This window comes from Athene noctua, chromosome 1, assembly GCF_965140245.1.
Source record: "Athene noctua chromosome 1, bAthNoc1.hap1.1, whole genome shotgun sequence".
Classification (NCBI taxonomy): Eukaryota; Metazoa; Chordata; class Aves; order Strigiformes; family Strigidae; genus Athene; species Athene noctua.
In genome coordinates this window covers 172,035,931-172,108,019 of record NC_134037.1, presented here as the reverse complement: position 1 = coordinate 172,108,019, position 72,089 = coordinate 172,035,931, and the positions used below count along the sequence as shown (strand labels likewise).

At 40.2% G+C, this 72,089-nt stretch overlaps 1 protein-coding gene across 1 annotated transcript; it reads right to left on the bottom strand.

Moving 5' to 3' along the window:
• Positions 1-35,454: 35,454 nt before the first annotated feature.
• On the bottom strand, positions 35,455-60,965 carry TMEM47 (transmembrane protein 47). The gene is made up of 3 exons (XM_074905411.1): positions 60,541-60,965; positions 46,758-46,898; positions 35,455-39,285 (listed from the first exon to the last, which is right to left on the bottom strand). Exons 1-3 carry the CDS (start codon positions 60,764-60,766, stop codon positions 39,107-39,109), a joined length of 546 nt encoding a protein of 181 aa, XP_074761512.1. The 5' UTR covers positions 60,767-60,965; the 3' UTR covers positions 35,455-39,106.
• Between the last annotated feature and the right edge of the window lie 11,124 nt (positions 60,966-72,089).

Genomic DNA, 72,089 nt, shown 5'->3' with positions numbered 1-72,089 from the left:
TCACATTCTACTGATAAAAATATTACATTGTGTTTCTTCAAGATGAGTGGTTACAGCATATCTATTAATAACTTCTTAATGAAGTGAGAGTTTTAAAATATGTCTTAATCTAAGCTGTGCTAACATTTCAGTGTGAGAGGAATTAATTCAGGAACTTCAGATACGGTTTTCATTTAAACAAGATTAAGTGAGTGATCCAAGATTTGTGCATCAACACAGTTTTCTACCTAAAAAGGAATTTCATAACATCAGATTTTAAAATAGCAGTTTTCTATTTTTTTTTATTTACCTTGAAGAAGCAGAAGCTATCCATTAAAAGGATATATTCGCATTTTTTGTCAGAAGCTTGTTCACAATGTTCTCACTCTTCCGTTTCCTTCCCCTGAACAATGCTCTAGACATTGCTGATACACAGCTATGGCATTCACAGGCATATTAAAGTTATTTACAAAATTGTTGGAGGCAGAGAAAGTCTGGAGTACATGTCCCAGAATATACTGCCTTTAGAAACTCCAGTTATAAAGTCATTTCCTCTAGTTTAATCAGAGCCCTGAAATGTTTCAGATGGCATTGTATAAACAAAGCAAAATATTAAACAACATCCGCCCCGTTTCCCTCAGTGAGAGAGTAACTCTGTATTTCCCAAGGGAGAGAAGCTCCGTAAGACCTGAAAGAAAATGAAGTTAAAGGATTACAGTATGACCTTGAAAGAATAACTGCAATCAGAGTATTGACACATTTCATTTCAGCTTCAATTAAAACCACCTTGAAAACTGAAAAAATAAGCTTTGTGGCTCACAGCTGCATGCTTGCAACTTAAAAATACTGCTGTGTCCCATTTTGACCCGTTCAATGGAAATATTATCACCACAGTCTATTAATTCAGATATCTGATATGTATTGTGAGAGGAAAAATAGTTTCCTTTTTCCTTGTAAGGTGGTTTTATCAGATGATAGAAGAAATGTCAAGGGAAGAAAATAATACTCTACAGATAAATAGAGCTTCCCAAGAAAGCTCATGTGTAAAAATAGTTTCAGGAAACTTCAAACCCCACAGGTTTCAGCTCTGTTCAATGGATCCAGCCTGACACACACTCTCACATCAATGCAAACCAAAGGAAAAAAAAAAAAGAGCAACAAAATTCTTTAGCTCAGGTGTGACCCATCTGTTCATTTTTTATGCAATGGTTCCAAAGCCATTTTTCTCATTAAGTAAATCCCGAGTATGTTGCTTTCATATTCTTGAGCATCATGTGTGTCAAAAATAGAAGGGAAATGGCCACATGGTGCAACATAGCTGATATTAACGCAGCCTCTTAATGTTTACTTCTTTTTACTCTTTTTTTTTTCCTTTTTTTTTTTTTTTTTAATTAAGGGAAAATCTGCCAGAAGATTAGAAGGAAAAATATAAAGGAAAGTTATCCTTTGCCAAAACGTATCTTTTCTTGTAGTGGCTGTGGATGAATTTACAGTAGTGAAGTGGGAAAATAAAGGCAAAAAATAAAAATATATTACTATTGTTGGGATTCCCTGCATTTCCCTTTCACGGCAGAGATGATTTAATTTTTGTGTATTAACAGAAGATGAAGTATACTGTTAGAGAAGGGTAAATAAATCAGTGTCGGTAAAGAAAGCCCCAACTTCAAGACCACTGATCTCAGTCAGTAAGCTTGATCTCAACCAGTAGGCCTTTGTTCTCACCAAAAGTCAGTGAGGAAGTTGCAGTACACATAAAAGATGAACAAACTAGGATGCAAGACCAGAGCTTTCTGACAGCACACAATTTTCACCCACAATTACTACTGGAATTGCTGGCAATTATCATTATTATTGCTCATGTCCTCAAAAGTGAGCTGTATATTCACTCATGTACATCCCACCTAACGATATGTAAATGCAATGCAAATATGCACATACCACCTTATTAAATGGTGTTTTCGGTTTGAGGGAATAGTGAACAGGAATCTTTTACAATTCTCCTTAAAAAAAGATATTTAATATAGGGCAATTATGCTTTTCTCTTTAGGAAAAATTGCACAGTCCCTAATCCAAGATGATATGGATGTGAAGTATAGTAGTTTGTACAATTTCATATACAGAGCTCAGTAGTATGAACTTACTGCCTTCCTTATAGCCAGCTGAAAGGACTGCCATGGTAAAGATGTCCTGTAATGCTTCTTGTGTGGATTTATGACTGCCTTAAAGAGAAAGAGCAAGCATGCAAATGAAATACAGCTGCTTTTTCAAAGGGAACAACTCTGAATGGCTTCTTCTGAACATGAGTAGGCACTCGAGAAAGAGAAAGAGTAATCTGTGTTGCAGACTCCTGATTCAGACAGCCCTGGAGAGTTAAGTTAATGTTTACGTTAAGTTTTTATAATGTTGATGTTTAGTTTTTATAATTTAAAGAAAAATTATCTGGGATTCTACAGAGAAAAGCTCACCTCCACTGCTCCATACACCCATTCACATCTGTGGAGGCACCAGTGGCTCACATAGCAATTCCCTACATCATGCAGACCACTTCACAAAACTGTTCAGCCCGGTTACAGGTGAAATGTTTTCTTCCTGCTGTCTAGAGAGAGGATAACTTATTTCAGTATATTTGCACACATATACAGTCTTTTCTGTGCTGTCATCTTCCCAAAAGCTTCTGCCCAGTGACAGTGACATGCTAAAAGTTGTAGAGTAACTGCCTGCACATTCAAAAACAGGTAACAGAAAATGTCACTAGTGGGTTTTACTAAAATAAACCTTTGTTTATGGGTTTCAAGGAAACTTACTGTGTATATATGAAAGTTATCTACATCCTCACAGCTGTTTACTGGGCTTGGAGAAGCAACATGTTGGGCTACCCCTATTTTTAGTATTAACGAGCTGCCTTAGAAGTGATGCAGTGATGGGTGACTCACTCAGCACTTAGATGTCACAGGTGGGATGCGTCAGATTAAATGTAGAGCTTTACAGATCAGCTTTTAGAGCATAAATCCTCAAGTAAATGCCTAAAGTAAGTGACAACCATTGGCCCCCAAAAGTGTCACTTCTTTCCTTTGACTAGAAAGAAAATGTACTTTGTTAAACCTCTAAAACAAGTAAGATGAATCCTGACCTACTGCAGTAAGGATATGTTTTCTTTTGGGAAGTTCCTACCTGCTCATCATCTCACACTTGTCTTTACACTTGGAGATGACCTGAGTGTGATGCTTAGCTGCCTCTGGATACCTTTGTTGGAGTACTGGAGACAGAGTTATCTTTATTAGCCTTGCTCTCTACCAGAGATAATTAGTCCAGGTGGTTCAAAACCACAAACTACAAATATGGCCTTTAGGTCAGCAGATTCAGTGGCTATTTCAGAATCTCCAAGGCAACTAAGAATTTCATAAACGTGGTCTTGAAGCCATTTTAAATCCTAGTTACTGTCAAAATCAAATAATAATTTTTAATACAGTTAATACAGTGAAAATGGTGAGGGGAAGAAGTAGCTGCTTTTAGTAAAACACTAAACAAGGAACCAATTTTTATTAATGCTTTGTGTGTGAAAATTATGATAGCATTGAAATGGTCTTTTGCCTGCCTTTGAGAATAATAAAAAGCACTACATCAATTGTAGAGTACTTGAGGTATTCTCTCTGCTCTGTGATTTTTCATTTCACAGACATTTATGAATTACCACAGCTATTTCACAGCTTCAGTACCTGTCCTCAACAATGTTATGGAAGGAATGTAATTTCTAACCCCTCTGGTATCATGGTGGGTGTGCATTTTGAGGGAAGGTTGTGTTCTAGGTTTTCCTTAATATAGCGATATAGGGTTCACTTGAAGTACAAAAGAGATGTGACAATTGAGTTTGAGAAACTGTTGGTATACAATAATGCAGCACACCCGTAGAGGTTGTATGTCTCATCAGAAGCTTGCAAGAGTCAGACTCTAACCCAGAAGTACCACGACAAAAAGTTTTCTTCTCAAGTTAACCCAGACAACTAGGTTGCTACAGCACTCTTTTGATGGAATTCTCAGCCAGAGTAAATGGGCAGGATCTAGCGCAATCCACTCCTGCTTTTTTGCCCTTGGCAGTAGGCCTGGCCCTCATTTCTAGATTAACGTTATGTTGTGTAATCAAATCCTTTGTATGAGGTAGTCCTTTACCCAAAGGAAATGCATCAATCTCACAGTTTAGGACTGCCACAAGGAGAAAACAAAATTGTCCCATAACGTCTCCAGCAGAATACCAGCATACCTGCACTAAGAGTGGGAGGGAGTTCACAGTAGGGTAAGATACATAAAAAGCATGAGTATTGCTAGGATTAGATTTCTGCCCAGGATTCACTTCTGCTAAATTAATGTATTGTAGCAAAACAGAAAGAAACACTCACTCATGTATTTGCAGGAATTTCTTTTTAATCTGTGGCCAGGATGTCAATGGCCAAGTACCTTTCCACCAGTCTACATGAGGGGTTTTGGTAGCTCTGAAATTAGAGACTGTCTGAGGTGAGGGAAGGGAAAGAGATCTACTCACCTGTGCTGGTTCAGAGAAGACCCAAGAGCACGTTCTAGATCACAGGATGTAGTTTGTTTGTGGAGGTACAATTTTATTAGCTTGGATATCAATAAAACAAAACACATTCTGACTCAGAGGCCTCCCTCTGAGCTGGTTTCTTGGTTGAATCCAGTATTCAAGAAAACAAAAACACCATGGCATATGAAGTTTGTATTTTCAAAATGCGTTAATGTCTTTTATTTTTTCTGGTGGACCAGATTTACAGACTTTTTTCTTTGGCTTCAGTGCATCGTTCCTGTTATCAGTAATGGAACAGATCTTCAGTTAGATCTTTTTAACAAGGTCTTTTCTTAGCTAGTCTTCTGTTAAATTTAGCATAGCTGCTTAAGGTAACCATTTCCTTTGAAGATAAGCAAAAGTGTTCCTAAATCTTTATTTTCTACAGAGCTCACATTAATTATACTGAAGTTCTTATTTGGTGAGAAATAGTTGTGGGAATTTGACAGCTTTGGGCATACTCTTAGGTCTTCATTTAACCAGCACTGATTAATATACCTCCTGCCCGCAGCACCTCAGACAACCTCTGATTTCGGAGATGCAAAAGACCTTATTTAAATTGGTGAAAATATTGACTGACTAGCTACAAAGATAACAAAACAAATTATTCAGAAACTGTTTGTAGATGACCGATATGATGATACTTTTGCAAGAGACACCTGGAACTTCACAGCTGTGGAAAAAAAAAAAAAATCCATAGAAGTCAGGGAAACTTTCAGCAATATAAGCGATATATAGATGAGCTAAATGAGCCTAGCTGTATAGAGTCAAAATAAGTATTTTTCAGCTACATTGTTTCAAAACAGGTTTACTTAAAAGTCACCAGGATGGAGATTCCTAAATCATTAAAAGAATGAGAAGTTAAAATTTACAAAACCTAGGAGAAAGGCAAGTAATACCTAAAGCAAACAGTAAAATTGATGGAGCAATTAAAGCTTTCTGCCTATGTCAAATTATAGGTCAAGTTGAGAGAATAAGATCTTGTTTGTAATATGGAAAAATGGGCACCCTGGAGCAAAGACAATGGATTTTAGTCATATAGTTGAAGCAAATAGCATTTTTTGTATTCTGAAATTTCTTTATGAAAAGATTCTGGAGCTAAAAATCTTCATATGGCATATCAAATTCAATTTTAGTAGGTATTGCCTGAGAATGGGCCACTAGAGAAATATTTACCTCACATTTGAATGAAGCTCAGGAGAATTTTTCATAGAATCATAGAATGGTTTGTGTTGAAAGGGATCTTAAGGAACACCTAGCTCCAATCCCCCTTCCATGGGCAGGGACACCTTCCACCAGATCAGGTTGCTCAAAGCCCCATCCAACCTGGCCTGGAACACTGCCAGGGAGTAACCTGTGCCAGTGCCTCACCACCCTCACAGTAAAGAATTTCTTCCCTATATCTAACCTAAATCTACCCTCTTTCAGTTTAAAACCTTCATCCTATCCCTACTGTCCCTGATAACGAGTCCCTCCCCATCTTTCCTGCAGGCCCCCTTTAAGTACTGGAAGGCCACTATAAGGTCTCCCTGAAACCTTGTCTTCTCTACACTAAACAACCCCAACTCTCTCAGCCTGTCTTCATAAGGAAGGCTCTCCAGTCTCTGATCATCTTCGTGGCCTCCTCTAGCACTGCTCTTACAGGTCTGTGTCCTGATGTTGGGGGACCCAGACCTGAACACAGTACTCCAGGCAGGGTCTCATGAGAGCAGAGTAGAGGGGGAGGATCACCTCCCTCAACCTGCTGGTCATGCTTTTCTCCATTAAAAGCTCATTAAATTTAGTAAAATATGACTTCTGCTTCCAAAGCCAACTACTTGTACTGGAATGAACAAGTTGGTAGTTAAGTTCTTGTCCTTACACCTTTGTCTACGCAATGGTAGGTTATGTTTTAGTTTTCTAACAAAGGGATATTTTCAATAAACATGGAAAAAATCATACTAAGTACTAAGAGGAGAATATAATTCTAGAGAAAATTAATTAATAAGTAATTATCAAAGCTAATTTTCTTTCCTGAAAATGAAATCCACATATCTTTCTAGTTACAAAAAGACAGCTGATTTGTACCAAAGCCTGAAAATTTTGAAAGCAAGTATCTTTTGATGATGCAACTTCCTTCCATACATAAGGTCTGATGATTTCCTATCAGAAAAGACTAGACCATGCTGATTCTCCAAAACACTTTGCTATTACTGGAGGTATAGCAAATGTGAAGAATTTTCATATTAAAACAGATCATGGAAAACTGGCAGGGGCACTCATATCACTTTCTGAGCTTCTCAAAGAAAGAACACACAAAATATATCATCAGGGAAGTCAGTATGAACAGCTGGCAAACTAAAGGGCAACTACCATATGAATTATGGGCTCTGGCTAAATCTCTACCACCAACCATTAGCAGTCTAGCAAACAACTGAGTAACAGGTACAGAGAGGGGAAAAATCAAAGCACAGTGTGTTTTTCTTCTTGTTTTCCTTCTCAATGTGCATATGGGATCTACCTTTTCAGTAGCATCCTAAAAGAAAACACCAAATTGTGAGCACTAATGTAGACTCCATGCCAAATTTAGTGTATTTAAGTTACAGAAGCAAAGACAGTTGTCACTAGCTGCTATTATTTTTCTATAGAAAACTGAACACAAGAACATCTGCTGTCTAGAAGCTGGCATCAGTCAGTGAACCTTGCAGACATGCAAGGATTTGAAAATAACAAATAAGGCAAAGAGGGGAAAATTATGGCGGGAATTGTCACCACTTCATGGCACTGACGCTGCACATTTTGGGGTAAGAAGCAGCAGTGTGCTGCAGCAGCCAGACAGATCCATTTTTCTCCATTTAGATAAAGTCACACTGAAATGGCCACACTCTCATGGGAAACAGGTGATGTGCCAGAACAGAGAGAGATAAAGGGCAACAAGTTTTACACTTTTGCCTGCAGATAACCTCAGGAAGACAAGAAGCACAGGGAATTAGAGAAGGGCATCCTGGGACACAGCAACAGCAGGTCCCAGGTGTCAGCCCTTCACCGTAATGGTTATTGGTGTTCTGGAGAAGCTGGCAGTCTCAGACTGGTCACACAGTGTCACCTACTGTTTCTTTTATTTTTTTTCACAATATCTGGTCATACCAGTTCCAGTCAACATTAGTACTACTGTCACATAGGCATGGCTGGAGAAAGGATGTGTGTTTATCAGGTGAGAATAATTCTTGTGCTGAGTTCAGATCAGATACCAAACCCACAAAACAGACTCTTTGCTTTGGAATAACTTCTGTGCAGTGTGTGGCTCACTTCAAGTTCATGTCAACAACCAATTCGTGATAACTTCCAAAATTAACGATTTTTCAAGTTTTACAATATTCCCAAGCTCTTTATCATCAACAGCCAACAGAAATTGTTTCAAAATAACAGAGGTTTGAGGACAGTAAAACTGAAATGCCTCTTCTACTAAACAATGTAACCTGACATGTCATAATTTGAACAATTCAGTGCTGTGACAGAAGTCTAATGTGAAGAGGGGGAAAAGTTTTCTCTTTTCCTTCACCCCCACTAGAGTGGATTGCCAGTCTTGCTCTTGTTTTGTGTCTCTAATGACCTAAGTAGGGCAGGTGAACAGAAAAGTGAAGTCTCTGCAACAGATGAAAGTTGGCTTGTAGGATGATTTCAGGTATAAGTGAATTATTTATCAGTGATTCAGCACAACCTTTCTATGAGAAGGAATAGTGCAGCAGTTACAATGGGTACTGGCTGATTTTTGCATCCAGAAAAAAATATCTGATTAAGATAGACAAGTAAGAAACAAAGTTACGGCTTACGTCCAAGGCTATAAATAATGTCTGCAAATGAACATCTAAAGGCAATGTTCCTTGAAAATACTTTTAGATGCCTTATACTATCCCATTGAATGTGAAATGTATTACACTGCAGTCAAGAATACAAAGGGTTAATAGCATTATCTTCCCTTAAATTTCCTGACGTCCTATTTGTAATTCTGTGCAAGGGTAGGACAGGGTAGGAATATCCCATCTGATGTTTAGTATGTTGTCAAAATAGAATGAATAATCCCAAAATAAATCTTACTTAATTTTGCTTTCCTTTTCCCCATAATACTGAGGCTGTTTGAAGGGCAGCATAGAAGGATAGTCCAGCACAAGACATACCTTTTCTGTGTTAAAATGGAAAGTCTTATTGTTGAGAATTATGACGGCTTTTAACCATGGATTATACACACTTTTATCTTCTATGACCAAATAAAATTATTCCCTAGGTACTCAGATACAGTACTTGGCCATCCAGACCTGAAGTTTCCTTTAAAATGGACAAAGTTTCTTCTGTTATATCATATCCTTCAAAAGCAAAACAAAAATAAATGCTCAAGGCATTGACTCTGAATTTTGTCACATGACACGGATACAGAACAGTTGAATGATAACTCCAAGAGCCTTTTGTGCTCCAGAATGGCAGATAAGGAACTTGCCTGCACTCAGACAACTTTGCACTATGGTAGTCTTTTTCCACGGGTCAAGTTGTCAAGCAATAACTAGGTGTGGCTAAGTATGTGAGCCTGTTTCTTCTTATCTCAGAAGATGTTCAGAAAACAAATATAGGCTGGGCAAAGTATGGATTGAGAACAACCCTGAGGAGAAGGACTTGGGAGTGTTGGTTGATGAGAAGCTCAACATAAGCCAGCACTGTGCATCTGCATCCCAGAAAGTCAGCTGTATCCTGGGCTGCATCAAGAGAAGCATGACTAACAGGTTGAGGGAGGCGATTCTCCCCCTCAACTCTGCTCTCATGAGACCCCACCTGGAGTACTGTGTCCAGCTCTGGGCCCCCAACATAAGAAAGACACAGACTTGTAGGAGTAATGCCAGAGGAGTCCACAAAGATGATCAGGGCACTGAGCACCTCTCCTTTGAAAACAGGCTGAGAGAGTTGGGGTTGTTCACTCTGGCAAAAAGAAGACTTCAGGAAGACTTTATAATGGCCTTCCATACCTAAAGGGAGACTACAAGAGAGCTGGGGAAGGACTTTTTACAAGGGCATGTAGTGATAAGATGATCTGCAGGTTGGAACTAGTTGATCTGCAGTGACAGTGAAATGGTGGAGTTCAAGATCCTTAGGACAGAGAAGAGGGCACACAGCAATCTCACTACTGTGGGCTTCAGGAGAGCAGACTTTGGCCTCTTCAGGGATCTGCTTGGCAGAGCAGCATGGGATAAACCCCTGGAGGAAAGAGGGGCCCAAGAAATCTAGTTAATATTCAAGGATCACCTCCTCCAAGCTCAGGAGTGATGTCCCAGCAAAGAGGAAGTCAGGTAAAAATGCCAGGAGGTCTGCATGGATGAACAAGGAGATCCTGGGCAAGCTCAAACACAAAAAAGAAACCTACAGAGGGCAGAAGCAAGCACATGTAGCCTGGGTGGGATACAGAGAAATTGTCCAAACAGACAGGGATCAGGTTAGAAAGGCCAAAGCCATGATAAGATTTAAATCTGGCCAGGGGTATCAAGGGCAACAAGAAAAGTTTCTGTATGTCACTGATAAAAGGAAGATTAGGGAAAATGTGGGCCCTCTCCCAAAGGAAACAGGCAACCTGTTTACCAGGGATATGGAGAAGGCTGAGATACTCAATGACTTTTTGCCTCAGTCTTCGCTAACAAGGGCTCCAGCCACACTGTCTAGACACAGGAGGCAAAGGCTGGGACTGGGAGAATTAAGAACTGCCCATTGTAGGAGAAGATCAGGCTCAAGACCATCTAAGGAACCTGAAGGTGCTTAAGTCCATGGCACCTGATGAGATGCATCTGCAGGTCCTGAGGGAACTGGTGGATGAAGTGGCTAAGCCACTATCCATCATATTTCCAAAGTCGTGGCAATCCAGTCAAGTTCCTGCTGACTGGAAAAGGGGAAACATAACAACCATTTTAAAAAGGGAAACAAAGACCTGGTGAACTACAGGCCAGTCAGTCTCACCTCTGTGCATGGCAAGATCATGGAGAGGATCCTCCTCGAAACTACACTAGGGCACATGGAAAACAAAGGAATGATTGGTGACAGCCAACATGGATTCATTAAGGGCAAATCATGCCTGATGAATTTGGAGGCCTTCCATGATGGGGTTACAGCATTGGTGGATAAGGGAAGTGCAACCGACGTCATGTACCTGGACTTGTGCAAAGCATTTGACACCGTCCTACACGACATCCTTGTCTCTAAATTGGAGAGACATGGATTTGACAGATGGACAACTCAGTGAATAAGAAATCAGCTGGATGGTTGCACTCAAAGAGTTGCAGTCAACAGCTTGATGGCCAAGTGAAGAATGGTGACAAGTGGCATTCCCCAGGGGTCGGTACTGGGACCAGCGCTGTTTAACATCTCTGTTGGTGACATGGACAGCAGGACTGAGTGCACCCTCAGCAAGTTTGCTGACAACACCAATCTGTGTGGTGCGGTCAACACACTGGAGGGAAGGGATGCCATTCAGAGGGATTTTTACAGGCAGGCCCATGTGAACCTCATGACGTTCAAGAAGGCCAAGTGCAAGGTCCTGCACACAGTTCGAGGAAATCCCAATCAAAAATACAGGCTGGGTGATGAGTGGATTGAGAGCAGCCCTGCAGAGAAGGACTTGGGGGTATTAGTGGATGGAAAACTGACTATAAGCCAGAAATGTGCACTCACAGCCCAGAAAGCCAACTGTATCCTGGGCTGCATCAAAAGAAGTATGACCAGTAGGTTGAGGGAGGTGATTCTCCCCCTCTACTCTGCTTTCATGAGATCCCATTTGGGGTTCTGTGTCCAGTTCTGGGGCCCCCAGTATAAGAAGGACATGGACCTGCTTGAGCAGGTACAGAGAAGGGCCACAAAGATGATCAGGGGGCTGGAGCACCTCCTTTATAAGGACAGACTGAGAGAGTTGGAGTTGTTTAGTGTAGAGAAGACAAGGTTCCAGGGAGACCTTATAGTGGCCTTCCAGTACTTAAAGGGAGCCTGCAGGAAAGATGGGGAGGGACTTTTTACAAGGGCATGCAGTGACAGGACCAGGATTAATGGTTTTAAACTGAAAGAGGTTAGTTTTAGATTAGATGTAAAGAAGAAATTCTTTACTGTGAGGGTGGTGAGGCACTGGCACAGGTTGCCCAGAGAAGCTGTGGCTGCCCCCTCCCTGGCAGTGTTCATGGCCAGGTTGGACGGGGCTTTGAGCAACCTGGTCTGGTGGAAGGTGTCCCTGCCCATGGGGTGTTGGAACTAGATGATCGTTAAGTCCCTTCCAACCCAAACCAGTCTTTGATGCTATGAATTCACACAGTGTTACAAAAATAATTGGGCCATATTTAGGAATGTTTGCTGAAGGGATCCCAACATTATTTAAAATACTGATTAAGAAATAAGCTACCCTGTTCTTAATGCTGCAGGACCAACTTCATTCCCCTCACAGGGACAGTGGATGTACCTAGTACAGCCATCACAGCCATGACTGCAACTAACACTGATTCTGGTGTCCTGTGAGCCCCAGTAATGTGGAGCTCAGAACCAGCTGCTATATCTGCTGGGAAAAAAGTGTTAAATCAGGCAGCAATAAACCTCTTTTTGTCAGTGCAAGGACTATTACTATATCCAACCAACTCATTTAAATTGAGGCATATCAACTGTTGTGATTGTAATGTACACATGTCTTTGTTTTTTCACCATGCTCAGCAATCCAGGATCAGAAATGATGCAGTCAGGAGCAAGAAATGGCCAGCAGTGCTTCTGACCACACACCATGATCCCAAACTGACTATTTAACCAGCAAAGACAGATGGAAATTTCACCCAAAAGACCCAGATTACAATTGATGCTCTGAGCAAGACTCAGATATTTTATATTTCCTCCTAGCCTCTGACACCAGCTGCAGACATGCAAAACACGCTCCTGTTCACAGAGAACAAAATGACAAAGAGAAAAATGAAGCAGATAGGTGCCCACATCCTCTGTCACCATTCAAGAACACAAGCACTTCCTTGCAATAGCTTATACAAACATAGGGAAAGAACACATCTTCCTGAAAAGCTTATGACCTAAATAGACAAGACAAAGACAGGGAAAATAAAAAGATGTAGAGAGAGGTGAAGTGATTTAAGCAAGGAAGTAGGAACAGTGTTTTTCCCAACATATTTTAAGCTTGATGGGTTTGTTTTAGACACAAGGAAGCACTTGTGGGGTCAATTTGCCCCTCCTCTGTTTAATAAAATCTATTTGTGTATATATATATATGCAGGTTTTTCCGTATAAACCTGGCCCTAATCAATTAGCTAAAACAATCCAGTAAACTCAGGTAGAGATCAAAATCTTTTCTGGCTTACACTGTTAACACCCTATCCATAGTTTCCCACATAAATAATGTGTCTTTTAAGATCCTGGACAGACACTACTGGGGTTAAATTTATCCTGGGACTTGGATCTCTTTTTTCCAACAAAACTTAACTGTTCAGGGAACTCTGGTGTAGGGGTGGGGGACTGTTTACAAGTGTAAGTATCTGAATTGTAGTGAATGATATGCCTAAAGCTACCCCAAACAAAAGGACTCAACTGTGGACATAATAGAAAGAAGACCTAAGCTCTCATGTGAGAAACAAATGCATTAATACGCTCAAAGCAGGCAGTGATTACATCTGTTTTCAGGCCAGGCTTTCTTTTCCTTCTGTAGCACATGGTGGTCCCACAGCTACTGTAGTGACAGAGATTGTGTGGGCACACTTTAAACTAGACAATCTGGGCACTTCTTGACATTGTAACCACAGAAGCACAGAGCTCAGCATTAGCTAATCTCCTTAGCGTTTACCCAGTTTCTCAGGTGGGTTTTACACCTAACAGTGCTCCTTGATCTAGCAACACAGTGCTACCAGAAGCAGGGAAACTAGTTTAAAGCTAGCTTAGCTATATTCCCTTGTACTGTCATCATTGCTTCAAAGAGGTAACCTGAGAGAAGCTTGACTGTGAAAGGCATTCAGCGAAGTACCGTGAAAATTGGAGATGTTTCAGGAGCTCCAAATCAGCTCTCAAAAACCTGGAGTGTTTAAAAAAAAACATATTAGGACCCCAATAAACAAGAGTATATAAGGAAATTGCAAGTGGGATTTTGTGGCATTTGTTTAAAGCACAATAGTATCAAACACCAAAATTGTTGCACGTGGCAACGATAAACCAACAGCAACAGCAGAATTGAACCACGGAGATGGAAACTATAACACACTACAGTAAATGCAAGGATTAAACCAATGAATCAATAACTTTGTGGGTTACTTTGCACAGCCTAAGATAACAATAGAGATAAATCACTACATGTACTTTTAAGTAGTACTTGGGGATAGAGTGAGGTGAGGCAGGTATCCATGATTAGGCTGGCTGTCTAACTAAGAGCCCATTAAGCCTTGCTTGAAGAAATACAAGACTGATAATCTAACACAGTGAATTTTTCAAGAACTGCTGGATAAAAATCAAATTAAGGCAATCAATGGTGAAAAGGGGATTCCCAGAGAAAACTTTTTTTTTTGTGGTGTTTTTTAATTGTTTTTTAAATGCAGGAGAACCAACACACATCAGTGGGGGAGATGAAAAAAAGCTTATTAAGTGATCACAAGTACCACTGTCTTGGACAACATTGTGTTGATATGCTATATATTACCTTTTATGAGCCAGTTTAAAAGAAGCTTTGTACAAAATGCTTTAGGATCTACACTGAATTAGGATTGATTTGTTTAATGATGACAGCAGAGCAGGAAAAAAGAATGAGTCAGACAAATGAAGGACTACACAACCAGAATTACATTTTACAATACCATTTTGTTTCTGTAGAGTACTCCGACTTGCTGGCAATGCCAGTATTAGGTTTCAATTGATTTTTACATGCTGACATGCCACTTAGCTACTAAGGGCACCATACTGCACTGCAGCAGACATATTCCCCTATGTGAGATCTGTAATGCTCCCAATTAAATGAACTGTACTGCTTAGAAAACTTCTGAGAAGTCATCACAAATCACCCATAAGCCAGAAGACTTGAAGAGTAAAGATGGTCTTTTCAAGATCATTCACTATGAGACATTAATTTACAACAAATCATAATTCTAGCATCGTTAAGGAACAAACATTCAGTAGGGACAAATAACTCACTTCGTCTGACAAGCCACAAAACACGACACTATAATTCTGGAATACATTTCCACATTCTCTACTAAATCCTGTTAAGTAGAGAGGTTTTACAGGATGACTGGAAGATCAAAATATTCAAGGACATGCAAGAAAATAATTATTTTTTAACAGAGGGAGGCAGAAGAGAGTTTGTTTTAAAACAAGAGTTAGACAAAAAGAAAGCTGGGCAAAGCTGACTTTATTGTGTTTCACAGCCACTGGCTGTAGTCCTTCAACATGATCTCCTCTGTTTTGGGATTAAAAGGACGAAAATTAAGCAAGCACATTTGTTTCAGGCAAGTGATGTTTGTTCAGCATTTACAAAGACTGCATCAGATAGGATATGGCTTCTATAGATTCAAATAAAGGTCTTAAGAATGAAATTTTATCCCTGCAGCCTCATGGCAAAAGCAAAAAAGCTGTCAAAAGGAAAATACACACTTAAAAAAAAGCTCTGCCTGGGGAATCTTGTCTGAGACAATAGAATCTTTATCACTGTCTTTAGGGAAATCAGAAGCAAGTCTGTCCTGTGGCTGAAAGCAGGACTCCTGTACTATTCTGAGAACACACTGGAAAACCACAGTCAACACATTTCCTATGACTGAGATGACACAGAGAATGCTGGAGGGATTCTAAGGACTACAGTGGAAGGAAGCACAGGGAGGGCATGTGGTAGAGAAGAGTATAACTAAAAGTGACATATAAAGATGTTCACAGTGGAAATCTATACTAACTAGCAAAGGTGCCTCTACACCTGTTACTATGTTCATCTTAAAACAAACAAACAAAAAAGAGTTGGAGACTACACATTTAAATAAATTTACACAGAGTACTTTATCAAGTTGTCTCACAAGCAGCTACGCAGTTTTGTTTGTGGTTTTAATCTGATTGTCCAGACAACGCACATCCTTCTAACAATACATATAAATATGCATTATGTAGTTCTGATCTTTCAAAAAGGTCCTAGAATTCAGTGTTAAAACACTGCAGAATGACTAGAATATCTCTGCCAGCAGTCATAAAAATAAGTATGAATCCTTGTAGTTATTGAGGCAGCTGTGTAAAACATTACCTGATGCATAGAGAAGCTCTTAATGAATAATAGCCAGGTGTTTTAATTTTCAGCTCATTAGAGGAGCTTTCTCTTTCCACACTAGAGCTTTGCTAATGGTTTGTCAAGCCAGTGTTATTCTTGGGTATTACATCAACAGTAGCCCTTCTATATATTACTGCTTCTATAACATACTTGACATCAAAACACAGTGACTAGTACTAATACACATGCTTTTTTTGATACTCAGCTTGAGATAGGTCAGGGATTTTCAGAGAAAACCATCACTTTCTAAAGAATAGAGTTTCTTCAGATCTCTTCAGTTAGGCTTCTAAGCTTTTATACCCATAGTCACAAAAAATTTTCATCCCAAATTTTCAAGAACGGGTACCTACAGAAAGAATCTACCCATATTAACAGATCTAGATGAGCAAATCTAGGAACTTTGTTGTTAAATCCTTAAACACAAAGAAAACTCACTCTCCTACAGGACCAGACCATCACACTAGCCAACATAGCTCAACAGTGACCAAAAAATATCAGCTGCACCTCTGAGAAGAGGCTGCATGGTCCATGCTCCTGGATTACTCTCTTCACTGAAGCGTCTCTTGTTGCAGCTAAAGAAGGGAAGAGGAAAACAAGGAGATAGGATTTGAAGTTGTGGCAACAACTTAATAATTTAACACCTGTTCACAGCAAACTAGACAGCAGATATATTCATTTTGCTGAGGCCACCGCACAGCCATCTGAATATAAATAATTTTTACCACCTCTGACTTGGGTATGGTATAAACGGGTGACCTAGAACAGAATGACTCTGGTTTCCATTAACAAATCTTTGAAACACACAGACACCTCATGCCTGCATTTCTTTCCACTAAGCAGCAATTTCTTATGTGAGCATTTCTATTCACAGTGGCATTTATTTGTGATAACAAAGTTGTCAGAGAAGATTAAAGATCTTCTACCTGGAGATGCTTAGAGAGATAGTAGCAGAGTTATTTATACTTAAGAAAAATTCTAAAAATACATTAGGAGAAAAGAAACAACGATCTAAAAAAAAATATAATCCAATAATGGAAGGAGACAATTGCTCACTAACTACACATGCCTTTCTTATGAAAGAGCGGTGAGACTGTTCACTGCTATTTCCTAGGTAACAATTGTATAAACAGAAATAAATCCCACTGATTTCTTGTGAATTAGCCTTAAAAAAACAGATTAAACAGGAATATAATACATAGCATAAGTCACAGAGTGCAAAAACTGAAGGAACTAATAAGGTGTTCTTAGTACTTGGTAAGGTACAGCTGACAGCAGCTGGTACCACCTTAGCAACTGAAAGGGAAAAGAAGGGTTTTTCCTTCCACTCAGTCTCCTTCAAATATACCTGCTGCAGAAAGTGGGACTTGTTAACCTTATAACACTGACATTTAAAAAGTAGAGATAATTATAAACAAGGTGAGCAAACCCTACCAAGCAAATGGGTTTAAGTGGAATACTTATAAGGTCCTTTTTTTAAAAGATCTAAATATGTGCTAGACAACTTTAATGAGGCAGCACAAACAAGAATTATCTCAAAAGACAGTTACCCAGAGATAACACTATCCAATTTCTATTTGGTTCAGAATTTCACTCACAGTAGCAAACACTTATCCTGTTTAATTAAAAAAAAATTCATGTAAGGAACATGAGGTTCTTGAATATGAATTTAAATATAACAGCCTAAGAAAACGGTTAAGATTAAGCATGGATTGTCATTCTAAATGAAATTATCTGCAGTTCCTACACTTCAGAAAGTTCAAGAGCTGTACAGATATAATAAGTTTTGAATTCAGGTTATCAGATCTCAGCCAATGTAATCTGTTCAGATCAATTCACAGGATAGTAGTAACTGTGTGTGTATAAGGAACCCAAACTTATTCACACTGTAGTTTTTACGAAAGCCTTCAGCTACATTTTTGGTTATATGACTCCTTCCACCACAAGACAGCATGCAGTGTTCTTTTGTTTTCTGTACACTAACTGGATAAGCCTGGGCAATGCTAAAGTATATTTTGCTCCGTCAATGTTCAGTGAGAATTTGTCACTTTGATAGCAGTTTCTCAGATTTCATTAAAATTAAGGCCTAAAGCTTTATTTTCTTGGGTTTTCCAACCACATCAGCATCAAGAAGGTGACTGGGAACAGCCAGATGGAGTTACCAAGATGTTTGACCAACCTGACTGCCTTCTACCAGTCACCTACAAGTTGTCATGACTAGTAACATGGATGATAGGAGAGCTGTGAACGTTGTTTTACTTGGGTTTAATAACATCTTTGATGTGTTTTCCTACAGCATCCTTATAGCCAAATTATGGTAATATAGACTAGAAAAAAAGACAGTAAATACGATTGAAAATTGGCTGGACAGCTTGTCTCAAAGATTCACCACCACAGTCAGTACTACAAAGTCCATCTAGTGGCCAGTAACTAGTGGCACCCCTCAAGGACCACCACTGGAGCCAATAATGTTTGGTGTTTTTATTAATTAGATGGACTACAGGACAGAAAGCACTCTCAGCAAGATTGCAGATGACAACAAACCGGAAAGAACAGTAAAATACACTGAAGGACAGGGCTTCAGTTCAGAAGGACCTCAATAGGCTAGGAATCTCACCAAGTACAACAAAAGCAAAGCAAAGCCCTGCATCTGGGATGACACAGCCTGCTGCACAGGCTTACAGGATGGGGAATGACTGATCTGGGAGCAGCTTTGCTGAAAAAGACCTTTGGATCCTGGTGGACAAATTCAACATGAACCAGAAATGGGCTCTTAAAGGCCAATGGCCTCCTGGGCTAGTGGAAGTACAACCAGCAGGTCCAGAAGGGTAATCCTTCACCTCTGCTTGGCAATTGTGAGACCACATGTGGAACACTCTGCAGTTTTGGGGTCCCCAGTACAAGAAAGACATTGACATACTGGAGCAAGTCCAGCCCAGGACAACCAGTGCTGGTCTGAAGCACTTGGCATATGGGGACAAGTTGAGAGATCTGGGTCTGTTAAGCCCAGAGAGAAGATAGGTCAAGGCATATACTGAAGTCTATGGCTATTTAATGCCAGGATGTAGAGAAGACAGACTCTTCTCAAAGATGAACTGTGGAAAGATGAGAGGCACCAGGGATAAGTTGGAACACAGGAAATGAGATACAAGGAAAATGCGTAGTTAAACCCTGGGACAGAGGTCCAGAGATGCTGTGGGAACTCCATCCATGGAGCAATCCTAAAGTGGGCAACCTTGTCTAGCTGACCATTTTTCTGAGTAAAGACTGGACCAGCTGGCCTCCAGAGGAGTCTCCAAACTACATGATGACTATGATTCTGTGATTCTAGCTCTGCAGATTCAGCAAACGTAAAAGAGGTAAATGAGGTATCTCTCTGTGGATCTCCCATGTGCCTCAGTGTTTCCACCTAAACAATCTACAGAAATATTTTTTAAAATTCTGGTTGGTTTTACCCTTAGAAATGAACTCTGTCTACGTAAATGATCATTGGATCCTCTTTAGTATGCTTATCTGATCATGTGGTGTATATCTCCTTATTGTTGGTTCCTAACCCTATTAAGTAGAAAGGTACCAAACCATTGCCTCATCATAAGAATGAGGAAGACTAATATGAAAAGGTTCAGAGATTCCCAGAACCACACAAGACATTTTGGGGAGACCTGGGAATTCTACATATGTTCCCTGAATTTTAGGGTAATGCTAAACTTTAAAGTGATGTTTCTTCTTTGTACTGAGGGAAGCAGACATAATTTTACAAAGGTCAAGCAACTTCTGAAAAACCCATAGCCCTCTCAAATTACCCAAGAAGAGTTAATTTGGTGTCAGACTTTTCCAGGTGGCAGCATGTGACTGTCATGGCCAGGGTGCAGGGCTAGAAAATGGAAGATAGTGTAAATAAAAGTAATGCATAAACAAACTGAAAGAAATGCAATATAACACTGTGGAAAGTCTCCATACTTTACTTTTATAGAATTAATTTCCCAAGTCTAGCCTCATTTTAAGCATTATACGTTGAATCAGCCAACCAGTCACGGGTGCCGTGGACTGAATGTAACTGTTTTAAAACGGAAGTCATGCTTTTTAGTTCTGCCTTTAAAAGGGGTGAGCTGGCCTAACCAAATGCACAAGGCCACATTCCTTTCACTACACAAAATAATGTGGAAAGGTCTTTAACATAGAATACAATAAGATTCTAGTGGTTAACTAGCACTGATAAATGTTTTGAGTGCATTATCTGGAATACATTATCCTCACTCTGATTCCCACAATAAATTAAATACTGGATCTGGTTTAATTGTATGTGTGTGCGGAGAAAGCTCAAAATCAACAAAGTGTGACTGTATTGTAAAGTTAAATGTGTAGGTAGTTCTCATCTTAAAGTTTTATGGGCTTGCAAAGATTAGATAATATGTCAGAACAGTTAGGAGGGGATCAGGAATCCTATTTGCAGTTCTTCTCCAGCAGGATCACTCCTCAGGCTGACCTGCTAATAAAGTCAACCCTGGACCATGGAGAGAACTACTGAAGCAGAGCAAAGTATAATGGCCAGATGCAGTATTAATACCAATTGTGAATTACATATTATTTAGGCCAAACAGTAATATAGAAAAGGATATTTCTAGTGCTGGCTAAATGAGGGGAGAGAGGACGAAATTGCTGACTTTAATCATGACTTGGTACGCTGAAGGAATTTTTCTCTTTCTATGAACAACAGGAAAAAATACACATTTCTCAAACTTCTCGATGTGAAAAAGGCAGACCAAGATCTCCATAAATATCAGGGTGATATATCAAAGACTGGTAAATTATTACAGTAAGATAATGTTTTACTAGAAATTCAAGTAAAGCAAGACAGAGACAAGAAATGGTGGGAAGTGGAACCAGGACAATGAGGACAAATCTTAGAGCCGTATTTTCATTTAAATACCTGTAGGATCTGTAAGCCATATGTACCAAGTATGTGTGATGTTAAGGTTAGTCATCGGTGGGGGTTTGTAATGAGTCCCTTGACATTTTCAGAGGGACCTGACTTGTCCAGCTGGTCATTGGAGGCAAATGAAACATCATAAAACAAAGCAATTCACCTTTTAAAGTATACTTCACTTCACCCAGGAAACATAAGGCTCCTCTAAAGAGTATGGTCTTTGTACTATGCAGTATTAGTAAGCTTACAAGACTCTGCCCATGTACAAAAAGGAATTCGCACCAGACTTTTATGAAAATATATTTTCAGCTCTAAGCAAGCAAGATAGCAGAAAATCCATGGAATAAAGATTTGAAACAGTGCACAAAGCAGCAAAACCTATAAAATCCTAGTTAATATACATGAGACAATAATTAGTATGCACTGAAGCCTTGGGAAGAAAGCAGATGCACAAGCATTTTTACTGTAGATAAATGCAGTGTGGCTGCTGCTGAATGTAAAATACAGAAGACAACTTTTTTCTTCTCATTCTTCGTCATGCTTGATGATCTTGAAGCAGTTTGGGATGGTAATGAAGTAGTGAATTCATGGAAATTAATGTTTTACCTAGTCCATTTAATCTCATTTCCAGGATGTGACTGTATGGAATGGAATCCAGTATCCCTGTGGTATCCCTGTTGTCTGAAAGATACTACTGCTATATGCGGAGAAAAGATGCACACATAATGATTCTCCACATTTAGGATATGAGAAAATTCTGGGAAGGTTGTGGACAGGTTCTGTACTAAAGACCAGTAACTAGCTCTGGCAGTCATCAATGTAATTTTAAAAAGTAGTGATTAATAATAATAATAATAATAATAATAATAATAATAATAATGAGGAGTTTCAATAAGGCCAAATGCTGAGTTCTGCACTTCAGCCACAACAACCACTACAGGCTTGGGGAGGAGTGGCTGGAGAGCTGCCAGTCAGAGAGGGACCTGGGGGTGTTGATTGACAGCCAGCTGGACAAGAGCCAGCAGTGTGCCCAGGTGGCCAAGAAGGCCAATGGCATCCTGGCTTGTGTCAGCAATAGCGTGGCCAGCAGGGACAGGGAAGGGATCTGACCCCTGTACTCGGCACTGGTGAGGCCGCCCCTCGATTCCTGTGTTCAGTTTTGGGCCCCTCACTAGAGAAAGGACATTGAATGACTCGAGCGTGTCCAGAGAAGGGCAACGAAGCTGATGAAGGCTCTGGAGCACAGGTGGTACAGGGAGCGGCTGAGGGAACTGGGGGTGTTTAGTCTGGAGAAGAGGAGGCTGAGGGGAGACCTCATCGCCCTCTACAGCTCCCTGAAAGGAGGTTGCAGAGAGCTGGGGATGAGCCTCTTTAACCAAGTAACAAGCGATAGGACAAGAGGGAATGGCCTCAAGTTGCACCAGGGAAGGTTTAGACTAGATGTCAGGAAGCATTTCTTTCCAGAAGGGGTTGTTGGGCGTTGGAATGGGCTACCCAGGGAATTGGTGGAGTCCTCATCCCTGGAGGTGTTTAAGAATTGGGTTGACATAGCGCTGAGGGATCTGGTGTAGTTGGGACCTGTCAGTGTGAGGTTAATGGTTGGACTGGATGATCTTCAAGGTCTTTTCCAACCTAGATGATTCTGTCATTCTGTGATTCTGTTTGATCTATGACTAAAAGGTGGTTAAGACATAGAGGCTTTTTTCTCACGTGGTACTTATATAACGTCCTAAGTACATTATAATAACGTTCTGTAACATTCTAAGCAGCAGTAGGATTTGCCTTTGTTTAAGATTTGAAGTGCAAGAAAGCCATCGTTTGATGTAGTAGTGGCAAATTTTAAAAGTAGATATAGATTCAAAGATGCAGCCTATGACACAATGAAATACTCAAGAACTATTTAAGGCTGACTTTTCTGATACATAGCATAAAAGGGAATTGAAATTTTGGTCTATTCTTTGTCATTATTGAAGAGACACTAAAAAGAAAGCAAATTTAGGGCCAGACTGTAGCCTACACTGACAATTAAGGTGATTGATTTTATATTGGTTTCAAGTGCTTATGTTTGAACCCCAAATTAAGTGTTGAGGGGCTTTCATTGACTCTTGACTGATGATGCTGTCCAGCATCTAGCACACCAAGAGCTCAGTCTTCCCCCTGCACAACTGATGGCACTGTGCTGGAAGAAAGGTACAAGCCAGAAGAGACAAAGTGTTTCTGTGTAGAGAAAAGGAAGTGATAAAATGCAGTTCTGTGATAGTTTGTATAAATCTAAACATATTCCTAATTTCTTAACAGGCCTGGTCTAGGGAGTGGCATCAGCATCTGAATAGAGGATATTGCCCAGTCTTCCTGTGAAAACCTTTGCCAGTGCCATCCACAGTCCCACTGAAAAACAGCTCTGAAACACAATCACTGGTCTTGCCAAAGCATTCTTTTCTTCACAGTAGTCCAAACCTTCCTTCTCTCTCTCCTTGTCATTAAGAGAGCATTACAAGAACATTCAGCACTTTCTGTTGTTCCCAGAAGCACATTTCTACTACTGAGTTATAGAGCAGAAGTACAAGTAGCCACATGTTCATCAACAATCTTAATTTACACTCCCTCCGAAAATAGCACATATCTGAAATCTCAGCAGTTTCTAAAACAAATTACACATCACTTCTGACTTGTATCAAAATTGAAGCAAAGCTCAGCAGGACTCATCAGTTCTCAGCAAAGACTAAATAGTATAGTGAGAGATTTCTAATGCCTGTTTAAAGTTGTTCTTTTTTTTTAAATATGCATATGGACACCTTTAACTAGCATATTTCATCATGAAACTAAAGACAAACTGCAGTTGTCAAAATCAGAGAACAAAGAACATCTTTGTGATATATTAATGTTTCGTGATAAATTTGTCAGTAGCATATAGCATATTATATCTATCTTATCTTTCTGATATTTCAGGACAAATTGTACCATTTAGGAGCTGAATTCCACTGTCATTCTTTGTGCTCCTTCAAGTATCAGGAGAAATCTGTCCTACTACTCTGAGGTACAAAGAATTCTCTAGTACCTTGAAATAAAAGTGTAAAAAGGATAAAGAGGAAAAGAGCTATCTCATGGTCTTTGTGCATGTATTGCAAAGAAGAATTTGCAATTTTGATTCAAGTTACTGCCTGCCAGAATGAGATGAAAATGGAAGTGAAGCTCAGTAGCTCTTCCAAACGTTACCTACTCTGCATTTGTTCTTAAAAAAAAAATCTACCTTATCAATGGAACAAAAAGATACAGACCACACATAAGTATTTAAAATCAGTGTCTCTTCAGAGTCAGCATCCATTCCCCATTGTCTATAATTTGACATGGGAGGTGTCTGTCTTCCTTCAGTTTTAGTTACCTTTAGACTCTTCAAACACCATTGGAGGAGGCTGAGAAGAAGAAATTTCTGCCTGTTGGAGATGTTCCAACCAGACTCAGTCACAGGGCCTGGATACCCCTTCTGATGTCTCTCATCTCTTTCCTAGCATTCAGTGCTTGGACTCCCAAAAAGGGTGTTTTTCTCTTCAACTATATCCCTGAGTGCTGCCACTCCAAGGCACAACCCTCTGAATACAATTCCGATTAGCGTTTCAATTTACGGTAATTTAGGGTTCACCCATATCTGTTAAGTGTCATTCTAAGATGGTGGACAAAATTCCCATCTAGCAGCTAACTACTTCTGCCCTGAAATGCTAAGGTTTGGACAACAGGCCCAAGCCAGAGTTGACCTATAGATTAATCCTGTGTATTTTATAACTGATTACCATTGTGCTAGTAGGTATTGTGCTGGGTTGTAACAAACCACCCATTCTGATGTAAAAAGTGCTGGAGTGTTGAAGTATTGAAGTCTGAACAACAGGCCTCAAGCTGAAGCTGCTAACTTAGCATGTAATCATTAACAAAGTATGTATGCTCACTAGTGAAAGATGCAGCTCAGACAGAATTATAATCAGCAGTGAGGATGAAATGCTGAGACAATGTATCCAACCCAAGTATCTGGCCTTGTTAGAAACTCCCTTGGTTTTCCCACCCCGAGCCCTGGGCAAGCTTTGGGTAGAATCCAACAAAAGAATGAAGCCATATATTTTACACTCAAAACAAAGGTGTCAGTTATTCTGTCTTGCTGATTTTTGTGATATAAGGCTGGACCCACTTGCAGCGACTTTGGAAGCCTCACCTACAGATGGACACATCACGTAGGATTTCCCCCTTGCCGGGACAGGCTCTGCAAACCCTCGCTGTAACCGGGGCTGCCCAGCCACTGCGGGTCTGGATGATGGTAACGTGTGCAAGCAGTGATGTATCACCATCATTATTCTCTCTTTCATGTGGTAATGATTTGATGCATTACCCTGTATTTTCCTATTTGTTTGCTTTAAGGCATTATTCTGTCTTTACTTACGGCATGTTTTTTGTACTACTCTGATATTTAGTTATCACCAGTAAAATACACCTACTCTTTTCACTCTGGTGTCCAAGTTTAACTGGTATCCCTAATCAGCAAAACATGCCCAAAATTTAGATTTTTAAGCCCATATTCTATAGGCAGCCCTGAATGTCAAGGTGAGAAGATACATGAATGTGCGTGCCTCTATGGGCACACATGCAGACTGGATGCAACCTCTTCTATCAGAGGTGAGCTGTTAAAGATTGTAGTTTTGTTCTGTGTAATTAGGTTCATAGAAGAAAAGGCTAGGAAGCAGCTACAGTTCATTTGGGCCAGACAGAGAATATTCTTCACTTTGGTCCAGAATTGTGTAAACGATTTACATTGATTACGCAACAGACACTTCAAAGATGCAAGCTGCTCTAAAACACCCCAAAGTCAAAAGAAATCTTTCCATTGACTTTAGTGGCTTTGAATCCAGTTCATACTCTACGGAAAAATCTGTATTTCCCCCTCAGATCAATAAAACACTAAACAAAATATTAACTATGTAGTGTAATCCATCGTGTTCCAGCTCTGTAGCAGACAAATAAGATGCCCTTTATTGAAGCTCACAATGAATAAATGAGACTTTCTGCAAGTTTTATATGTTCATCAATGTTCATTACTTCTCAATTGATTTTCTAAGGTCTGAAATATTCTACCTGCATTTAATATATGCCCTTACTTTAGTTTCTTTGACTGCAATTGAAAATCTCCTGGCTCTGATTCCAGGCTGAAAGTTCCCTATTTTTTTGTGACTATAAGATGAAACAGTGCTAACTGCATCCTTCATTAAAGAAGGGTGGATACCTTATAATTTATAGGCCAATGAACGAGTTTACTGAATTGCATATCTCTAGCCACAAAAAATTTCGAATTAATATTGCAGAATATTCACAGAAAACAAAACTGGAATCCAACCCTAGGGCTGCATTTTATAAATCCCTTTCTATGAATTATGTTCATTGAATCAAGGAATGAAAATGGCAGCACTACGAGTCATAGAGATAATTTAACTTATCTTGAAAATTTAAAGCCAAACATTCAGGATGACTACCTGACTTGTGCTTTTCAGACCAACATTTAATTGCAAGAATTATTAATTAATTATTTTGAAAGATAAGCTAGTTTCCACATTTTCATCTACTGTACAGTTTGTAGAGGCCACTGATGCAATAAGATAACAGTAAGGAAAATGTCATGTTTCCGTATGAAGTATGGGAGAGTATGTGGTGGCCTGCAGACAGTTAAGACAGTCATGACGGGTCTTCAAACATGAGGCTCACACAGCCGATCCTGCCACGAGTTGAAATATCTGCAGGCATTTTACAAACTCCCAATGCTGCTGCTTGCTGAGGATTGTGTTTCAGCCAGTTGTCCTCCCAGGGGTGAGGAGAGTGCACCTGAGGGAACTACCTGCAAAATGCTGGGCTCCTCACCCAGGTGTATGCTGTCACTCCTGGTCCTCCCATCCTTTAGCTGTGAAAAAACTCAAATCTTTAAGACACTTGGGATGTGGTTTCACACTGACTCCAGGCCTTGCCTCATCCTAAACAGAAGCCCTGCTGAAATCTAATGACTGTGGGTTTCATCCTCTGGGATTAGCTGCCACAACGTCCCAAGTGCATAGTAGCATGGATGCAAAAATGTGGGCACATGAGAAGGTGACTGAACATGTGGCCTCTGCGTGGTGGGAACTGACCCTTTGGCAGCAAATGAAGATTTAAGCTGATCGACTACTAGCAAGAAAGACGTTACAAGGCTGAGCCAAAGCTGTGCAGAGGCTGGACGTACTGCTCAAGCAGAATTTAAGCAATTGCTGCAAAATTATTAGGGGAGTCTCCTAGGCCTGTTAGGAGGTCAGGCTGTATTGGAATAGCTGATTCTTACTTCAGGCTCTCTGATTTTTGCTATTTAATATTTTCCAGGGCTTCTGATTCATCTGACCTGGAAAGGAGATATTCTTTGTAACCATCAACAGCAGCAATGAAGAGAATACTTGTTCTCTTAAGTAAGGGGCTGCAGTATGGAGACTGAGGGTGTGACAATGTGGTGCGTTGGCTGCAGCAATGCAACTGGTGCCAGTTCTCCCCTGCCCGCTTGCTGGTGTTCATCCCTGCCAGTCTGTTGCTGAAATGGTCTGAGTTGAGAATACTCACTTCCCAACACCATCATTGTGTAGTGAATCACTTCAGTGGCTCAAATTTGTTATGCAATCCTGGAAAAATATTGTGTTAGAAGAACTGAGGTTGTGGATGTGAGTATGGTGAGCATGAACAAGAAGCCAAAGGTAAAGGGAGAACTGTATGTCATTATACCATTGGAAACAAAATCTGCCTCAAGAAATCAAAGGAAGACCAGAGGCCCATTTTATATATTTTCTCCTTTAGCCTGAAAGGAATTTTTCTCTCCAGATGGGAACTAATTAATACCAAGTAAATGTTAATAAAGGTAGTTAAAATGCTTTTTGGAGCAGAAAATTCACAGACGAGTCACCCTTTCGTCTGCATCCAGCACTACTCTACTTAAAGAGCAAATCTGACTGGAAACTCCACAGTATAGAGGGACTGGAAATTTTCAGGGAGCCACCTTTGGTGTTGACTCAGTGTTAGCACACTGCAGTCCTAGTCTTGGTTGGAATTCCTAGCTATGATGAATATACAAGTAACTATAAAAATATTAATTTCAGTAATAATAGTACCCTTATTCTGGTTGACCTCAATCCAAGAATACAAGCCCCAAAGATGCCAGTAGAAAATTTAAACACTTTTTCAAACATTGCTGTTTTGTCCTGAAAATAGACTCTCACAGATACTAAAAATACATTCAGCATAAGGCTGTAGCATAATGGTCAACAGTTTCTAGCATTGCTTTGTGAATCACTTCAGCTATGCTGTTGTCTCCTAAAAGTGAAAACAAACTGATTTTATTTTTACTTCATTTTGCTTGGAAAGATTTTTCAATATAAACTTGGGGGATTCTCTCTTTTTTTTTTTTTTTAAATTATTTTTTTTAAAGCACTGCTGTTCCAGGTTTTGATAGCAAATAATGCTGAACTCATTCAGTCTGTTTGCCAGAGTTAAGGTCAGTGCAGCTTTAGTTTTACAAAGAACACCATTTTTCTGTTTCTCTGTTAATCTTGGCCTGAAAAGACCACACATTACCCTTCCCAATTGAACAGTTTAGCCTTTGTTCCTTTGTTTGGGTTATACTATTAATCTGCTAGGTCGATAGCAAAAATGTGTGAACTGCTAGTGTGCCAGATGATTGACAGGCAATTAGCAGCTTCTAGAGAACCGTGCTTTGAATTCCACAGATAGGTGACTGCATTGGGAGGCAGAGGCTGCTGATCTGACTTTTTTGTAAACTTTTGCTGCAATTCTAAAAATGGGATCTTTAAAAAAACTAGTGTAACTATTCTCAGGAGCTTCAGCTGCAGGACACCCACAAAATTGAATCAGAGGTGTGAAGAGCTTTACTTTAAGCAAATAATTAACCTGTTTCTATTCAGATCTCTCAGAAAATATGGTTTGAAGAGTAGCACTAGCTTTAAACTTTCCCTGATTAGCAAGAAAACGTCCTCATTAAAATACATATTTGAGAAAACATTCTTCTCCAAATTGCCAGTTTTTGTGGGAAAGATGTGTAGCCCATGAATATGAATAATGAAACTTCCACACTTGCTAGGTTTTTGTGAGGTTCTCATTTTTTATTCCCTGTTTCTCCTCTTAATTTCTTACTAAGATGGCCACCTACTTTGTCTTCAGTTAGACTGATAAAAAGTGTGAACAGCATCCTAGAATGGTGTCCCTATAGTATCCACTGATACATATTCTGATTTCTTAAGCTTACACACTGAAGGCATGTATGTGTGTTAGATGGTGCTCCATTTCTCTGCATATAGTATAGGATATGAGATAGGATATATCCTTCCCTGCCAACACTATATTTTATTTTCTAAGAAGATTCTGCCTGTGCAAAAAGCTTCATCTTCTTCAGTGTATGAGTGTAGATCTTTTATTTATTACAGATACACATGTGCACCAGAGCACTGCCCACTTAGTGACAATTTCAACTTTTTTTTTAAAGAGACTTAAAAAGACTGGGTCAGTCACCACCAGGATAGCTGGTTACACGTTTACTTACGCACGAAAATCTTCACCAACTCAAGCAGGGAAAAATCAGATACTTCTTATTTCACAGTGGCTTTGACCGTGTGAGAGCAGCGAGCCAAAGCCCTTCAGCAGCAGCGGTGTTGGACTGCACACCCCACTTGATTTGGAGAGCCGTTGCCCACAGACATGCACATGTCTAACTGCAGGGAGAGAGAATTTGTAAGAAAATTGAAATGGCTCCCTCCCAGCCCCCCTTCCTCCATCTGCTGCAAAGACTTCTTTTGTATAGGCACAGAGCAGTCAAAATCTTGGTGGTTTAGCTTTTGTCCACAGGACTCAAGAATCGCAAGCTGCAAATAGTATCAAATGCACTTTGGCACGATTAAGGCATGAGCTGAGTCTAGTTTGTGTTTGCACCTCTGGTTCCCAAGAGAACTGGCATTTTAAAACCTGAGGCCTAAACCATGTTGTCACACTCTTACAGCTTTAAAAACAGCCATAAAAATAAGTGTGTTAGAATTACAAGATGTTTGGTAGGGAGTATAATGGCATTGCACTTCAGTCAGGTAAGGATTGTTTTCAAACAAATGAAGTGCAATCTGTTCACACAGGCTTCTCATCTTCTCTTTGCCTGTTTCTTCTGCAGGTTGCATGATCTTTTATGTTAAAATGTCCATGTGTTAAAAAATGCAGAATAATTCAGTAGAGGGGTTTTTTTGGGTTTGTTTTTTTTTGTTTTTGTTTTTTTTTAATCCAACAGCTGCAAAGCTTTTCAGATGTTCTGCAGTTAAAATAATCTGCAGCTAGGGCTTCTTGTTTCATTACATGAATTCCTTTTGGCTTTCCCTCAAGAACATTTTATTGATGTAATAATTTAAGTTGCTTCCAATTAGGCCTTGGAAATTAGGTATTCCAAATATTTTCATTAGAAATGCTTGATATTAGTTTAACAAGTACTTTGTTATACAGTTTTGTAGCTGGCATACTTCAAAAGTTGATAACCAGGACAAACCCTGAAATAAATGTTTCTTTTCTTGTAGCATGAAGGGAAGAAACAGGAACAGATAGAAACAAAGTTGGTGTGCGTAGGAAAGGGGCTGTATTTCTCAGTTCCTATTCATTTCACTTTTTCTCGGACATTTTCATTACTGAGCTATCAGGTGATAGAGATGGAATTAGTCCCCCCAGTCCTGTTATTCCAAGATAAGTATAATGTTCAGCCTTGCTCTCCTATTGTCTTAACTTCCAAGTGGCTCAAATATTTTAGCTTTTTCCTATTGATGAGAAAAATAGATAAGCAGTTGAAGGAAAAAAAAAAAAAAAAAAAAACAAAAAAAACCAAAACCTAAAACCCACAGCAGCTAAGAAATTATTTTTAAAAAGTTGAAGTTTCACAACCTGAATACATTTAAGCATTTTAAATAATTCTGATATTATAAAGTTATCTGAGAAAAAACGTGACTTGTTCTCAATGAAAAGAATTTAAGATAATGGCTCTGATTCTGCTTCTTGTGATAGCTCCTAGAACAGCAACCTGAAGACAAAGGTAAGTGTTTAGGCCCACAGCAGCTCTGAGTCACTCAGAAAATATTCCTCTTATTTAGGAAGGCATTTATGAATCCATTCATCATTGTTATATATCAAGGCTTGTCTGCTACTGAAGAAATTCTTTCGTCCCCCACTGTACTGCTACAATTTATTTCCGTTACAGATAGTTTCATATTCACCAAGAGACACAGCTGTCTGCATCTAACCTTGAACTGTGGCAGGACCGAGGACCATCCCAAATCCCACCATGTCCTGCCCAGCTTAAGCTTCATGGTACAGTGGGCCACACCTCCCTTAGGACAGGGTTTTAGTTACGGTGCACAGAGATGCTCAGAAGGTATGTAGTGACCAAAGAGACCTACGAGGGCAAAAGCATCACAGGAAGCTTGTGTTCAGTGGGAATGTGTTCAGGGTTTGAGTGGACAAAAGCCTCCAAACCTGCTTTGCAGTCTAGCACTCTCAGGGAATTGAAATTAACTCTACATATCTTTTGGGAGTCTTGTCACCCTTGAAGCTTGGCTGTGGGCCTGTTTCTTCTGCAAGCAAGAAGGTCTGTCACTCCTCCCAGGTGTCTCTCATATTGACATGGCGCAACAGGCTCTGTTTACTGCTCACTTGTGCTCTCGCTCTCTGTTTGTTTTACCATGAACTGCAAAACCTTACCCGTGCTGAGCATGCCTGGTCAACCCAGGGTAGGGCAGTCTCCTTTCAGAAGAGGATTAGATCCCATTCAGAATGCAAAACATAAACAGACAACTCCTTTCCCGGCTGCCCTATTGTACGACTTCTTCAGTGTGACATACCATACGTGGTACCACTACAGTAAACACAATCATATACACAGACCAGTTCTGCTGCCTGTCCCAATACTCACACTTCAGGTATTTCAGCCATATCACTCTTCAGCATCTTTGACAGAAAAGTGCCAAATTATTACCTTCCCCCTCAAAGGTGAGGGGGAGGAGGCTGCAAGGCAGAGGATCTACAATGCAGTCAGGAACTGAACCCAACTCAGATACTGTTCCTGAAATAGAGAAGTCACCATTCATCTGTCCTAGGGTACACTGCTTCCACCAAGCTCATAGAATCAAGCATCATTTAGGTTGGAAAAGACCTTTAAAATCATTGAGTCCAACCATTAACCTAGCACTGCCAGTTCCACCACTAAACCATGTAATCTTAAGTGCCACATCCACACATCCTTTAAATACCTCTCGGGATGGAGACTCAACCACTTCCCTGGGCAGCTCATTCCAATGCTTTCCAGTTTTCCCTGGGCAGTGCATTCCAAAGTTTTCCTAATAGCTGATCTAAATCTCCCCTGGTGCAACTCGTCCTATCCCTTTTTAATTGGGAGAAGAGACTACATCCACCTTGCTGCAACCTCCTTTCAGGTAGTTGTAGGAGTGATAAGGTCTCCCCTAAGACTTCTTTTTTCTAGGCTAAACTACCCCAGTCCCCTCAGCCACTCCTCACAAGACTTGTGCTCTAGACCCTTCACCAGCTCTGTTTCCCTTCTTTGGACACGCTCCAGAGCCTCAATGTCTTCTTGTAGTGAGGGGCTCAAAACTGTACATGGTATTTGAGGTGCAGCCTCACCAGTGCCAAGTAAAGGGGGACAATCACTTCCCTAGTCCTGCTGGCCACACTATTTCTGATACAAACCAGCATGTTACTGGCTTTTTGGCCTCCTGGGCATCTGCTGGCTCATATTCAGCTGGCTGTCAACCAACACCCCCAGGTCCTTTTCTGCTGGGCAGCTTTCCAGCCACTCTTCCCCAAGCCTGTAGCATTGTGTTGGGGTTGTTTTGACCCAAGTGCTAGACCTGGCACTTGGCCTTGTTGAACCTCACACAACTGGCCTCAGCCCATTGCTCCAGCCTGTCCAGATCCCTCTGTAGAGCTTTCCTACCCACAAGATCAAAACTCCCACCCAACTTGGTGTCATCTGCAAACTTACTGAGGGTGCACTTGATCCCCTCGCCCAGATCACTGATAAAGATATTAAACAGAACTGGCCCCAATACTGAACCCTGGGGAACACCACTTGTGACCAGCCACCAGCCACTGTAAACTGGATTTAACTCCATTCACCACCACTCTTTGGGCCTGGCCATCCAGCCAGTTTTTCACCCAGTAAAGGGTCGAAGCCATGAGCCGCCAGCTTCTTCAGGATAACATAGTGGGAAACGGGGGTCAAAGGCTTTACTAAAGTCTGGGTAAACAACATGCACAGCCTTTCCTTTATCCACTAGGCAGGTTGTCACCTTGTCATAGGAGGAGATCAGGTAGTCAAGGAGGACTTGCCTTTCAGAAACCCATGCTGACTAGGCCCAATCACCTGGTTGTCCTGTACATGCCACATGATGGCTCTCAAGATGACCTGCTCCATCATCAGCAAGAACAGGATCCTGTCCACCATGAACACCTGCTGTCTAGCTGTGTGCATTTAAATATTCTCTTGCAGTGGCAAGCCTAACATAGTCATTCATTTATGTATCAAATCTTGTAGTTGAATATAAGGCAGGAGAAGTAAAATAAGCAATAGCAGATACTGGTGAATATAACTTTTGTGATTTTGCTATTACAATTCAAAACTTGGTTGAATAGCTGTATTTCACTCACAATTCATACATTCTTCAAAGAAATTATGAGTTTCTATATATCAATTAAAGCAGTTGCTCTAAGAGTAGGCAATGCCCTACAGGATTGCAGACTCAGTTTATTGTGGGGAAACTATGTATAAACCATGCTGTTAATGAGACACTGAACTACTGTTTACCACCTGGTTGTCTGCATCCAGTGTTTCTCCTGACAAAGCCAAAAACTTGGTGTACATAATAACTGAACAAAAGAAAAATCACAAATCTCAGTCTTCCTGGAGGTTGAAATGCTTGTCATGTTAAATTCCAGACAAACACTTGACTTTTTTGGATAGCTGGAAGATTTAAAGTCCTCTTTGAAGCTACTGCCTGTTGGAAAAGCCCAGGAATACTGGTCTTCATCAAGAGAGTGCCAGGAAGTCAGTAATAAAGCAGAAAAATCTTCTGTATCCCCAAAATCCCACTGCACCAATACATTTAACACAAAAACATTGACTGGCAAAGTATTCCTTCAAGGTACTGAAAGAAGCAAGCATTACAATTCCCTGTCCACAGACAAAGCACCGAAACACCAACATAAAGAAGATTTTGTGAAGTCCCAAAGAGTTTTGCCTTGCCTATGCTTGCCTGAGTTTGTATGCTGGTTTTCAGTGTCACTTGCAGACCTCAAACCATGTTTCCACCAAGTGCTCTGTGGCTTGCTCATCTTGAAACTGCATTTTGGTAGGAACAAACTTGGACTTGTACACCATCTTCCACACATTTTCTCTTATTCACAACATGCTGTACATCCAGCCACATTTTACGTGGTTCAAGCAGCAAAGTGCAACCCTAGTTACCATGATCCAGATACCAAACACATTGTGAGATGCCACTCAAGACTGTAAAGTCTGCTGGAATATCTTTGGTACACCGAGAACACGCCAGCTCATGCCAGGCCAGTGGTCCTATCATTCAGCATGTTTGGATAGACAAGGTCTGAGTAATGCACCCTCACCCTACACTTAATTTCTTCCCCTGGTAAGTCAGTGGGCTCCTCTGACTTATGCCCCTTAAAGCCACACCCACTACAACCAGAATTTTAATGCAGACTTCAAGAAATACACCTTCCATCACGTCTGGCTTGCTGCCTCACTCCCCAGTGGCTGTGGATTCATAGTTCCCCATCAACTTCCTCCCTCATTGCACTTGCATTTCAAAAGAAAAAAAAAAATAATCTTCAGACACCCCTTGTACTCCACCCTAATCATACTTGCTCCCTGCTCTAAATTCCTTTTCTATGACTTGATTTCCACTCTGTGCACCCCAACCTCATGCCTGTACTCACTCATTCCAATAGTCCACTGAAGCCAAGGCTCCTGCCCTCCATTCTCCTATCACTTTCTGCTGGTAGCCTCTTCTTCACACTGCTGCCTGCTCACGTGAGAGGTACCCAGCAATGCAGAGGATGAATACATTACCAAATGGTAGAAACAACACAGTATTATGTCTTTAACGTTTTAAACATGCTTTTCCACTTTTGCAACACAACATTTCAGCTTCAAACACAGCATGGGTTTTTTTTGGGGGGTGAAAAGAAACCTGGCTTTCAGAATCAAAATGGAAAAAGTGTACTGGTATTGGAAACATGAAAAAGAAACCGGTATATAATGAATAAACACCCCCAGAGAAACAAGGTGCTCAGTATAGATTCTCATTTCAACACATGGCCTTGTTATTTACCACATTAAAAGCAATTTGGTTTTCTGATGTTATAATATTTGCATTTTTATAAAGGCAGTATGGGCTCTGTGACACCCAGGCACCTACCCTGTGCTACCTGTTCTACGGCCAGGTGAAGATGGAGAGGTCACATCGGCAAGATCTCGCACCTCTCCCTCTCTCCCCATGTATTTTGATAAGACTGTTTTAGTATGGTAACTGCATACCAGACATATTCATTAGCCTAAGCCAGCTGTTCCTTCCCAGTCTGCTCAACAGAAACCCACGTCATTTCACCTGCATACACATTCTACCCAGATCAAAACAGGCACATTTGGTTAGTGTAACAATTTTTTTATTTCAGTTACTTTTTCACATAAAACTTCATGTAAGCTACAAAAATTGTGAAATGCAGAAATGGTATTAAAACTGCAAACTTAAAAGTTTTGATTAAAAAAGTGTCTTTCCCTGCTAACAATGACCATTTAAAACGAATCGTGTTTTGATGGATTCATTTAATAAACATACCATACACTTCTTAAAAATAAATAAAGAACAACATCAGAAAAACCAATACCATCAACAATATGAAGCATTGTTTGTTTGTTTTTTTTCCTTCAAAGACAGAAATGAAATTTCTAGGCACAGTTTTAGGCATTATAGAGGACACAGAGGCAATAGGTTAGTGTGCACTGCTCTGTACAAAAATACAGTCTGAATAAATTACATTGCTAGCCATAAGATTAGACTTCACTTACCAGTCAGTTCATTGCATGTTTAATAATATACAGTTACATGCTAATCCATATATATCATTTATATTTCAAACACATAGGTTTCTCTATATTTATTTTTAAAATTTACAAAAGCTAAACGAAGTTGTGCAAGAAATCCAGAAGAGGTGCTAGGTACTTGTCAGCACCGGACGGTATACCTTAAGCTTAAAAAATACAAATAACTAGCCCTGCTTGCAAGTTTGCTATATATATATTTATTCATATATATTTGGAAGAAAAACAATGGATTTGTTGCATGACTGAGTCATTCTGCCAGTGAGATAAAGTGAAACAACTGAAATAACAGTGGCAAGACACAAACACCACGTACAAAATGATTAATTTGTCATATGTACACTCAAGACACAGATACGTATCCTTTTTGTGTCTAGAAAACAAAAATTAATCAGAATTATGTTGTATTTACTTTTAATTCAGTGCTGAGAAACAGAATGCTTGCCAAAATAGTCCTTGTTAAGGGGGAAAAAAAGAAATGGTAGGAGCAACATAAACTAAAGGTAGGTACCTAAACCCATGTACTAGATGCCCAGACACAAAGGACCTGAGGAGTTTGAGAGGTGGGTCCTAATAGACTGCATTATCTTCAACAGGAAAAGCAGCTGTTGAGACTGAAAATCAGATCTTCGGCTCAAATATGAATGAAGAACCTTATCTTCAGGCATTGACGTCTGTAAATTTTTTGCCTGAACACCTTTCATATTAACAGCCGGGTGACTTTCAGAGTGCATGCCATTAATTTGCATATGCCTTAGGCTTGACAGTTGTTTTCGCTCAAACTCTACATAAAGAAAATACTTGGTAAATTTGTGGATACGATATTGGTTCAGCACTGTACCTTCTTGTCAGCATAGGCTAAATGCCATGCAATGTCAGCACCAAACCACTGTCCCCTTAGAAAGGTACAGACACCTTCCCACAGTGGGTTCTTCTATGTTCACCTAATTCCCATGCCAAACTACAATGTTCTCCATGCTGCTAAATAAAAGCAGAACTACATAGCTGTTCAGAAAGATACAGAGTTAACTATATACTGAATATCCTCCTTAAGTCAGTCTCAGGAAAATAAAAGCAGTTACAAATGCTTTGTGGTGCCTGTGAAACAAGTGGTCATAATTTTTTCTCCCATACTTTTTGTTCTCCAGCCATTACCATGCAATCCCTTCCAAGCCAAGCTATCATTTTGCTCCATTTAATCTAATTAATCACAACCAGTCATGGAAAGACTGCTGATATGGAATATTCTGCCATGGTAGTAAAGATCTAACTCCAGAGAGCCCCAGAGTTTTATAAGTCATCTCTGTACGTCAGCAATACTTTCACAACAACCTCCTAAAGGCAGCCCTGTGGTCCCACAGTCATTGCAGAACCTCTGTGCCCTGCAAACAGTGGCACAAGCATTAACACTGTAGATGTGATCTTAACATCGAGTAATTCAGCAGTCTTTTCCGTGGAACCAGCAAAACCATTTGTGTAGAGGTGGATGTGCAACCCCAGCATATCTGCTTTTGCAGAGGTCCACACAGAATATATTTTTAAATTCCTCCTTTAAAAAAAATAGTTATTTCTAAAGATTAGACTTGTATAAAAATATGTTCATAATTAATTGAAAATATCCAAATAAGCAAATTGTAAACAAAAATAAAAGTGATGCAGATTAAATTCATGTGAAAGTTCTCCCTATTTTATCTTCGGTTTCATTTCACAAGTACAGTCTCTGGATGTTTTAAGTGGGAAACTTACTAAGCAAGGAGTAATTAGATGCACATAATCATCAGCCAGTCCATTATAAACTCAGCGTTTAAAAACAAGAGATTACCTCCTGCAGTGCTAGTGTTTTAATATGGACATGATGGGGTCTCAGCTGTACTCTTGACGATCGGAGACACTCGCAACTTAACTAGATTTTGTAAAAATGTCCTTTTTTTCTTTGCAACAGCCTTAGAAAAGGATTTTTAGTAAATACTAGATTACACATGGAATAGCAAGTAGTTTTGTTCAGTTCTACCTTAACTTGATGTGAACTTTCCCATAACACAGAGTCTGTACAAGGGCATATACAGAAGACAAACCATTTTATATTTATTTTGTAACACCAACCAAAATTCTGGGTACCAATCCAAGACATCCAAGAATGTGTACAAAGTTAGCATTTTAACACCTGCATCACAGCTCATATTACAATTTTAAGACGAATCATCTCTCTTCCTCTGCATTTATATTTGTACTATATATATATTCATTTATAGTAACAAATACTTTTCAAAAATATAACTGAACTTGTTCCATATGCATTCTTTTCGTGACAACGTTCAGAAGTTAAATGGGTACTGAGGACAACTGCAATTCATTCATACATTTTAGGTGCCTCAGGGAGAGATGAGGTCTTTTTCTACTCCCCCTTATTTCCACCCTCCCAGCAAAATACTCAATGCTGAGACAACTTCCAACTACACAGTCAGAAGCACATGTCTCTGTGTTTGGACTTCCTTCAACAATCTGCTACAGCTGGCACGGTGATGTCGATTACCAATTCAAGAAATCCTGTGTGGTTAGTGGCTTGGTTTTGTTTTTTTAAATTATTCTCCCAGAAGACTGTTGAATGTAGATATTAGACAAGTCATTAACCAGTTACATTCACTGCCCTCAACACAGTCACTTGCAACTAAATCCTTAAGAGCTTTTTTTGAGCAAGTAACAAGGGGCCAACACAGCCTATTGTACAAGATGCCACTGCCTGCTTATCAGACATCTGAATCCTCTATGATACAGGGAGACTTCTAAATGGAGCCTATACCAGCTGCCCCCCTGAAGGCAATAGCAGATGCTGGCATTGCATTCTCATTCCAACTAGTTTTCTCACAATGATCGCTGTCACATAGATCCTTTTGCTTGTTGTCAGGAAAAATGAAGCTTATGTATCAGCAGCTTGCAGCATCTGCCTATGTAAGATCAGCAATCCTAGTGTTTGCAGTTCTTTTAAATGGTTGTAAAAGCGGGTTATAGTGTTCACACCCAAAAGGCAAAGGCTATTTTATCAACAGAGCAGACTGTTTGGTGCTCCAGGAGTGTTCTAAAAAAACTGTGAATTAGAAAAGATGGGGTAATCCTTTTGTTATTTTTTCTTTTCATTAAATGATTCTAGTAATAGTCTTCATAGTTCTTAGGGTTAAGACAATAAAGAATGGCACCTCCAAATGAAAATATAGTTGCACCCCAAGCCAGGCCATAGCCCCAGTTGAACTCATGGTATATTTTCAAGCTGACCGTTTCGATGAACTTGATTGGGTAAAGGACTAAGCTGCACACCTGAAGAACAACTGAAAGAGGAAAAAAAAAAATGTCAGAAGAAGCCTTAATTTCCATAAAACAAGGAAAACATCATATAACTGAAATTCACATTTAAAATGCTCTTGGTGCATTTTTAGCTTGTAAGTACTACCCTTTTTGAAAAACAGATCACCTTCATTTCATTCACAGAGAACAGAGTAGTTCCTCCATATTCCCTCATGGATGAACAGATGTTATTGCTATGGTATAACGATGATCCTTCACATGTCCATGAAATAAACAGTGAAAGCAATCTTTTCCCACTTCTTTGTATTTTAGTTTGCAGTCATTATTCCTTCCATAATAACAAAACTAAGATCACTTGTTCTATAACTATTATAAATAAGTCAAAATGAGAAACAAGAATAAATTAATATTAAGAAATATAGCTCAGAATCAAATCATTTACTTAGCCTAGAAATAATTCATTGTAGTAGGTGATACATATTTATGTTCAGCAGAGACTCACTGAACTACGTATTTCATATGCATTACTGTGTACTGTAATCAGAATTAATGATATTGTTCCACAGAATACCAAGGAATCTATAAAGTTTGATCAGTCACTAAACTTCCAACTGGCAAGACATTGCCTTGTATTATGAATTTAGGGGGTGGGTCAGAAATGCTTCACGATAAAAAACAAGCTAATAAAACAGATCAAATCCAAGGCCATAAAAAGCACAGAAATCATTACTTTCTACAGCAATGTCTCTAAGAGAGCCAGATCTCCTGCAGCCTGATCCACCCTCTGCAGTGGAATCCAGCAAACCTGCTAGTTATTGTGCTACATCAAAAAAACCCACATACAGTAACCTGAAAAGGAAAATACATAGATGAAGAACCCCCATTTTCACAAGAAGATTTCAGTTTCATTGTCATCCATTCTCTTTTAAATTCAGGTGCACTGTTAACAGAAAATTGAGACAACAGTTTCCAAGGTTAGCGGGTGAAAATCACACATGAAGACAAGAAGAAGCTATACGATGATTCTTCAGGCCTCTAGTTCTGCCATCCACAAAAGACTAAACATCATAGGAATGTACAAAACATCCTTTTTGCCCCTCAAATATATGATATAGTCTTATCTCACTGCTCCCTTCCAGCATTTAACACTAGAAATTTTTAAAGACTTCAGCACGACTGCCTCTCCAAACTACCCCAGCCCCTGGTTACAGGCAGGGTAGGCACATCCACACATGCTTAAGTGTATGCAGGCCTGAGACACACTCTGATAAAAGTTCAGCGGTGTGCAATGTAATGCCATAACTACTTTCTTTAACACTGTCTGGGTAATTTTTTACAGTTTATTAAGTATGGTAAGAAGAACGACCACTATTTAGAGAATTGTTACACGGCCAGCGCCAACACAAAAAGCCCATGAATAATAGAGAGGAATACTACTTTGGACTACAGAAGCCCTTCTGAAATGCCACTGAGAAACTGCAGGAAAATAAAACAACACTAATTACATTCTCCTACTGCTTGAACACTTTGCACACTCAAAATCTGTCATTTGCCTTTTCATTCCCACAGGCACTGTTTAGTGTTGTCAAACCTGCACCTTTCATTAGCCCTGGAAACTAATGCTCACCCATTCTCTGGATGGGATTGGTATGTGGAGATGATTTCCAACGTTAATTACACCCTCGGTGATAACACATTACAAAATACTCATTGGAAATTCTCCACCCCAGCCTACAGACTAGTCTTTGGACCCTTACTTTGGACTGACAATCTGAATAACGTTTGGAAAGTGGATTTTCTGATGTGGATACCAAAATCCACAGGATTTTTTTTAATCCTAAAGTTATTGAATTGTTACTTTGTGTTATTCCATTTTAATATAATTTTTTTCTGCCAGCTCACAAAACACTGTGCAACACTGGAGAAATTTTGACAGGATACACTAGGGGAAGCACCTACTCTTATGAAAAGATTATACATTCCAATTCTGTATAATGAGAGCATCATTATATTCCAAAACATCTGAACGTATGCTCAGCTTTCAGACACATCTTTAAGACCATTCAGAGTCAAAAAGGATTTCCTAAGATGAATGAAAATAAGCAAGTTTTTTAGTAGCTTCCTGAACTGGGGATGCAGTACCTCTGCTGACTCAGTACAGAAACTGGTGTGTATGCGTGTGCCAAGTGACAACCAAGGAAGCTCTCCACCTTCCCCCAATGTAACATATGAAGTATGCTGAATTTTAATCTACAGATTGGACTTGTCAAAACAAAAAAAAAAGTTATTCCTTTGGAAGAGGAACATGTTGCTAAAGCAGCAACACCCACAACAGGTATTTTAGACCTTTTTTATAGAGAGGGTTCCTGCTTTTGCTACTACTGGTCCAGTTACACTATTGTAAAACTCAAAGGAAGTGCTGGCAACTGGCCAGAGGAAACAGCCACACTGCATAACACTGTCAGCAGCTTGCACTATTTTTGCCTCCCGTCATTGTTTCTCCCTGTAGAGTGGGAAGGGACCTGTGTGGGCTAGAATCAACAGTTAGTGAAGTTATGAAAAGTGACCAGTATGAGTCAAAAAGATGTTGAAACCAGTGCCTGCAACTACTGATCTGCTTCTGATGAATTTAAAGGAATTCCATGCTATGTCGACCTGCTTATGGGAAGCGTGTATACTGCCTTTCTTCAAAAGTGCTAGTCTTTTCCCATAGAAAAAAATGTTGCAAAAGAAATCTTAAAAAAAAAAATCCACTTCACTATAATACTCAAAAAAAGACTAGTCATCTCAAACTAGACTCTTCACTTCAAATTTAGACCTATTTTTATGACTAGCACTATGATGCTTGCAAGGCAATTGCACAGGAACACTAGTTTTATTCCATTTCTAAGAAATATATGGAAGTATAAGTACTCACCATATTAAATATGCAGAAATCACAACAAATGCTTTAAAACTAGGAAAATATAATTTTAGTAATCTTTTTTTCCTTGTTCAAATGTTTGACTATAGCAGTTTTGCTGTCAAAAAAACCCCTGATGGTGTGGCTTTCTAATTGGTCTATATTTATGAAAATAGTGATGCTGGCTAGTAAGTTCTGTATTTCTGATCTCTACATCATTCCTCCTGCTTATTCACATGAGTAAAGCACTTCATTAATAACCAAAGGGTGTTGCAGTTTCAAAGATTAACACACATGCAACTGCTCTCTAGGAAGCTGTTTGTACTTAACACAACCCATGCAATTAATTGTGAAGTAGCATGAAGAGAAAGGGGGTCCATGCTGATTTTTAAAATATTGCTAGCTCAAGAACATGTACCCTGCTACACAGGAATACCAGGAATTTCAGCAGGAGGCCCAGCTGACCAAACAGGGAGTTTCTCAATGAATGTGCAAAAAGGGGCACACATGAGCAGGAAACAGGGATAGACAATGACAGGAGTATAAAAGCACTCTTTTGATACCTAGAGAGAAAATCAGGAAGGCTGAAGCCCAGCTGAAACCCAACAGGCAGGAAATGGCAAAAAGGGTAATGAAGAATTTCCACAGGTGCATTAGTTGCAGGAACAAGTTAGGGATGACTTGGAGTTGCATCCATATCTATGGGGACAGATGGGATTGACCCAAGGGTGATGAAAGAGTTGGCCACTGTGATCGTGAGTATAAAATCACAGTGATCAGGAGATATTCAGATGACTAGGAAACGGTTAATGTTGTGTCCATCTTTAAAAAGGCTAAAAGTGAAAAATCCACAGAATTATAGGCTGGTTAGGCTCAACTCAATCCCTGGAAACATGGAATACATCCTCTTGAATTCCACCTCCAATCACATGCAGAATAAAGCAGTGAACATGAATTCACCGATCAAAAGACAAGGGTCCAAAGGGCTGCCAATATAATCAGAATACTTGAGCAAATAACCCTTAAGAGGAGGACAAGGGAGCTAGGTTTTATTTAGACTCATTAAGAGGCAGCTAAGGAGCAATTTCAAACCAGCCTACAGTTACCTGAAAATGTAGCTGCAACAATGATAGAAAAAACCTCTTTGTAGCGCCAAGCAATCTAAGATAATGGCAACCTCAGTTTCAGAGGTTCAGGATGGACATCAGGAAAGAAAAAATATCATAAAGAGGGTAGGTAGTATGTCACCAGGACAAGATGCTTGGAGAGGTTGCGGAACCTTCATCCTTGGAGTTCTTCCAAGTACAGACTGGTACAGACAAAGCTGCAGCTGACTGACCTAGTGTTAGCGATTGTCCTGCCTCAACAAGAAGGTTTGACTACACTACATGACCTACAGAGTATCTTTCCTGTTAGTATTTGTTTAATGCTATGACTCTTTTTGCTACCCTGTAGCGACTCGCACAACATCGCAATCAAGTCAGTTCTACTTTTCAGATCATTCCATCAATTTCTCAAAATCAAATTCTGTCCTTCAATGTATCTGCAATTTTTTCTAGCTTCACTGTAAAATCTGACAAGTAGACTTTTATTCTATCTTCCACATCATTTTGAAAATGGGCAATAGCACAGAACTCAAGACACAATCCGGTCAGACTGTGCTTTGACTCTCTGACAGAACAGATACATCCTCTAAGTATTTCCTAAATATTACTGCATATTTTTTTTAGTCTCTCACCTATAATGCTTTCACTTAGCCACTGTTTCCTTAGCTTACATGTAAAAGCATCCTGTGAAATGTGTTAAAAGCTTACTAACCTCAACATGTTATTTTTCTAAACATTGTTAAAATTGTTAAAACATAGCCCCAGAAGGCAAACATCTTTTAAATTACATTTTTTTTGTTTGCTTTTATAGACTTTCAACAATTACACTTTCTCTTTCTACCCCTAAATTAAGACTCAGCACTCAGTTATCTGGTAAGCATATCATGAGACTCCTACACTGACAGGTTTCTGAGCTTATACTTTTGAGGATGCAGCTTTGAGGACCAGTTTGGTTCATGAGCCCTAAGACATCCCAGCAAGTACATAAGCTAGTGACCTCTACTAGACCAAAAATGCTGGGAAGAGCTGGGTGGCTCCATGAAAGAGTGCCTTGCAACTCCCTCTCTGTATGGTCCAAGTTTTCCCATTACCTGAGGTATTCCTGTTCTTCTACCCCTTACACAGAGCTGACAGTATACATTTTAAACACATTCACATCTGTTGATCACTTGCTGGCTTATTCTCAGTATCTAGGCTGAATTAGTTTTTTTGTCCCTTTGCTTTCTCATCTCTTCTAGTCCTACTCAGTCAGCCTTCTCCCTTACCTACAGAGTTGCTAACTGAAACCTGCAGCTGAGAAAAAAAAAAAAAGAAAAATGAACAAAAATAAATCAAACTAGAAGAAAAAAAATGCCTGGAGCCAACTGTTTGTACTCTGAAGTGCCTGGAAACCACTTTTCCATTTTGTCCTTTCTCCCACGTAGTGAAGTTTTCTACCGGACACCCGCACAGATCATTAAATGTCTCTGGGTAATTGACCCCACGTCCTTCCAGAGGCAGGTGGTAGACTCCTAACCAGAGTCATGTAGAATATTTGGTCTTGTCAGCAGATTCACGGCTCAGGGTGGGGTTTACCCTCGAAGATCTGTGAAATCCACAGGTGAAGGTTTGAATCCATGGACAGTTACATACAGCACAAACTCTCCTGTGCTGCAATCTTAATTTTCCCCTCTTCAGTAGGGGATTCTTTCCATAATTCTTTCAAGATATGCCAGTCCATATTCACCTCTAAAAATAGCTGTCATCAAAGATAAAAGCTGTAGGAAATGACACTAACAATGTCAGTGTCAAATCCCAAAAGTATTCTCCTCAGATGTGCCAGATAATGAAGAAGAATGGGGCAGGCTGTCTGGGCCTCATCAACTCTCTTCTTATATGCTTCAGGTCATGGCTATTTAAAACGCACATGCACACACACACACAGACAAATGAAAAAGGTGAACACCACTCATGAGCTAAAGCATCAATGTATTTTCCTTTTTGATGCAAGTAAGCATCACACACTCCTACCACCAACATTTTGTAGTAAAGACTAGAACTAATTTTATGCAGAGGAGAACAGATTAAGCTTTAAGAAAAACAGCAGGATTTGGGGAAATTTTTTCTTTGGGAAAGTTTTCCTTCTTTTAGTATAAGCTTAACTATATACTAAATGAACAATATGGCAAGACAGGAATTGTATGGCTGATTACTAAGTTACTACAAAATGTTATGAGGAATTAAGTCAAAAGCCAAATAAGAAACCACTACAGAAATTCAATAATCTCATTTCTCTCAAAGTTAACTGCCCACCATGATTTATAATCTCAGAATTAATAATAAATTTTAAAATAATGGCACTAGTGCCCTTATCCACTCAACCAAGCAAGCAATATGACACACAGAACAAAAAGATTCGATTGCCGCTCAGGAAATCTGATCTTAGGTTGCATTCATTTCCTAAAAGCAAATGAAATATAACCTACCGATATTTCTCGAGCAAATAAAAGTGCATCTCGAAGCACTGCGGTTCAATCAAGGTAATGTTAACAGCAGGGGGCAGCAGGAGCCTTCCCCGAAGCTTTGTTTCATTGCTCAATACCCTGCAAATTCTGAGCTCTTATCTTTTCATATCCTTGTCGGTGGCTTTTTTTAATACAACCCGAAGACTAGGTTCTGTCATCCTCTTCATTATGGGCTATCAGAAGGGGCTTAAGCTGCCGGCTCCAATGCAGATATGAGTGACAGGATGAAAGCAAACCATGTTTGGTGAATCTCAGGAGAAACAGAAACATCCATGCTGACTAAGCCTCAAAACACGAGAATGTACCAAAGGAGATGATTTGATATTGTAATTACACCTCACTGGACCAGTCATATGGACAATTCAGATTCATAGGTCTCCCTTAAGATTTGGTGATAGTTTATATAAACTGTTTCATTTTCTTATTTTTAAAACCAAACAGGGACTACACTGTGACAAGCCTGTTAAATTAATAACTAAGCAAGCTGATACAATGAAATTAATTCCTCATGGCACAGGGGCATATATAAACACCTTGCAACACAATCCTGTTTATTTTCCCATGTAGGGCTTCAATGGTTCAGATCTGGGCGTTATTTTTCCTGTTTTAAAATTGTGAAAGGAAGAATATTAAAGTAACAGAAATGGCTTTGCATGAAGAATAAAAATGGGGACATCCAGCAGCACAAAGTCATAGATTAAAAATGGTACTTTGAGATTTACCCTCTGTAGTTTCCCCTACTGCATGTACTTCACAAAATAATAAATATAATGCAAATAAATAATTGTTTATGAACTAATAATAGTGCCACTGTAAAAATGATTAATGTCCTGCAGAACCAGTATCCTGAAAAATCTCACTGGAGTTAACACAGAAGTAAACCATATGCCTCTGGATTAGTATGCAGAACAAAGCATGTCTTCCTTCACAGAAGTGAAGCAGCCCTCATGAAATTTTTGTGATGGTGCTGGTTATCTGCTTACCTGCAGCAAAGAGCATGACTGCAACTGGTCTGTAGAACCGCCTCCGAGATCCCACGCAGATAGAGATCAACCCAACCAGGAAAGCTATGAGAATAATGGCAGCACCACCCAACAGCAAAGCAAGAGTAGCTATCTGCCAGTCTAGGGGGAGAAAAAAAAAAAAAAAGAGGGGAAAAAAAAATAATACAGTTTCAGTAAAACAAGCCCATAGGCCTGACAGAAACAGCAGAGTATATGAGGAACACAGAGGCTGCATCAAGACTCAGGTAAATAAACAACTGCGCTTTGGATTTCTTTTCCCCTAATTAGCGAAACACCTTTATACAACAGATGCAACTCAGGAGCAAAGTGCTGCAACCTCCCACACTTTTTCAAGGCTTAGTTGGCCTCACTGGGATTTCAGCTCGAGTAAGATTGAATAATTTGGTCCCCTGGTTTTTGTCCAATTTAGAATGAGAAATTGAGGATGGGTCAGGATTAGCTAGCATGTGTTAGCTGACCCCCAGTCTGTCATAACTTTCTCACAGAAGAGAGTGAAAGTCAAACCTCTGGTTGAGCTGATTAGGATGACATAGGAAGGGAAATAAATGCATGGAGGCTCATCATCTACATCCATCACTTGGGAAGTATCAAAACCACATAATATGAATAACAAAACTAACGTAAAGGAAGAAGATGTTCAAAGGAATAAAACAAAAAAATGTCAACACTAAAAAACAAAAAGTGGAAGTCAAGCCCTTATAGAGGCAGTAAGAATCATTAGATGCAGACTGAGTCAAATCTGAAGTCCATTTTAAAACGTCAGTTATCCTGAAGTGTCAGTTTTTGTCTTCCTTCCCCAAAAGCAACTTCTGGATTTGGCCCCATCTATTTTCTAGTTATTTTCACACATAATGGATGCAGTTATAAACAATATCCTTGCAGTCTTAAATCACATAAACCAAAATTCATTTGCAGGCTGATAACCATCATGGGTCCATACAACGTCCAATATCTAACTTAAGAGCTTCTGTAGCATTTTAGAAAGGCACAGGCTTTGTGCTGTCCCACTTTGTAAAACAGATCTTCTCTCTCTTCAGTAACAGGCATCAAGAAAAAGAATCACATCACTATTTACTGTTTATCACTACTATTTAGTAGTTCAAAGAGGATGATCTAAAATCATCTTGTGGGAAAAAGACCTATGGATCCAGTGCATCTCATTATATTGAAAATACCAGCACTCATTCAGAATAAAATGTCCAAATGCATTACATAGTGCAAAGAATATAAGATTATTTCCAAAATAAATTTAGAGATCTTATGGTTACCAAATAATGAATGACAATAAAAATTCACATTTTCTTGAAAAGAGAAAAAGTCAGGGTTTTAAAAACAGTACATTCAATTTTAAGAGGGATCTAATCTGCTGAAGATACCAACAGGGTTTGGGAAAGGAAGTCTGGCAGCTACTATCACCAAAAAGCCTTCATATATTATATGAAAAAGGACGAAGGGGATTAAAAGAAGAAAACCAGTAGAAGAGCTATAAAATCATTGCTAAAAAATAAAGTTATTTTAAAGGTGTGTTTGTGCAAGTACACACATTTATTGTCATTCCTTTTTAGAAATCCAGGCACGTTGTATACTAATACTTTAATTACTAAGTACTCAACCTTCCAAGCTATTTTACTCCCCGTTTTCTTACTGGACCAAAGCACAAGGCTGGGAACAATCTCTCATTCTCCTACCATCAGCATGCAATCTCTAACATCAGTTTGTTGTGTGTCCCACTGCTTTACTATTATTGGGATGGAAATACAATTTTAGTTATGGATGAGAATGCTGTGAAGAGTGCGTTTTAATGTGGACATGATCCTTCAGAAACACTAAGTGGCTAGTGCACTGGTGATTTAGAAAGTATTCTTCCAATATCAGAGTGCATTACAGATATAAAATACAGAAATAAATAAACAGAATGAACCACTTCAGAACAACATGAAAGCAACCCTTGCACTAGAAAATTACACAAAATACAAAGAATAGACACATAAATCCATATCGCCCCAAAGTTAAAAGCCATACAAAATTGATGAAATAAATCAAAGTGCCAGATGGGAAAACTCAGAAACTAAGATTTTCGAAAGCTACTAGAAATAATAAAAAAATCAAATGTTATCGTCACATTGATCAGACGTCAAAGTCTAATGCAAACAAAAGGTGTGCAACATCGGAGTCGCAACTAAACAGAAAAAAAGTTGAGTATCCCATTGCCTTCCAAACCCACATCAGCAAGATCACCAAACAAATGAAAGTAACTAAAGATGATACAAGCATGGAGTTAGAATGCAGTTTAACTTCCAGGACAGATATATCTAAGGATTTTAGAAAGGTTAAAAAATAAACGAGCTACCTTACTATAGTACTGATGTGGGAGGTAAAAGGACAAATGAGTGTTGGGAGACACCCACACTCCCAACTAAAAAAGAACTGATTTAGTTACACAAAATTAATTTCTTGAGTAATAGAACCTACTCAGTGATGTTGACAGTAGGACAAAACTGAGGCTCTTAACGTTCCTTGCTACTAGCTGAGGACTAGGTATTGAACATTGTGCTCTGGACCACAACATCTGGAATTACCTCTTTATATCCAGCCTTCGTTCACAGGAGCATACAATGCCACCAGCCTTTGCTTTGAGCTGCAGCTGAGGAGGATTCTGGCTAAAGAACATCACCAAGGTCAGACATCAGTGCACAAGAATACTGGTCTGAATTTTCCTGTATTGCCTACCATGGAAACTACATGTTTAAATCTCCTTGTCATCTTAAGAAAAACCTTAACTTTCAGTTCTGAATGCCATTTGATCTGGTGACAAAATAAAGCTTATGTTGGATCAAGGAAGTAAAATCCTCTGCACAGGCCTCTTACTTAACAGCAACTATTTTCTAAGAAAAAAATCTAGGCCACTGGACTTTATGGAAAAGAAAAGAAACATCCAAAGAAAACTGAATCACTATCTCTGAAGGAAGAACACCCCGTAAGTTAGATAGCTACAACAATATAACCACATACAGCAAACACAGTTTGCTACAATAAAAATCTGTAGTGTTCCTCGGACTACCCAGGAGTGATTTATAACGCAACATCAAAATGGGAACAGCAGATTGCTCTGTTACATAGTGTTACTGATACACAGAACATAAACATCATAAGCCTACTTTAGAGTATCCAAAATATGCTTGCGCCATTTCTAGGCATGCACCAATCTTGCAAATAAGTTACTGTATTCAGTTCAGGAGCCTCGGCAGTTCAGCGAGAATGCTTGTTCTCACAGAGATACAAACATACACGAGTAAAATGGGATCTTACAGATTATTAGTTGTATGGACTCAAAACACAGTTTGGTTACACTTTAAGAATGCACATCAGTATTTTTCACTGTACATCACTACAGTTTATTTACACTACACAACCACTAAGAGAAATGTTAGTAACTAATAAAACCCCACTTCCACAAATCTTAATAAACTTTTAGATGTTAAAATGCACTGTCATCCACACCAAATGAAGTCGCTTTGTTGGTTTGTAACTGTAAAGCCAACAGAAAGCAAAACTTCTTTTCAGTGTTCCTCCATTTTAGCAGTATGTTAAGAATTACACTGATAATACCACCTATCCCATCCAAACAACTAGAATTAACACATTTTTGACAATCTTTAAGTAACTTGAGACAGATTTCTTAAGAAAAGCCTCACTTAATGTATACTATTTTTATGTCTGAAAATCCAAACATGTTTTTGTACCACACAAGAAGCATCACAATGTCTATAACCATGGGAAATATATACTGCAGTTCTCATGGTGATAGTAGTGTTTGCATAATTTTTATTATAACAATCTGCGTATTAGTTTAGGGATGTGGGTTTCAATATTTGGAAATACACACAAATATGCACTTAGGTACTTAACACATTTTCAAAACATATATCATGTAAAATTTATTAAAATTACCAGTTTCAGTTAAAAAATATAAATGAACCTGCAAACCATGATGATAATGTTTCTTTACAGTTATTTCCTCATACTTGCAGGAGTGCCTTTTTGTAAGGACAGCTTAGTCTCATTGCTCTTTGGAAATTCTGCCTGTTTCTTAATGATATGGAAGCACAGTGTTATTTGCACACTGAAATGTGTGGCTCTCCTCCCTTCTTCCCTCCAGCTGAAACAACCTAAGGCTTTAAGCTGTATATTCATTTTTAACCAAAAGCAGCTCTACCTGCTCTATTTCTTGGGCAAAATAGTACATCACTATTGGGATAAAATCAGAAAAAGCCATAAATGAAAGAGAAAACATCTCAGAATTCTGAAATGTTTATTTTAACAACTAGGTCATTTTTCAACACGAGAAAGAACAACACAAAAGGCTAGCACTGTCATAGATTTAATGTTTTCAGCAAGTTCCCCCCAAATTAAATATTTTATCTACACGGTATTCTACAGTAAAAGAAGCGGTGGACATAAAAACATACTGTGGAATACATGAAACATTTGTGTATAGGGCTCTTTCAGATAACGCAAGTGAATTGAATTAATCTCTTAAGAAAGAATCAAGTATGCCTTTCTTTCATACAATGGTTCTCCACGGAGTCCTCTCCTCATAAAGGCTGAAGTAAAAAAATGCATGCAGCTGTTACATGATGACGGTTATGACTGACCTTCTTCTAGCACTTAACAAAACCTTGGTAAGAAACAAAATGCAACAACACTCTTAAGTAAATTTTTCTCATTCACTGCAAAGCTTCCACTTATCACATACCTGCCCTCAGCCAATAAATATTCTTAGAAATTGTAATATAGAATTTAAATTCAAGAATAATTAATTTGAAAAAATGTGTCAAGTAAGGCACCCACGCATAAGAAATTAAATACTACCCACTGAATGTCATATCAACTAAGATAAATAGGATAGCTAGACATACTCCTATTTGCCTCATATTCAAAACTATTTCTAAGTTTATAAACACTCATCAGCTTAGCCATTGAACAGCCACCAAGTTTAAAAAGTGTATTGAGTATATAAAAACACAAAGGTAGAATCTAGTGTCTAAAAGTGCGTTTGTCACAGGATCAGTAAGATTTGTTCTTCCTTCATCACGATCAGATGCACAGACTTCTTGTGGAAGGCCAAGCTCCACTGAATTCAGTGGGAATACTGAGGTAAAGCAAGTACTGCTGTGGCCATTAAGTTCTCACATAAAATTATTCCACAGAGAAGTCAGTCCTTTGGAACATCCCCCGAGCCACAATGGTGGTTTTTAAGGAGCTGCTCAGACGAATTCCACTCTGGCTAAAGATGGGAAGCCCAGTGTCCATAAATTACTCCGTTCATACTCCTCTGCTCTTCTACAGCCAGCACCACAAGTACAGTCTTTTGAGACCCAGTAGCATACACTCCTGCACACTGCAGAAAGAAGTGCTTTCTTGCAGAATCCATACCAAACCTCCAGTGAGTTGCTCTAGCTACAGCTTTCCACAGTGGAAAAATCACAATAAATGAGTATTTTCTGTTCACTGTCAGTTTGTACAGTATGCTTATTACTGCTAGCTGCTGTGCAGGTATACTCTGGCTTTTACATTTTATTTTATGGATTAAGATTTTTCCAAAGTATGAAGATGATTTGTGTGTGTGGATCCTAAAGTCACCTAGACACTTAAAAAGCGCTACCAGAGCTGTGGGAGCCAGCCAGCTGTGGCTGAATGCTTAATTTCCTTAAGACAGAACTCTATACCAAGGCTTTCTTCTGGAAGCCATTAATTTGAACACATGAAGCAATGTGAGGTCATAGATATGTTAAAAAGAAGTTGTTTGTGAAAGACAAAACTATTTTCTGCTTTTTCTTCAACAGGAGCTTTACATACTGAGCTATTACCAAAGAAATTACTCTTCATCCACACACAGCAGCATGTAGGACAAAGCCCTCAATAACCCAAGTCTTGCACAACACAGGTGGTCTTAACAGTGAGTCTTTCTTATAGCTCTAATTCACTAGGATTTTTACAACCACCAAACAGAAAATTGAGCATTTTATGCTGGTGCCAAAATTTCTAAGTGCCTCATAAGGATAATTCAGCAGCTCCACATAAGGCATCAGTCACTTTCCATTTACTGTACAAGAAACTTGTAGGAGGGTTTAGTGCTCCTGATGCTGAGTGGAGCATCGTTAGATGGAGCTCTTTCAGAACCAGCCAAAGAGAACAAGCACAGAAACACGTCCAAAAAACAGCTAGCTGGGGCAAACCCAGATATGCCTGTGTCTTGTCTTGCCAAGACACGGAATGCTGACTAACGAAGGAAGAAAGGCAGACACCTCCTTATCTGCAATGTACCAAGGGTTAGAGGCCTTCTCAGAAACTGCAAGGTCTTTTCTTCCCAGCTCCGGCTCCAAACTTGAACCTCTGCTCCCATTTCCCAGTACTCAACCACTAGGGTAGACTGAAACGGCTCTCCTCTTTCGCCTGATAGACCCAAGACAGAAAAAGATGAGATCTAGGGGGGTCTCTCAACGAACAGGTACAAGGGAAACTAAATCTGAGTCTTGCTTTGAAGTGCCTCTTACCTAACTGATCCCTTTCAACTTTCTTGACGCACCCTTCCACTGACATACAAAAATACTAAGCGTTACTGTAAGGCAGCCCAGATTCAGGGTTGTCTCACCTTTGAGGGAAAAAGACCTTAGCGGTCACCTACAGAGTTGCATTCCTCTCGCTTGGGCTCCTCCTATGGCTTTCCTTTACTCCACAGCAAGATAACCGTGATCAGAGGGGAAGAGGCCAGCTCCATTCCAGGCAAGATAACAGCCTGCCGGCAAGATGCTGCAGGCAGTAGGCGCTCTACCACCTACCCTCCTCAGCCTAGGAGGGACATGCTTGCTGGGTTGGGGGAATAATTAGGCAGCCACTGCACAGACTCTGCTCATCTTTCAAGGGCAAGCACAAGCTCCCCTGCCTTCCACCTGAAGATGCCACTGAGCATGCAGGGCGCAGTTTGGTTCCCAGAAAAGTGAGCAGCACACAAAGCAGAAATGGTCTCAGTTTCTCAGGGTGGTCTCTACAGCCGTTTAGCATAAAATACAGACTGCATTAATCTGTCTGATGTTTCCATTTCAGCTGCCATGTTCATCACACTGTGTGGCTCAGACTGCTAGACTCAAACTTTCTGTGTGCTTTGACAGCACCGGAAATTTTATCTCCCCTCTCTACAAGAGATCAGGCTGAACAACAAAAGCAATAAAAATTACGGGAAGCAACCCTGCTATTGTGCAGAGACTGATTTTGCAAGACAAGATGGTCTAATTCCTGAGAGGAGGGGGTTACAGATGTATGAGCAACTTGAAACATAGCAGGTGCTTGCTTATCTGCCCACTGACACACATCTCTCCTGAAGATTAAAGCTTACATTTCTTATATACAAAATATATACACTGCAGTGGGGGGGAGGGGTTGTACAGCTGTTCTCTGATCTGTGACCTGTCTGTTTCTAAAATCACAGAGTAAAATCCCTTAAATGCAGTGCAGCTTCAAATGAAGAGTTAAGTGGTGCCATTATATAGATCTTTATTTTTCTATTTAAAGGTAATATGCATTGCATGTCACTTTTGACAACAGAGGACTTCAAGACAAGCACGGCATTACAGAAAATCATGTAATCTATAATTCATTCACAGAACTGTACAGCATGTACTCAGGCATTTCTTCCATTGGATACACAGCATCCTTCTGAGATTAGCTCACTACCATTCCATTTTAATTATTGGATATTCATTCATTCAATAAAAAACCAAAATGCACACACCCACAACTCCAAGAACCTCACAAAAACCTGGAAATCTCAGAATTATGTCATTAGGAGAGAAGTGTGGGAGATGTGTTATACAAGCTTTTCAAGAAAAGCTCACCTTTTCTGACCTCTTTTATATATACTACTACATTTTAGCAATCTGAAGAACGAAGAAGTACGCTTCACATTGGAACAGGAATGTAATTATTTCCCACAGTTACCAATGTTCTTCAATCAAACCGGCAATCTTTTGCAATTTTCAAAACTCATTCCATTGTTTCTCGAGAAGAATAATTAGCATTTAAAATAATTCAGGGAGTACTTCCTATCAAAACAGTGGCCTTATATCACAGAACTAAAACAAGTAAAAACACATAAAGCAATACAGCTGGATACACTTTACCCCGCCTCCTGCTTGTTACCTTAAATCTTATGCGGTCATCTTTGGCCAAGAATCAGTAACAGAGGCAAGGTTACTCTCTATGTGATTCTAAATATAAAATCTCATCAAATATTTAAAGCACTTATATTATCTCTAACACAAGGAACATCTTTTAGCTTACTGGTGCAAGACTTCTTTATTTAATAAACAAGACTTAAAGCAACGGGTTATATTCCTGATTTTAAAATTGCAATGAAGAACAACAGTAACAATAACCCACTAAGGCTAGAAGTATTTTTTTTCTTTTTTTTTTTTTTTTTTTAAGAGTATTATCAATGATAAAGCGTATGGTGCTCTTGACCTGATCAGACAAACTCATACAATCTTCATATATTACATACAAATGTGCTATCACCATGTCTCTTAGCTGGTTACAGAAGGGTGGCTGAAATGGTAGCCTCCATCATACTAAAAGGTCCTGACTACTGAATAGAAGTCTTAGATCTGCTGATCTCACAGAGCATGGCACTGGCAAGTCTGAAGCTAAAATAACTGTTCCATTTGTAAGAGAGGGAGTATACCTTTAAATATTCTATCTGGGACTACTGTGAGGGGTAGTTAACAAATTCAAGGCATTCTGAACACACTGAAGGACCAAGGTAGACATCAGGCATAAACAGAGTATCAGTTGTCGTAGAATCACAGAATAATGTAGGTTAGGAAGGACCTCTGGAGGTCATGTAGTACAGCTCCCGATGGAAAACAAGGCCAATCTCCAAGTCAGACTCAACTTCAAAGTTAGATCAGCTTGCTCAGGGTCTTAGATGGTGAGCTTGAAGTAGTATGGCTTTTGATTTTATATCCACCTTCAGACGAAGTGTTGGGAATCATTATGAAAGAAAGTAATATGCAAAATGACAGACTACAGTTTTCACAACGAGTAGGAATGTTTTATTAATTCCTTCTTACATTGTATGAGCCACCTTCTCCAGACTTAGTAAAATTACATTTGTTGTTCTTATGTTATTCTATAGCAAACTATCAGCCTTGCTGAGCTTTTTACAAATATGTGTCAACATCAACTCTGAGCAATGATCCAGATCTTCTAATGAGGAAGCTGCTTTTGAGCTAGCAATTTCCCCTTGGAACAAGTCCTTAGATTCAAAACAAGCAGATACCATCCAAGACTACTGAGCCATGTCAATTCATATATCTGCATCTAATATATAATTAAGGTTAAATCCCTTCCAGTGCTACCAAATGAGCACACTCTGATGCTTTTTTTTAAATTTTAAGAACAAATAAGAACAGAATTATAAGCATAAAACTAGACTCAAGTTGGTTTACTGCACTATGCTGTAAATTCAGCTTACTTTTCATGGTTTGTTCATCACTAAGTTTAAACACGTACAGAGACCCTGTTGCACTTATTTCCTTGAGAATGTTTTGTCTTTAAAGCATTCATGGACAGTTCTTAAAGAGTATAATATTGTTAAAGAAAACTCAGCGTTGCATAAACAAACATAGAGGCTGTTAAGTAACAAAGCCATATACCCCCATTCACCAGAATGAATGTCGTTAATCAGTATGAAATGATTCAAATGTATTTTTATATATGCTATGTTCACAGTAAACTGAAATGTTGCAAAGGAGCCATTGTTTTCTATGAACAGCATATATGCATATATATACTGAAGTCAAAATATGGAATGTTTACCTGCAGATCAGATTCTATCAAACCACTTATGTCTTCCATATCATATCTGTGCATCTTTCATTTAAAAAAACTATAAAGGCTGCAGTCCATTGCACAAATTCAAATTTACTGTTATTAATTCTGCAGGCAGAAGACAACCACCTGTACAGGCATGGACAACCAGGCAGTGACACATAAGATGCATTTAATTTTAGGCAGATGCTGTGATAGAAATAAATATTCATATACAACTCTTAACTCTTGATAAAATCTGTAAATGAACCATCACAAATTAGACATAATCCACTCCAAATGAAGTCTAAAAAAAAGTTGTTTAAACACACCAAAGGAACACTTGAAACGCTGTAAGATTTTTTTTTTTTTAAGTTTAGCACATGAGTTTAAAATACATCTGACTTAAATACAACTTGTACATTAGCCAAGTTAAGCTTTGATCATAGGAAATAATTTTATGCCCATACAGCTGGTGAAACTGTAAAGCAGCATTGCTGGATCTCAAGATTTTATCACGAGGCTTTCCACACTCACAACTTCGGTAGTTTTTCAGTTCTTGAAGTTGCTATTAGTGGGAACTTTAGAATTTCATCAAGGGAAGATGAGGAATATGCAAGAATACCTTCCTAGCACCTGCAACTACAGGAAGAAAATTGAATAGGTGATTTACATAGACCCCAAAGACTCAGAAAGAAGCAAATTAAGATGAGATATTTTACAATCTTCAGATTTCTAAAAATTAATTTGACTCACTATTGTACATACTTGCACCATCAATATTGCGAAGTACTTACACAACTTTAAAAGCAGTATGAGAGCAAATGATTGCTCGCAAGCTATAAAAGCAGGGAATGAATGAATGCAAGAACACATACTCCAAGCACTGGCAATGCTCAAGGAAAATCGAGGGATTATTTCCTGCTATAACAGCCAACGTAATCACGCTCTGTACATTTCCTTCTGCTCTCCACTAAGTTGCCCTTTTGATAGCAGTCAGGGGTCCTACATCTAATTACAGCAAAGGTTTTTAATTAAACCTCGAATATGCTTTAACAGCTTCTAGCATGAGCTTGCCCTTGATGGTGCCACTTGAGGTGCTCTCCTTCAAGGGATGATGAAGTAAATCTCTTAAAACCGTGGGTGAAGATGCCTTTTTCCTGTGTGTACTACCGCTTTTCACAGCTAGCTAGCTACAAAGCTGCTTGCACCGGTATCAAGCTAAAAGAGCTTTCCCTGTGGGAGCTCTGCACTATCTCCAAACTATACCACTTGCTAGATTCTCGATGTAGGAGGAAAGTGCACTTAGAATATTAAGGCAAGCACACAAAATGGTCTCAAATATGAGCCCAATCCAACTTACTGAACTTACTGGGAGCCTTCCTATTGACTTTAATGGGAACTGTAACAGACTAGAAGAAGGCAAAGCGAGAACAGTGCAGTTTCTTGTATTTCAGGTCTCCTCAGAGTGCAGCATTGTGTGCCAAACATGAGGCAAGCAAAGGGTTTGTTCCAGTTACCTCAAATAAAACAACCATTCACTTCTTCCCCAGTAGCTTGTGAAACCTGGCTCCACTAGACTGGAAAGTAAGTAATAAGTAAAGCTCTTTCAAGGAACTTGAATAAAACGGGACAGGCAGGAATTTTTGCACAGGATGGAAGAAAGCACCAGGAGAGGGCAAATTTTCCACACACAGCATCCAACAAAACTACATTTCATTCCTATCCATCCTCACCCATTCATCTTCCACCTTCCAATAAACAGACAGGTGACCAATAAAGTAACGAGAGAGATTAGTGTCCTTTTATGCTGTTCTATAAACTGTCCTGCTTTTCTTAATATCCCACTTGTGTGTGTGTGTGTGTACACGCATGCGTGGCAGGGAGATGGATTGAGGGGGGGAGCCCAATAAAATGTGTGCCGGGGGGGAGGATGGGATTTGAAGCAGGTTCTCATTCAAGCCATCTGAAAAGTCTTTCTGCAATCAAGGGGATACTATTTCAGGAGACAGGGAGAAGGGGCAAAGGATTCACGTTGCTAAGGAGACACGTAGAAGCCGACATTCCTACATAAATTTCCATTTATACTGAAGAAGGAAAAGAAAGCTCTCCAAAGTTTGTGTAGATACCCTGGTAACTGACCGAAAGTGACATTTCTTTACAATTCATTTTGGCATTACGTGAGTTAAGACAAAATCCCAAACAACATTCAAACCATCAAATATTACTCCACACAATGACAGAAAAAAAATAAGGACAGAAGCAAAGGAACTTGTGCCATTTCTACTCAAGCAGAGATCAGTTATTTACCAGAATCCATACAAGGATTTCAGAGAAGTGAGGAAAAAGGAAAGCATCTAGAATATACAGTCAGCCCCTTGCCTTCTTTCCTAAAACAAACATCTTGACCCCTTATGATTTACCCAACTGGAGAGCACAGCAATCCAAATGGATGATTTAGCAATGCAAGTGTGTGTGTGTGAAGGGCAAGGATGGGGATGAAAAGGGAGGAGGGGCGGGGGGAGCGCGGGGGGGAGGCTGGCTTGATTTGTCAGTGTTTCTATTGAGCCTCCAGAAGTTGCTATCAGGCATAAAGTAAATAAAACAGCCCATGAAAATTGAAACAATTACGGTACTACAAAAGAATTTACTGAACAGTACTCAACAGGCAGCTTGTTTATATCATTCACAACCCGTTTTTTAAGTACTCCAAGCAATAGAGAAATGACATTAAATTAAAAATATATATATATATATATAAATCTATGACCAAAGACCTAAAATCTGAAGAACGAATGAGCATCAAGAAATCAAACCAGGGACTGTGGCAAGAAGGCAAAGAAGTATGAAAGACGATGGGAAGATCACTAGCTGCTAGAGAGAGACACACACCAGCACACCCAGGGGGGATGGAGAGAGCCAGGGTCCAGGGCGTCCTCACTCGGGACGAAATAACAATCGGGTTTGGTTTAGGCAGCCCCAATTTCCAAGACAGTGACTTCGGGGAATGGGGGTGGAACTAGAAGATACTTGATCCCCAACAGCTTCTCGCTGTATGAGAACAACTGCCACACAGAAAAATAAAACTAGTCCAAACTCGGCATCTCTTGAAAACACAGTCCCGAGGCAGATACGGAATCCGTCACCCCTTCGTTCCCAGAAGCCAGGCTCACACCTCTCCCGCACCCCGGGCCACCTCGCAGGCGGGGGGACGCGCCGAGCACGGCCCCTCGGGGCTCCCCCCCCAGCACACGCTATTTACAGAGACACGCCGCCGCCTCGGCCCCAGCCCGCCGGCCGGGAGAGGCGACGCCGGGGCCGCGCAGCCCGGGGAGGGCAAGCGCAGGGACCGGGGGGGCAGGGAGGAGGATGAGGAGGATGGGGACGGACGAAGCGGTTCGGGAAGGGGGAGGGTGCGGAGGGCAGGAGGACAAAGGTGCCGGGGACTTTTCTCGGCGGCGGCCGTAGCGGGGAGCCGGGCGGGGAGCAGGGGCGGCAGCGGGCAAGGCGGGGAGCCCGGAGGGGCGGCGGGGCAGGACCCACAGGTCCGGGAAGCGGGGGCAGCCCCGGGAAGAGGTTGGGATACTGTCCCGGAGGACGCAAGGGTGAAGGAGAGGCGGCTCGGGCGGTGCTGGCCAGGCAGCCAGGGCACGGGGAGGGGTGCGGGGCTAAGTCTCAGTGCCCGGGGTGCGGCCGGGGGAGCGGGAGGGGACCGGGGCGGGGGGGAATATAGTACAGAAAGGGACGAAGGAGAGACGGGGCAGGGAGCGGGCGAAGGACGGCTGCAGGGTCGGGGTGCCGGCCGGCGGAGGGGAGCGGCGTCGGGGGGAGGCAGGGAGGGTCCGGGGCAGGCCCCGGGGCAGCCGTATCTCACCGCTGTGCAGGGTCGACTCGCAGAGCCAGCTGTCCAAGTTGCCGGGCTTGCGGCAGGACTCCCAGAGGGACAGGTAGTACTGGTGGTCCGCCGTGACCCAGGCGGGGCTCAGCACGGCTCCCAGGTCCAGGCACAGCGCCAGGAAGATGCACACCAGCCCCACCAGCTTCAGCGGGGTCAGCACCGAGACGCGCACCTCCTCCATGCCGCTGCCGGCCGAAGCCATGGGGCCCAGGGGGAAGGAGGAGGAGGGAGGACGCGCTGCCGCCGGCCCCGAGGGGAACAGGAGCGAGAGCCCAGCTCGGCGCAGAAGGGGCGGGAGGAGGGAGAAGCAGCGCGACCAGCGCTGACTAACGGCGGGGAGAGGCTTTCGCAGGCGGCGGGCAGCGCCGCTCCCACCCCGGTGTATCAGGTGCAGCAGCTCCCCCTAGTCCCCCCGGCGCCGCCCGGCCCGACGCGCTCCTCCCCCTGCCCGCCCCTGCCGGGGGAGGCGGCGGCGGCCGCGGCGGGGCCCGGCCCGGCCCGACCCGCGCTCCGCCGGGAAGGGGCGGGGCCCGCGGCGCCGGGGTCTCGGGGCGGGGGGCGGCCCCAGCCAGCCCCGCCCCGCCCCGCCCCGCCCCGCCGGGGCGAACTTCGGGGAAGTTTCCCCCTTCCCGCAGGCGGCGCCGGGAGCCGCGGGCCTCGCGCCCCGCCCCCGCCGCGCCGTGACGCGCCGCCACGGCGAGACCCGCGAAAGCGGCGGGGCCGGCGGGTGTGCGTGCGGGGCCGACCGGCCGTGTGCGACCTTGGTCCTTCGTCTGAAGTGACCTTTCAATCACCCGTTATTCGGGGAAGGTTTAAAAAACCCAGTCAGCATTTCGGTGCTCCTGCGCGGCCGTACTTGCAGTTCCCGCTTCCCTGTCCCGTCAGCGGTGTTGCTGATCCCAAATTAAACCGTGAGGAAGGATAGAAGTGCTTTGCCTGGTTTTCATTTCATCTCTGTTTATTTTGCTTAATTAGCATCACGGTGCTGAGAATGTCAAGGGCAAATGTTCTGGTTAGTTATTAAGCATGGGCACTAGTACAATTCGCCGTCTAAAGCAGCTCTCCCTCATAAGAGAGAAACACAGACACAGAGTATAATGTTCCTTAAGGATTATTAAAAAAGGAAGAAGGTTCAACCCGCAGATTTTAAAGCAAACGCTGCTACTTACATTTGAGGTAGAGCTGTAAAATGGGAAAAGAAAAATCAAGCTAGGAAACCCATCATCGGAGTGAAGAAACAGAAAAAAAAAATCTGTTCCGTAAGTGCTAATTATTATATCCCCATTACTTAGCTTTGTGCCCCCAAAGTTTCTTTCTAAGATCCTAGTCTTTCTTTCTTCCAACTAATGTTCTCAGTTCCCAGCATTACATCCTAATGCTTTACACAACTTTCTTCAAGTTTCATTTCAGCCTGTTCGTAGTCCTTTAAGGCTGAAAGAGAAAGAAAAAATATTACGTGCATTGCAAGCTCCTCAGCGCGCGAACAACTTTGCTCTTAGAGCTGTTCAGAGGGGTTAGTGTATGATGTCGAGTCCTGGTTTCCTTGTGGTATTATGTTAGAGAACACTTCATGTATTGCAACAATTGCTCCATTTCTTAATTATTTAGGTGCCGCCTCTGTTAAAAACACAACCACGGAAGCTCAGTACCCTGGTACCATTGTAGGTGTTACCAGAGTGCATATACCAACTGCGTGATGTTAGCAGAAGTTAGGTGTATTTCTTAAGGGCTCTTAGCTGTGGGTATCTGTGCATCAGCTAACAGCAGTCTGTCATTAATCCTGAAGAAGAAATGCATTTCCTTGACCTGTTACTGCTAGAACTTCAAAGGAAATTAGGTGTTTGGGTGTAGGGGTTTGGTTTTTCTTAATGTCTGCTATTACTTGAGTAGGTATGTACTAGACATTAATGTGTTAGCCAGTTAGTTTGAGTCATGTTTCTATTACCTTCCAATTGTAAAAGGTTAATTATTGGAATTACATAGCAAATATAATTTAAAAAAAATGAGAAAGCATAGGTGTGTCAAGCTAAACACGCTGTCTCAAAACTCAAATGCAGAATCATGGTTCTGTTCTAGTATTTCAGAAAAAGGAGGAGAAAATGTCAACAGTTTACCAGTATATATGAAAACTTGCGATATGACATACAAAAATAGCACTGGCGCCTATAGTTAATGTTGCCAGCACTTTCTGTACAAGACAATCTTTTTTTACTTTATTAAACCTTTGCTGTTTGGGCTAGAGTTGCCTCTGCAAGATACCTGCCTCAAGTTTGTTTTTTTTTTTAAAGTTCCAGCTGAAGTTGAGTCATATGTAGTCTGAAAAATAGATATTTTCTTTGTCTACAAAAAACTAAAGACTTCAGCATGTTTATTAGTGGGAAGCAGAAGGGTGACATACAGCCCCTCCAAAGCACAAACCCAACCACCACCTGCACACTGCGCTGCAGTTTGCTATGCTCAAGAGAGATATGTTTGCATCTTAAATTCTCTACAGATTTCATCTGTAGTGAGCGTGCTGCATCCATTTACGGCTTCTGCGTCTGAATGAACACTGTATCAGAAAATGGATGCTTGGGCATGCTCCAGCCTCCACCTCCTGGCCACCCACTGCTCCTGAAACACCAGAAAGAGCCTACTCTGGGTGTGAAATGGAAGAGGGAGAATTCCCCCCACCTCAGAGATGTTCTGCTCAAGGACCACTGGAGAAACAGCCCAAGAGGTGAGACTACTTGGTCCTAAGGCCTCATCAGACACCAAGGGTTCAAGGGTTAGGAAGGCAGCCTGGGCTTCACGGAGGGCAGGGAGGGCTGGAAAGAAGGAAACAGAGAGAGCGTAAATGTACAAGCAGAGACTGAGAGAATATAGGCAAAATGGGAGAAGAAATCGAGAAAAAAAAAAAAAAAACAAACAAAAAAACCCCCCACAAAATAGCAGAGTTCATAACAAAGTAACAAGCACCATTGCCTCAGCAATTTGTCTTTGACTTGAGTAGTATGACCATATTTTTTCCTTCAGTGAATGGATATGAAATCAACTGGAAAAGTTTCTGCCCTGCCTCCCTAGGGCATCAGTTCAGAGCAGGAACAGCTACTGAAACTATTAGTTGAGGTGATAAGGATCTCCTGTGTGTCACTATGAAGACCTGATCGTTGCTGGTGACATAAACTGCAGGTCAGTGTAATTTCACACTATGTGCATTTCCACTGTACAAATTATTAGTTTTAGAAATGTCTGAATGACTTATTTGGAGTCCTTTTTGACAAAAGAAATAATTTACAAAGATGTTTTTAACATGTAAGATATTACAAGCTTGTTAAATATTCCCAAATACCAGTTGCAAAGCACCCAAAACTCTTATCAGTGGGCAGTTTCAGTGAATCTCAGCCTGTACATGACATCCCTTTTAGAAAACAGGCAAAAATATACCACCTCCAAATCTGACAGAGATGTTCATTACTGTTTATGTGAACCCATATGTTAAAGTCACACAGACCATAGAAGTATCCCCAGAGAATTAATTTTTTCACTAAAAAGTCAGTATGGAGGTAAAATGCAATCAATAAATAGCAAAGCTTCTAAGAAGTACAGACTGCCTGCTTCATTTCCTTGGAGAGGCAGGGATCCTCTGGAAACATAGCTCATACTCATATTTTATGTTAGTATGCCACCATTAACATTATTCAGTACGTATGTAGAAAGCTGAATTAAATCACTCTAAATCCTGGCTTTTCCAGACTTCTAAGTGCTATACTTTAGTTCAACAATATCTTTAAGAATACAATATATTATTCTACATATAACATAGAATAATTCTAATTTAAAGCATTTCCAATGTATTTTTCAAAGATATTTAAGGGTGTTATAAAAGTGAACATTGCAGTACATTTCTAAAATGACACTCCATTTCTCAACATAGGCATTTTTTCTCAGGATATCACTACAGCATCAGCATTTACCCTTTCTCTATTGCTTTTTATCCATTTTGTGTTTTAACTACTGTAACTCCTTTTTTTTTTTTTTTTTTTCTTTTCTCTCTGACCTCTGTTTTTCTTCTGTTACTCTCCCTCTCTTTCCATTGTACCACTGTGTTCATAGACCATTGACTCAGAGAAGAGTTAGTCTGGAAGGGGGCCTTCAGTGGTCATCTAGCCCAGTCTGCTGCTTAAAACCAGATCTAGTCAGATCAGGTTGCTCAGGGTTGTGTCCACTCAAGGCTTGAGCAGCTCAAAGGGTCGAAGTCCTACACCCTCTCTGGGCCCCGGAGCCATGGTGTTTGAATGCCCATCTGGTAAAAAAGTTTCTAAGTTTCTAATGCCTAATCAGAACTTACCGTGTTCCAACTATTGCCTCGTTCCCATCACTATGCACCTTTGTGAAGAGTCTGGCACCACCATTTTTGTGTCCTCTGGTCAGTAAGTATTAAGATCTCCTTGAGCCTTTACTTCTCTGGACTCAACAAATCCATCTCTCAACTTCTTCTCATACATTGAGTGCTCTGACCATCCTCGTTGCCTTGTGCAGGACTCACTCCAGTATGTCAATATCTTTCCTGCACTGGGGAGCCAAAATTCTGGACAGAGCACGCCATAAATGGTCTTGCAAGTGCTGAATAGAGGTGGTGGATCACCCTCTTGGACCTGCTGGTTACATTCTTGCTAAGGCAGCCCAGGAGGCTGTTGGTCTTCTTTGCAGCAAGGGTGAACTTCTGGCTCTTACTCTGCTGTCCACCTTGACTATCAGCTTGTTTTGTGCTGACCTGCTTGCTATCTGGTCATACCCCAGCCTATACTGGTGCATGGGATAATCCCTCTGCAATTTCATAATGTGCATTTGCATTCTTGAACTTTATGAGGTTCCTGTCAGTCCAGAGTTCCTATTCAGCCTGACCAGGTCCTTCAGAATCCCATTTCTGCCCTTCAGTGCATTGACTGCTCCCCGTCCAGCTCAGTGTCGTCTGCAAATTTGCAGAGAGTACTCCTCGTGCTGTCATCACTCGTGCTGTCATAAGTCACAGCCGCAACAACTCGTATACCTCGTCAAGGGTCCTTCCAAGTCAAAGAGCTGAAGAGATTGACCTGAACATGATAGACACTGCATAAGGAAAATGGAGGGAGACAAGCCTTTCCCCTTCAGCCGCAAACAAGACTCTTACATGAGAGCAGTTAACAAGCAGTTGAAGCCCAGTCCCATATGTACCAAGCTGCCTGCTACCTCTACTCTCAGTTCTTTGCAGAGTCAATAGGAAGAGTTGTATAGCAGAAGTCCCCTCAGAAGGTTCTGGCCCTGCAAACTTTCAACAAGTATCCATGCAAGCAAGATGTTGATTTCTGTGGTACTTCTTCCATTATGCGTAGTATCTTAAGACTAGACCCTGTGATAATATCAGTACTACTGAGGCAGCAGTTCAGTTATTTTTCCCTGAAGAGGGTTAGGGTCTGAATTATGCATGGGTTGAGGTTGCTGCTGCTAGCATGCTTCGTTTTAAATTAGATTCTGAAACCCAGTAGCACCCAAACTGAGAAGTACATTACCACCTAAGAGCTATTGCATTTTCCTTAAAAACGGTGGACCTCTCACTATGCAGCAGAAGAAAACCTTTAGTTTCTCAGTAGTGGTTTAGTACTGACGGTGCCACAAAGTGCACAATCACTGAGAGGAAAAAAACAATGCAGATGCTGAAAAGGTGTGGGGAAACTTTATCTTAGCAGGAACAGAAAATAGTGCTCTTTCCAAACAAGAAAAGTCATTTGAAGACTGTGTTGAAGCTGAATATGACATATTAAAGAAAAAAAAAAAGGTAAGTAGAAACTACTCTTTGCAACAGGTGGTAGATATACCAAGGGAAAAAGTAGGGTTAAGCTTGTGACACACAGAAAATTCAATGTGACTGATTTATCCAAAACTAAGATGGTGAGCATCATTACTGAAAATTTTAATATCCTTTTTTTCTGCAGAGGCTGGGATTGTAAAAATGTTATCTCCTGATATGTCATCACCTCATATGGTCAAATGAGCTACTGTGAAACCTCCCAGACATCATCTGAGAAAGTGTATTTGTTCTGCTTGTTGATGCCTGTTGGAATTTCTTTCACAATGTTTTGAATCTTTCCCCAAATTGTTGTCATTTGTACATCTGACTGAGTGCATTTCCTCACTCATATATTTTAACACTTCTCATATGCCCTCGAGCATCAACAGAAATGCATTTTTCATTGGCTGGTTTGATGTTGATGTTTTTTTCATTGCATTTGTAAAGTGAGGTTCGTTTTTGTTTTGGTTTGTGGTTTTTGTTTTTTTTTTTTTCTCCTGGTACTCCACTTAAAATGGCAAAGTGTTTAGAGAGAGCAAGCTGGTTCATTTTATTCTGCTGTATTAAGAGAATGTCTCTAACTGCAATGTTAGAGCTAATCTAATTAAAATTAATGACAAAAATCAGCATTTGAAAAAAGGTTTATATGGGAATTTACAAAACACAGCAAGGTCAGGATCTGTGCTATATATATGCACCTTGATTACTTTGGTTAATGTGAAGGTCACCTACAAAAGCCATTCCTACCCAGCATCCATACTATGGACATAGCTGCCCTGCTAGTCAGAAGCACAGCCAAGGCTGGAAGTTTCGCTGCTATTCCAGGTGTGAGACCAATCCCAGGACTGTGCTCCCTCAGGCTTTTACCTTCCTGTGGTCCACTTGGCACGACAAATACCAGGCACGAGACATTTGCCAGCAGCAGTCCTGCAGTTCCCTCCTAAGCTCCAGCCCTTTTGTCTCCTTACATTTCCTCTCTTTCTGTGTTGCCCTTAAGTAGAAATGCAGATGAGGAAGAGCAGCTAATGCTTGTTGAGAACAATCCTAGAGACTAATTCTAATTTTTATTTTCTTAGTAGCAGTCTAGCAAGGTTATTGGTTTATTATTACATGGGAGAATTACAGTCGTACGACTGTCTCCTGGATGCTTTTTGGGGGTATCCTGAGAATCTATAATGTGTTTTAGACCCATCCTCTTTCTTGTAATCTCCTTTTCTTTCAGATTAACTTCATGCATGTTTAAGAAAAAGAAAATTGAGACCTACCAGTTCCCTTTCCTCCTGCTCCCTCCTCCACATTGTACACTCACCACTTGTTTTTAGCCAAGGAGTGGTGCTCTACAGTTCCAGTTGCTTCGTTGTTCATATTAAGGCTGCCAGTAAAGGATTTTCATTTGGCTTCTCTCAATCATATAAGTAGTAAAAATAAAAGTAAAGGGAAGCTTGCAGTCAGAAACACAGCCAAGAAGGGCTTGCAGTGAGCAGTCTTAAGAACTTAAAATAAATTCTTAAGAGAATCAAATAAAAAGCTTCAGCAAATAGAGCAAATTTTTAGAAGATTGAGAAAATAGTGGATGTTAATTAGGACGTTTCTCTAGATCTATTTTTAAAAGGTTTTTAATCAAAATCCTTCATTTTTATAAACAATACACACGAAATCAAGTTTCAAAATTACTTTAAAATCAAAAAAATAAAATTAGTTTGAGTCAGAAAAATCAGTTTGAGCCAAAAAAAAAATTTAAAAAAACGCTTATGGAAGGTGACTGTTAGACTTTCTTTTAACATGTGCATCTCTCTGCTAGCTGGTTAGGTAAATTGCTCAATCCCCCAGTCCACTTAATCCGGGCAATGAAAATCCACTGGTAATATCACTGAAAAAACAGTGAGTCATTTTTCCTGTTTACCGTAGTCCTGTGTTTCTTCCATCACTGTCTGTCTCCACATTAAGAAATATGGAGAATGAAGGAGTCTGTCATGGTCTATTGAGAGGTGTCAAGGCACCTTTGATGTCTTCAAGATCCTTGTTCACTTGAAGTAAAACATTAGTAATGAAACGAGGGACCAAAGAGCTGGTGAAGAATGTGAAATTAGTAGAAACAGTAGTACAATACAACTTAGAAAAATTAAATTTGTCATTCAGAAGACAAAAATAGCTCACACCAATGTGCAGTGTATTAAAACTACCTTCAGTGGAGCACAAAGCATGTACCAGTCAATTACTGATTGAGAGAAAAGCCATGTGTCAAATACGGTATATGACAGATTGAAGAAAAATCACTTTGACTAGCATGAAAATTAAACTCAGTCCCAGATTCTTTGCATACCCCAAACTCTTACTGATTTGTGTAGATGGATACGGTAGGAATGAAGACTAGGTGCAGAACAAGCACTGGTAATAAATGTCCTGTACACTTCTGCAGTATCATTTCATTCCCCTTTCTCCCCTTCGCACCCCCTTGAAACATTTGTGTTTTGGTATTGCTTTTTAAAAATGAATAAATGAAAACATTCAAGTTCCTTTTCAATTTCAGGAGTGCAGGGGTGCACTGAGATTTTCCCTTTTATCACTTACAGAAACATTATATAATCCCCACAGCTTTATGTCCTTCTGGGACCACAGTGGGATGACAGCCAGCCTCTGGCACCAGCACTGCTGGTTTTGCCCTGCTGCTGGAGTCTTGGCTGTAGGCAGTGTATGCAGAGGCACACTAAGAACAGATGTCTGTGGTACGCTGCTCATTTTGAGATGAACCATTATAGACCTTTTGCACTGTGCATCCCTCCATCTCCAAAATGCGGGTTAGAACTTGGCTCTCTGTTTTGAGTAGGATTCAACTGTTTGAAGAGCCCCATCACTGTGAAGAATGAAAGAACAGATACACAAATGGATGCAGCCTGAATGCACAAAGGAGCATTAGGAAGAGGGGGAGCCATGTGCTGGGCACTTGCCTTTGCATGAAGTCAACTGCAGGTTGGCAGTGCAGGTCTGGGGTTTAAGAACAGATTCCTTGAATGTGTTGCATCTTTAGTCTGGCTCTCTAAAAATGGCATTTGGGATCCAAAAACTGACTAGAAACAGTGGCACTATACCAAACCCAAATTAATTCCCAGCGCTGTGGAAAAAGGGTGCAAGGCAGGAGTTGGTTGGAGTTTTAGTCTAGATCAACTCTTATCCCACTACCCTGCCTCCCCACTGAAATAGTGTGCCCCACAGGGAAGTTCTCCATGTGTATGTCAATGATTTTACAGCAGTGTTTGGTCAGACTCTTCTCTATAGAAATTATATTGTTTTGGTAAAGTGCAGTGACATAAAAGTATCCTGCTGGCCTCTTTTGTGCTTAATAACACCAATTCCCACTCTGGAAGAGGTATTCATAAACTTTAGTTTAGACGTGTCTTCAGTGCCGTGACAGACAAGAGGTAGATGTTTCCCTCTTTGCTCTCCATCTGGCACAGAGCAGGGCTGGAACCAGCCTCACAGGCTGCCAGAAACAAGTTAGTAAAGAGCAGAGACTTTTAAACACTGCAGAATTTGGCCTGACTATTACCAATGAAAGTAGGAATTAGTTTCAAAGTATTTACCCATAATTCTCTATTCCTTGCCATTTTAAGTGAGTTACTCCATTTTGTTGGCTATAACTAGCCAAAGTTTTAAATTTATGGGGTGGGGTGGGGGTGAGGTGGGGTGTTTTGTGTTGGGTTTTTGTTTTGTTTGGGGTTTTTTTATAAGTTTCAGCTTTATGGAAATTGTGTGACATCCCTGAGGATTGGGATCAGATCCAAGCTGTCTGTGCCGTAATTATTTTCAAACCTTGCTGAATTGTGTGACAACTTTAGCTTAACGCCAGTATTTCTATTTAGCACATAAGCATCAGATGGTGCTTTGTATGAACAAGTGTACGTGGACATGATAAACTAGCATCTCCATATTGACTTGGAGTGACTCCATGTCCCTGGCTTCACAACTATGCAAATTAGGGTTTGTCATACTGAATTTGTCTCCTCTTCCCACTCCAAGAAAGAAGCAAGAAGAACGTGAATTTCAAAATGTAGTAGCAAAATGTGCCATTTTTTTCAAATTGATTTCTTAATTAAAATTAATGAATTCTGTGGCAAGAACAGGCCTTCCCAGTGGGGGGAGGACACAGAGGACTATTGTGAGAATTAGAAATAGCCATGCAATTTGGAGTCAATAATTTCTGTCAAATATTCAGCAGCCTCCCTGTCTCAAAGCAGTTTAAAATGATGACTCTGATTTCCACTCTATGCATTGGTTTATTTCTTGTATTAATGAGCCATGTGCTTTTTGTTCCTGCTTTTGGTGACTGTTACATATACATTTAGAAACTTTAAAAAGCAATGTAATGTGTAGCAGGAGTTTAATAAGGCTTTCTGAAAGCTCCTGGATCAGGATGACCTTTCATACTTAGGAGGCTGGGAACTCTGCCTTTTTCTTGCTTCTATGTGCTTTTTCTTCAGAAAGAGAATACAGAGAAATTTAAAAAGAATAAATACAACAGCATTCCAAATCCCTTTGCACTGATAGCTATGAGGAAAGCTGATGAAAAGTTGGGTAGGTAATAGGTAGAAATGCAATAGAAAGTTAAAAAAGCTGGAGTGCAAGCTGAAGAAAGGTGGGGATTAAATGTCAAGGATTCTGAACAGAAATTGTAAAAATAATTTTTAAATTAACACCAGGAATACCTGCAAAATTATTAAAAGAATAATTATGTACAAAGAAATATTCAGAAGAAGCAGCAGCAAGGTTGAACTGCTGAAATATCAATGCAATACAATGGGATTTGTAGTCCCTATGACAATATTAAGAGTAATCAGTTGTGGAAACTCAGAAACACTCATGTATTACTGAATTCAAAGGTTTGGATACCAGATTATGTATGTGCTGTCTGTGACTGACGTGGAAAAGATGGATTACAGAAAAAAACACAAAAAATTGATGCTCATTTAATAGGCATATTGTATTAGAAAAGTCACATTTAAAAGAGAATGGAAAGAGCAAAAGCAAACACATGGAGTTTATTTTTGATGCAGTTCATAGTGTGGTCAAACTGTGAGTATAGGGCTTTAAGAAGAATATAGGCTAGGAGTGATAATAGATGCAAGGCATCCTAAGTTGTCAGAGCAAAGTCTAATACAAGTGAAAGCTATAACTCAATTCAAAGCATAAAAAACCCCCATAAAATACAGCACTAGAATGTATATGCTGGCATCAGAGGAGATAGCACATCCAGTAACACCAATACTGTAAATATGAGAGTGACAAAACTGAGAGAAGCAATGCGACTAAGCTCATACCATCACAATGAAGGGCCATGAAATGGGAGGGCAAAGAATATTTATAGGAGGAAAGACATTGAAAACTGCAGAAGACATGGAAAGACACCAACCTACAGTTTAAATAATATATATGTCAAGCAAAAGAGGCAGAATGAAGGAGATGAAATATCATCCAATAATGCATCTGGGTCACCTAGAAATCCACTGAACAGTCTTGAATAAAATGCTATTACTAGGGAATTGTTCTGTATTTCTTGATGTGGTATCACCAGTAAAGAAGGATGACAAAATTGGGTCTGCATTTAGGTAAATGTGATTAAATTTGATTTTAAATATAAAATTGTAATCGGAACAGCTGTTACCGCTGTTAAAAATACCAGCACACAAGGAAGAAAAAATGCAAAACCCCAGTGTGACTA

Coding starts and splice junctions, on each gene's coding strand:
- TMEM47 (XM_074905411.1), bottom strand. CDS start 60,766: ATGGCTTCGGCCGGCAGCGGCATGGAGGAGGTGCGCGTCTCGGTGCTG. Junction 46,899..60,540: donor CGAGTCGACCCTGCACAGCG/GTGAGATACGGC, acceptor TTCTCCCCCTAG/ACTGGCAGATAGCTACTCTT. Junction 39,286..46,757: donor AGTCATGCTCTTTGCTGCAG/GTAAGCAGATAA, acceptor TTCCTCTTTCAG/TTGTTCTTCAGGTGTGCAGC.